At 49.2% G+C, this 69,599-nt stretch overlaps 5 protein-coding genes across 6 annotated transcripts; 4 read left to right on the top strand and 1 right to left on the bottom strand.

The window, feature by feature from the left end:
• The first annotated feature begins 9,264 nt into the window (after positions 1-9,264).
• Positions 9,265-14,378, top strand: LOC112876982 (translation initiation factor eIF-2B subunit delta-like). Of its 2 annotated transcripts, none has more exons than XM_025941175.1 (7): positions 9,265-9,719; positions 10,703-10,840; positions 11,034-11,392; positions 12,435-13,179; positions 13,272-13,365; positions 13,446-13,500; positions 14,007-14,378. In XM_025941175.1, exons 1-7 carry the CDS (start codon positions 9,338-9,340, stop codon positions 14,067-14,069), a joined length of 1,836 nt encoding a protein of 611 aa, XP_025796960.1. In that variant the 5' UTR covers positions 9,265-9,337; the 3' UTR covers positions 14,070-14,378. The 2 variants fall into 2 exon arrangements, with proteins under 2 accessions (XP_025796960.1, XP_025796959.1); XM_025941174.1 differs by having other exon boundaries at positions 10,700-10,840.
• Positions 14,379-15,700: 1,322 nt separating this feature from the next.
• On the top strand, positions 15,701-23,606 carry LOC112874485 (DNA-directed RNA polymerase II subunit RPB2). Its single transcript, XM_025937819.1, has 25 exons — positions 15,701-16,209; positions 17,477-17,698; positions 17,770-18,060; positions 18,213-18,410; positions 18,579-18,643; positions 18,724-18,810; positions 18,897-19,017; positions 19,108-19,152; positions 19,237-19,374; positions 19,462-19,534; positions 19,618-19,694; positions 19,782-19,889; positions 19,989-20,105; positions 20,484-20,639; positions 20,729-20,830; positions 20,996-21,121; positions 21,210-21,287; positions 21,362-21,457; positions 21,561-21,676; positions 21,771-21,840; positions 21,916-21,969; positions 22,049-22,192; positions 22,283-22,582; positions 22,790-23,212; positions 23,317-23,606. The coding sequence occupies exons 1-25, from the start codon at positions 15,838-15,840 to the stop codon at positions 23,428-23,430; spliced, it is 3,693 nt and encodes a 1,230-aa protein (XP_025793604.1). The 5' UTR covers positions 15,701-15,837; the 3' UTR covers positions 23,431-23,606.
• A 3,348-nt stretch (positions 23,607-26,954) lies between these two features.
• LOC112874645 (serine/threonine-protein phosphatase BSL2 homolog) lies at positions 26,955-35,463 on the bottom strand. Its single transcript, XM_025938095.1, has 21 exons — positions 35,055-35,463; positions 34,069-34,129; positions 33,848-33,926; positions 33,435-33,514; positions 33,263-33,357; positions 33,060-33,159; positions 32,659-32,728; positions 31,986-32,087; positions 31,822-31,903; positions 31,135-31,314; positions 30,256-30,520; positions 29,907-30,147; positions 29,585-29,755; positions 29,098-29,336; positions 28,795-28,879; positions 28,603-28,701; positions 28,307-28,506; positions 28,147-28,222; positions 27,922-28,057; positions 27,709-27,845; positions 26,955-27,619 (listed from the first exon to the last, which is right to left on the bottom strand). The coding sequence occupies exons 1-21, from the start codon at positions 35,461-35,463 to the stop codon at positions 27,533-27,535; spliced, it is 2,994 nt and encodes a 997-aa protein (XP_025793880.1). The 3' UTR covers positions 26,955-27,532.
• Positions 35,464-39,489: 4,026 nt separating this feature from the next.
• On the top strand, positions 39,490-42,291 carry LOC112875795 (putative E3 ubiquitin-protein ligase SINA-like 6). The gene is made up of 3 exons (XM_025939768.1): positions 39,490-39,626; positions 40,874-40,978; positions 41,293-42,291. The coding sequence occupies exons 2-3, from the start codon at positions 40,877-40,879 to the stop codon at positions 42,031-42,033; spliced, it is 843 nt and encodes a 280-aa protein (XP_025795553.1). The 5' UTR covers positions 39,490-39,626; positions 40,874-40,876; the 3' UTR covers positions 42,034-42,291.
• A 610-nt stretch (positions 42,292-42,901) lies between these two features.
• LOC112876789 lies at positions 42,902-43,899 on the top strand. The gene has a single exon (XM_025940967.1). It carries the CDS (start codon positions 43,008-43,010, stop codon positions 43,674-43,676), a length of 669 nt encoding a protein of 222 aa, XP_025796752.1. The 5' UTR covers positions 42,902-43,007; the 3' UTR covers positions 43,677-43,899.
• Positions 43,900-69,599: the final 25,700 nt, after the last annotated feature.

The following is a 69,599-nucleotide window of genomic DNA, read 5'->3' as shown; positions in this document are numbered from 1 at the left end:
TATTTTGGGTGGTGAGTGCCGGCTTTTACGCAAGAGAACTTCCCCCTCACCCTACACAGGAAATGTCGATCCGGAGATCCGACCGCCTGATGGCTCGTTTCGAGCAAGCCGCCCAGGAGGAAGCCGCAGCCGAAGCACGCGGACGAGGTCGCCCGTTTGGCCGTGGGCGCGGACGTGCTGCCCCAGCACGTGCCCCGGCAGCAGGGCGTGGAAGAGGCAGAGGACCTGCCGCGGGTGCCGCACCCCGCGCCTTTGGGGAGGCACGCCGTGGAGACGAAGCTGATGAGGAGGAGGTCGATGAGGAGATCGACGCTGAGCCAGCACAGCAGCCACCGCCGCCACCGCCGACACTCGCAGAGATCATGGACAGGCAGACGCAGCTACTTCAGCGTCTGGCCGAGTCAGTTGACCAGAGGAACCATGGGGCCAACCGCCATGGCCCGCCTGAAGAGGACCTCCAGCGCAAGATCGAGAGGTTCATCCGCCTGAAGGCCCCGACTTTCAGCTACGCCGAGGACCCCTTGGAAGCCGATGACTGGCTAAGGGTGATCGAGACCAAGTTGGACCTCACCAACTGCACCGACGAGGAGTGCGTCGCACTCGCAGTCCACCAGCTTGAGGGTACCGCCAAGTCGTGGTGGGACAGCTACTGCGACTCCCACCATGATCCAGCACACATCTCGTGGGAGGAGTTTGCCAGGGCATTCCGTGAGCAGCACGTGCCCCGGCAAGTAATGATCCAGAAGGCTCAGGAGTTTCGTACCATGACCCAGGGTACGATGAGGGTGGAGGAGTACGAGCGTCACTTCACCAAGATGATGAGGTACGCTGCTGACGACACCAACACCGAGGAGAAGAAGCAGTTCTGGTTTCTCCGAGGACTACACCACGGCATCCGTCAGATCGTGACGGGATGCGAGTACCCATCCCTCCGCAGCTTGGTCAACCGTGCCATTGCTGTGGAGAGGGAGAGACTAGGATGGGAAGACCGCCAGCGCAACAAGAAGCGCCAGACCGACCACCAGGTTCGAGACCGACCCTTCCAGAAGACTCGGAACGCGCCACCTCTGCCACCGAGGAGCGGTTTCCGATCCGGCTCCAGTCAGCCGGGCAGGAACTTCAGTGGAGGAGGCAACCACTACTCCGGCAACAGGACCCACGGAGGACAGAACCAAGGAGGAGGCAACTACCACCGCCAGCAGCCGGCACAGAGGACCAACAGTGGCTCGACGCCGTTTGTTTGCTTCACCTGCAACAAACCGGGCCACAAGTCCTACGAGTGCCCCGAGAAGAAGACCTCGACTCCAGCTCGCGCGCCTGGCTCCACCGGCAGGCCCGCTCAAGCTCCGCGCTCCGCAGACCGTGGCCGCCTCACTCACCTGACTGAGGAGGAAGCCCGGGATGCCCCCGACGTCGTGACAGGTGAGTACCTTATCAACGGCTCTAAAGCCTTGGTGTTATTTGACTCTGGAGCCACTTGCTCCTACATCTCTTCAAGGTGTGTTGCACAAAAGTCCCTTCCGATGACCCCGAGAAGCCACCCTATCATCACTAGCTCCCCGCTGGGGGATCATAGGTGCACACTAGCATGTAAAGGAGTGAAGATCATGATTCAGGGACTGCCATTCACCGCTGATCTGACAGTACTGCCGTCAGAAGGGATAGATGTTATTTTGGGAATGGATTGGTTGACAGCACATAAGGGTGTCATCTCTTGCTCGCCCAGATTGGTGACCCTGGAACACCCTAGTGGGAAGAAGATTGAGGTTGAACCGTTGAAATCCCGAGATGTACCTCAGGTGTACAATCTGAACAGTTTGGAGAAGAAGACACCCGAAGATGTGCCGGTGATTTGTGAGTATCCTGATGTGTTTCCCGAGGAGCTACCAGGTTTACCACCGGACAGGGATGTCGAGTTCGTGATTGACCTCGTGCCAGGGACGGCACCGATCGCGAAGCGACCCTACCGCATGTCCGCAGAAGAACTCACCGAGTTGAAGAATCAGCTGAAGGATCTGCTGGATAAACAGTACATCAGGCCTAGTGCATCGCCATGGGGATCACCCGTGTTGTTCGTGAGGAAGAAGGACGGAACCATGAGGCTATGCATCGACTACCGATCGCTGAACGCCGTGACCATCAAGAACAAGTACCCGTTGCCCAGAATCGATGATCTGCTCGACCAGTTAAGAAAGGCCAAATTCTTCAGCAAGATCGATCTGAGATCCGGATACCATCAGATGAAAATCCGGGAGAGCGATATCCCGAAGACAGCATTCGTGACCAGATACGGCCAGTACGAGTTCACCGTAGTATCTTTCGGACTGACCAACGCACCCGCCTACTTTATGAACATGATGAACAAGGTGTTCATGGAAGAACTGGACAAGTTCGTTGTAGTCTTCATCGACGACATCTTGGTCTACTCCGAGACAGCCGAGGAACATGCTGAGCACCTGAGGGTAGTACTCGAGAGGTTAAGACAGAACCAGCTGTATGCTAAGTTCAGCAAATGCGAGTTTTGGCTAGAGAAGGTTGCCTTCCTAGGCCACGTGTTGACTGCTGAAGGGGTTGCCGTAGATCCCGAGAAGATCGAAGCAGTGTCCGAGTGGCAGCAGCCGAAGAGCGTGACCGACATTCGAAGCTTCCTGGGTTTGGCAGGTTACTACCGACGATTCATCGAGAACTTTTCCAAGATTGCCAAGCCTATGACCGAGCTACTCAAGAACAACGTACCGTTCGTATGGTCATCCAAGTGCGAAGCTAGCTTCCAAGAGCTCAAGTCCCGACTTACTACCACTCCAGTCCTCACCCTTCCGGACATCCGGAAGGACTTCGTTGTCTATTGTGACGCTTCTCGTCAAGGCCTGGGTTGTGTGCTGATGCAAGATGGCAAGGTAGTAGCGTATGCCTCCCGGCAGTTGAGGAAACACGAAGAAAACTACCCCACCCACGACCTTGAACTCGCAGCTGTAGTGCACGCCCTGAAGATTTGGAGGCACTACCTCATTGGCAACAAGTGCGATATCTATACCGACCACAAGAGCCTAAAGTATTTCTTTACTCAGGCAGAGCTGAATATGAGGCAGAGGAGATGGTTAGAGCTGATCAAGGACTACGACCTGAACATTCAGTACCACCCCGGCAAGGCTAACGTCGTAGCGGACGCCTTGAGTAGGAAACACTATTGCAGCAATCTGCTAGTTCGAGAGGAACAACCTACTCTGTGCGATGAACTCGAGAGATTGAAGCTGGAAATAGTAGAACAAGGGCACCTGAACGCAATGACAGTCAAGTACGATCTGGAAGATCGAATCAGGCAAGCACAGCGACGATGCCCGGAACTTCAGAAGCTCAAGCGAGCAATGCGAGACGGGAAAGCGACCGACTACCGGGTCGACGACCAAGGAACCATATGGCTGAAAGATCGCATATGTGTACCTCTGGATCAAGGGATCCGTGCCGAGATTCTGGACGAAGCGCATAACTCCAAGTACGCCATACACCCGGGATGTACGAAGATGTACCAAGACCTAAAGGACCGATTCTGGTGGAATGACATGAGAACGGACATAGCCGAGTTCGTGGCTAAGTGTGACATTTGTAGAAGAATCAAGGCAGAACATCAGCGCCCTGCCGGTTTGCTGAAGCCACTTGATATCCCCGTATGGAAGTGGGACGACATTTGCATGGACTTCATAACAGGGTTACCCCGGACTCTGAAGGGCAATGACTCCATTTGGGTAATCGTCGATCGCCTAACCAAAGTGGCACATTTTATCCCCGTCAAGACCACGTACCCCGTGAGCCGATTATCCGAACTGTACATAGAGAACATTCTGAAACTCCACGGAGCACCGCGAAGCATAGTATCTGATCGAGACCCTCAGTTCACCGCAAAGTTTTGGCAGAGTTTGCACAAATCCCTAGGGACTCAGCTAGAGTACAGCACCGCCTTTCATCCCCAAACCGATGGGCAGACCGAGAGAGTGAACCAGATACTCGAGGACTTGCTTAGAGCATGTGTGCTAGCCTACGGCAGTGATTGGGAGAAGAGTTTGTCCTATGCTGAGTTCACGTACAACAACAGCCATCAGGCCAGTTTGCGAATGTCACCCTTCGAGGCACTTTATGGCAGAAAATGCAGAACACCACTGATGTGGTCAGAAACCGGAGAGAGATCGTATTTTGGTCCAGACTCTATATTAGAGGCTGAGGAGAATGTCGCCAAGATCAGGGAGAACCTGAAGATAGCGCAGAGCAGACAGAAGAGCTACGCCGACAAGAGGAGGAGAGACCTCTCGTTTGAAGTCGGAGACCACGTATACCTGAAGGTATCACCACTCCGAGGCACCAAGAGGTTTCACGTCAACGGGAAGCTAGCCCCGAGGTTCGTTGGACCGTATCCGATCATCCAAAGGATCGGAGGATTGGCGTACAAACTAAGGCTACCAGAAGAACTTGCTGGAGTACACCCAGTTTTCCACGTATCTCAGTTACGCAAATGCTTACGAGTACCGGATGAGACTATACCCCCAGAGGCAGTGGACTTGCAAGAAACGCTCGAATATGTTGAGTATCCCGTGAAGATCCTAGCCCGGGCAGATAAGGAAACTAGAAGGACCTCCATAACTTATTGCAAGGTTCTTTGGAGTAATCACACCGAACGGGAAGCCACTTGGGAGAAGGAGTCTGATCTGAAAGAGAAATACCCACACCTTTTCGAGGACCAGGTAAACCTTTAATCTCGGGGACGAGATTCTTGTGAGGGGGGGAGTCTGTAACATTCCATGTGAATATTAGTAGGGTTTGCTTAACAAAAATCGTGAATTTCAAAAACTTTTGTGTATAAATATGATTTGAATGGTTAAGGCATCTTGTTGGGTTGGATTTGTCGAATTGGATAAAACATTTGTGTGAGATTTGAATTTGGATAAGCCATTCAAATTCAAATCTAAATACTAATCACTAACACCCCTACTGGGCCACCAGCCCACGCAGCCCGGCCCAGTCCACTTCCTCCCTTCCCCTTCTTTTTCTCTCCCCGCACGCGGATCAGCCCACGCGAGCCGGCCCAGCCCAGCCTCGCGCACCGTTTCGGCCTCCCTTCCCTTTTCCGCCCGGGGCAGCTGACAAGCGGGTCCCGCTTGTCAGCTTTCCCCTTCCTCCCGTCGCCCACGCCCCCGGTCTTCTCCCGCTCGCCCGCGTCGCCGTTCGCCGCCGCGTCGCGACAGGAGTCCAACCGCCGCTCCCCCTTTTCTCTTTTCTCCCCCGGCCGCGGCCCCGCTTCCCTTGCGTCACCCGGCAGCCGCGCGCGCCCCTGTCCCCGCTCCGCGACAACCCGCCGCAACCACCCGCGCGCGCTCCTCTTTTCCCCCGCCTCGGCCGCCCGCGCTGCCGAGCCCTAACCCTAGCCGCGCCATGGGACCGCCACGCGTCCCAGCACGGACGCCCAAAAGCCCTCGCTGCCGCCGACCCCGAGCCCTAGGGCCGCCCCATAAAACCCCCACGGCCGCCGCGGAAACCCTAGCACCTGCGCCTCTACGCCTTCCCGCCGCCACCGCACGAGGAGAGGAGGAGGAGGAGAGCTCGGGGACGACGCCACCGACGCCGCCGGAGCCGCGGAGGAGCCCGAGGACGACACCGAGCCGGCGACCGTACGACGACATCGACGCCGCGGATCTCCCTGCACGGCAACAACCCACCTGCCTCGCCTCACCGCAGCCCCAAGTTCCCCCTTCCTCGGCCCCTCCGGTGAGGACCACGACCGCCGCCTTGTTCTCCCCCCACTGCTGCCGGCGTGTGCCTCTGGCCGCCGATGAACCCACCGTAGTAGGCCGTAGGATTCCCCTGTCCCTCCGGCCGCCGTGCCACTTCTTCTTGCAGGAGCCCGACGCGCCGCTCATTCCCCCGCTACCGCCGTCGCCCCTCGCCGCCGCGTCGTGCCGCGGGCCCGGAGCGCCGGTGCCCCGCGCACGGCACGGCCGCGCCGCGGTCCTGGGCAGCCAGGCACCGCGCGCGTGCGTGCACGCCCCCGACCGAGCCCAAGCCGAGCTGCTGGCCCAGCCTCGCCACACCCACGCCACGGCCACGCCGTGCGCAGCCGCCTCCGCGACGCGACCGCGACGTCGCGTTCGCGTCGCGGCCAGGTCACAGGGGCGTTTCCCCGAGCACCTTTCGGGCGCTCTCTCACCCGCACACACGCACACACGCACACGCGTCTGCCACACCGGACCCGAGCCCCGCCACACCGGATCCCACCGTCGCTGACGCCTGGGCCTAGCCTGTCAGAGAAGAGAAGGAGGACGACGCCGCCGGCCCGCGCGGAGGAGAAGATGAAGGGACGGCCCAGTCAGAGGAGAAGAAGGAGAAAAAGAGGGCCCAGCCCAGGAAGGAGGAGAAGCCGGTCCGCGGTGAGAGCCGAGCCGAGACAGCCGTGAGCCCAGCCAGCCCTTTCGCCCGAGCCGGCCTGCTGAGCCGCAGGCCGAGCTAAGTCACGAGCCGAGCCGAGCCTTCTGGGCCAACCAAGCCGGCCCATTACCCCTTTCGGCCCAGAAACCAAACCGGGACTTTTCTTTTATTTGCCACCTGACCCGTGGGGCCCGTCTGTCAGCCTCGGGCTGAGGCTGACCGGTGGGGCCCCTTGCCCGCTGACCGTGGACCCTGAGACCGTTGACCGTTGACCGTTGACCGGTCAACGTTGACCGGTCAACGCTGACGTCAGCAGGGCCCACTGCTGACGTCATCACCCGGGACCCCCCCTCTGCTGACGTCATGCTGACGTCAGCATGCCACGTGGCACATCCAGGTGCTGCCACGTGTCCCTGTTCAGGCTTTTCTTTTCTGAAACCCTTTTATTAATTTCAGAAAATAGGTTTTTCCTTAGAAAATTCATAATAAATTATCCGGACCTCCGAAAATTATGGAACCAGTTTCATAATTCATCTAAAATCATGAGCTACCTGTTAGAGTAGGTTTTGTGATGATTTGGAACTTATTTGCAACCTTTTGTGCACTTTTGCACTTTGGACCCTACTCTTACTCGTATTTACGAATAGGACCTGTCCGCGAGGAGCTGACCGACGACCAGGACTACCCGGAGACTCAGGAGGACTTCGAGGAGACGCCAGGTTCACGCCCATCTACGAATTGAACTCCTATTAGGCATATGCTTGTAGTTATGCTATTGCTGTATGTGTATATATATATATGTATATATTTCGAGATAAACCTGCATGGCCTCTTTACGATCCATACTCCTTGTCAACCCATCTTAACTTGTTTATTATATGAAATGCCTTGTAAATCCTTGAAAGTGTATGTGTGGGATATGGCTGGATAGTCTTGGCGTGCGTGAAGTGGTTCTCTTCAGGAGTTGGTGATTAGGGTTTAGCCGGGAGTGGGCGACCTAACTCGATCGTGGATCGAGGGCTTGGGGTGTGTATCTTGGCACACCCTACGGAGTACCTGTGGCGGGTACAATTTTGTTACGTGTTGAGGTGTTTGGGGCACCCGTTAAGGGTGCAGTTGCGGACCACCGTGGTGGATACGCGAGAGACGAAGATGCCCGCTCCGGCAGTTAAGGACCGAGTGAGAGTAACCATGACTTGTGGGACTTTGTAAGCGTGCACACCACTTACCCATTATGAGGGTGGGCCCGGTCCGGACTTAGCAAGCGCGGTACCAAGCCGGTAGGAGGATCGAGTATCAGTGCAGGGGAAGGAGGTGCTGACCTCACGTTCCCCGAGACGCATGGGAGGCTTCACAGTCCCGGGGCGACCTCTCGCGGGAGGATGCGCCCAAGACCCGGGAAAACCGGATGGTGCCGTGGCTCCTATTTCCGTTTCGTAGACCGGTGTTTCGTGCACTAGTCGGCTGATCTCCGGCTAGTGTCGATTCGAGTGGGACCAGGTGTACAACCCCTGCAGGGTGAAAACTATACGTATAGCCGCGTCCTCGGTTATGGACATCCCTACTCCTCTGTTGCTCTTATTAGTTAGTGTTACTCATGATTTCTACCTCCCTCTAGAATTTTGTCCTGCCAGGGGGCAGTTGAGATGCGAGGAGAGGGAGTTCTCGCATCGACTTGGTGGTTTTGGAAGGTGTGTGTGACCGGGAGTCCGGAATGCCGGAAGAGCCCGAGTCGGAGTTGAAAGGAGATGTGTATTCTTATATATATTATATTGCATGCATAGGGAAACACCAAGCTTTACCCTTGAACTCTGTTATACCCGTAGTATAGACCACATAAAGCTTGCATACGGATGGTGACGTGAACCTATCCCATTCCTTGGGGATAGCCTGGTACGATGCAGGATCCGACCCGGAATTCGACCCCAACGACGACGGATGGTACGACTGAGGCCCGAGCTACGCTCAAGTCGCCTGTGGAGGTGGAACCCGAAGATGGAGGACGGCCGAAGACCTAGCTACCGCTATGCGCTTTCTGCTTGTTCGATTTAGCCGAAAGGCTTGTAATAAATTCCGTACTACAGATCCGCTGGATTTATGTAATAATTAAACCCGTGATTGACCTCTTAATGAGCACGACTGTGATATTATGCCTGAAATGAGTTCTGTATGTGATAGCGCTTGATCCAGGGACTATCACGACGATACAGGGAGTCGGATTCCTCGATACGGGAATCCGGTTCATTTCAACATGTCCATGTTTCCAAGAATGCCACGTCAACTATGTAGAAGGATGAAACACCCTCTCTCAGTAGAGAGTTTCATCTCACTATTTCATATGCTAACATACTACTTAAATGCTGCAAATAAATAACCAATAGGATTTACTGAATTGTGTGAAGATGAAACAAAACACTCTCAATGGAGGTTTCACACGGTTTCCAAGTTCTTGGAAATGGGTTAACATAGTTTCATCCTCATGAAACTCCATGAAACTCTTACTTCTTAAATGATGTGCCATGTCATCCAAATTACTGATGTGGCAGGCTAATTAATGCCATGAAACACCCCATGAAACTCCCATTGTGAATAGCCTCGGGACTTTTTTTTGTGGGGTTTGCCTGTTAGAACTTAGGACAACCGATTGATTAACGTACTCCGAAGGGCCCAAACTTAAAATGAACGAAGGCCTCTGAAATTCGAAGACCGCGTACACGACGCCCATGGCCCACGGTCCGGCTGCGTCCACCATCATGATCGCTCGCGCCCAGCCCAGCCCAGCCCCCCAGCCCCCCAGCCCGATCCGCCCGCTCCCCGCCCCCACCCTCTCGGCACTGGCTCTGGCTCTCGCTCGCTCGCTCGTCTCACTCTCGTCTCCCTCGCGTCCCACCCCAAACCCCAACCCGAACCCTCGCCGTCCGCGGTGATGGATCTCCGCCGGCCGCCGCGCTCCTCGTCTGGGGGCGTGGAGCCCAAGATCCGCCAGGTAGGATTCTTCACCCCGGACGCCTCCGCCCCATCCGTGCTCCTCCCTCCCGCCGCCGCGGTCCCGGCGCCGTTGGCGAAGCAGGGGGCTGCCGCGGGGTCGCCGCCAGCGTCGGATGACCTCTCCCCGGGCCGGCTCTCCCCCGTCATGATCCCTCCCCCGCGCCACGCCGATCTCCTGGCCCCCGGCTCGCCATCCCCCGCTGCGGCGGACGCCGTCCTCGCCACCTCGGCGCCGGCGCGTTCGTCCGCGCGTCTCGACGTCGCGTCCGAGATCGCCGACGACGACTCCTGGTCCCGGGCGCCTTCTGCCACGGAGCTAGGTAAATTTTCGCGCCTTGCTCTATGACCACTGATGCGATTGCCATTGCTTTGGGGGAAATTGAACTGCTCGACAAAATGGGGACAGTTTATGCTGTCATGAAAAATAAGTTAAACATATGAGCTTCTCATTTAACCTTAAAAATAGGAAGGCACATGACCATGCCATCAGTAATTCAATAAACTAAGCAAGCATGTGATATCAAATGGCTCAGTGAAATTGGGTACTTTTGGTGTACTGTTTTCAGCTCTGAATCGTGTACAGATGTTTGCCGAACTGACATTAATGTTCAAACAAATAGTTTGTAGCTTTATATATAGTCTTCTTAACGAATGCCAATCCTTGAAATATTTTTGAAAGAACTCAAAAAATGAAATATTAGTCTTTATGACTTACATGCATAATTTGAATGGGATTGCACCAAAGCCATGCCGAGGGAGGCAGTGGCGGAGGTAGCAGTCTACCGTGCATGGAGTTGCTGCTTGCTCCATGGTGACATGATGAGGGACAGCTGCTGGTCTTGTCCTCACTGCCAATTCTCCCATAGGTCTTCCTACTGCTGGGTGCTAGAGCCTAGAGTGAGGAAGCAGCAGCGTGATGTTGGTTTGAGTGTCTCACGTGTGGTGGCATGGCAGCGATAGAGCCAGGGGATCTCACTACACCTTACCAAAGCAGGCTTTGGTATGACAGTCAAGAGAAGAGAGTAGGGAGCAAGTGAAGAAAGATGTGTCTTTTTTTTTAAAAAAAAATGCAGACTTAACCATTCAAGCTGAATGGGATGGCCTAGTAGGATACCACATCAATGAAAAACTGTCGTGGCTTAAGATAAAGGTTATCACACATGCTTGAATGAAAATCAGTAAGTTGTAGGGCTGTTGTTGTTTATATGTTTATTTTGGCTTAATATCAGTTACATACTTACATTTATTTAGAACATTACTTCAGTTATTTTATTTATGTGTGAACTTGTGTCTATTTCAGAAGAAAACAAGCGTGGTTTGTCTGAAATACGGAATGAAGGTGCTCCGGCCTCCATTCCACAGAAGCAGAAGACTTCAAAGGCAGAGAGGCGTGCTATTCAGGAGGCTCAACGTGCTGCTAAAGCTGCTGCGAAGGAGGCAGGTAATTGCACACAGCCTCTCAGCCTTTTCAAGTTTCAACTGTTTCTTTTGGGTTTACTGTCATAGTGTTTGGCAGTTGAGGATGTGCTTACGAATATATTCAACTTTATTATGATCTTGTACGTATATAATAAGCATAGCTCCCTAGTCCCTATCATGATTGTTGCATTATGTTGGATTTGCAAATAAATCAGGAAAATCTGCCGGCGCTGCTTCTGCGGCTGGTCCTGTCACTTCCAAGCAAGCCAAATCAGCAAAAAATGCTCATAAGAAAGATCTGCCCCAAGCTGCAAGTACAGTTGCTTCTGAGAAGAAGGTTACTGAACGCCTTCCAGAAAGAGAAAGAAAGTTAGATGCCCCTCATCCCCGAATGCAGTTTGATGATGTGCATAAGGTGGAGAAAGCAAAAAAACGTGCAGTAGTCAACCAATCAGAAGCTCGAAACAGGGTTGAATTGTTTAGGCATCTGCCTCAGTATGTGCATGGCACTCAGCTTCCTGATCTCGAGTCAAAATTCTTTCAACTTGAACCAATGCATCCTTCTGTATACAAGGTAACTGTTATGCTCTTAAATACTCATACACTTATGTGTTCGCCGTATAGAATGCTCCTATTCCAGATCTCAAGTAGGACTTTATTGATGGCCTGTTCTTCACCCACATAAAATCTTCATGCACTTATCACTATGGTGTAGGAAGCTAAGTAAAAAGGATGCAGCATTTGGTTTACAACGTACGTGAATCTTCTGTGAGATATTTAAAATTTGGAAATACTCACATTAATTTTGGAACTCTACATATATGAGGATAGTTTGTGGATAAACGTAATCAGTGCAGTCTTATTACTTCAGTTGTTGAATCACCATACTCTCCTAGTCCTAAGAAATTCGTTGCTTGGCCGAAACTAAGCCATCATCAGCTTGTTTATCCATTAACTGAGCCAAATTACAAATTTTCTATTCTACATGCTGGTGTACCTATACCTACATTGTGTTGTGTATACACTTCATTTTTTGTTAAAAAAGTTCATAAGTTTTGATCACGCTAAATACTTACACCCAAAGATTTTGCATAAACATGTTCATCTGCCCTCTGTACAAAAAAATACTAAAGATAGCCTTTCTAATACTAAATATAACCTTTCTCTGCACAAAAGATAAGCCTTATATGTCATTTTTGGTACAGTGCACTCATGACTTTTCACCTGATGCACATGTATTAATTTTTCTTGAGAACTGTTTGAAAAGGATATTTGCACAAAACTAAGCTTGGTGTAAATAGCAGAATTGCATTTCTCATATGAGCATCTTTTTGTTGCACACTGTCGAATTCTCACAAATTTGTTTCATGAGATCATTGAGCACTTTATGAACTGCAACTTTATCTAATGTTTAATGGTGTATGGTGATGCCTGCTTATTGCTGAACACTGGTCATAAGATACAGTTTAGGCCAGGAAAAACTAGACTGCAGCCTTGCAAGGGCAAGTGATTAGATATTGGTTGTTCTCAAAAGTAAACGAAGTAGCTTACAAAATTAATTTATTGACCATTTTGGTTGAGCCTAAACGACTCATCTGGGCTGCACTATGTCTCAGGTTGGGCTCCAATATTTGTCTGGTGAAGTATCTGGTGGCAATGGTCGTTGCATAGCAATGCTTCTTGCATTCAGAGAGGCAATAAAAGATTACACTACGCCTCCAAATAAAACTCTCAGCAGAGATCTTACTGCAAAAGTCAGTAGTTATGTGTCATTTCTAATTGAGTGTAGGCCTCTTTCAATTAGCATGGGCAATGCTATTAGGTTTCTGAAGAACAGGATTGCCAAGCTACCACATACATTGTCAGAGTCTGAAGCTAAAGCTAGTCTTCAGTCTGATATTGATCGTTTTATAAATGAGAAGATAATTCTTGCAGATAAGGCTATTGTCAGCCATGCCATCACAAAGGTCAGAGACAATGATGTCTTGTTGACATATGGATCATCATCAGTTGTTGAAATGATTTTGGATTATGCTCATGAGCTTGGGAGGAAGTTTCGTGTTATAGTAGTAGATTCTCGTCCAAAGCTTGAGGGACAGGAATTACTGCGAAGATTAGTGGCAAAGGGCATCAACTGCACATATACACACGTAAATGCCATCTCATACATCATGCATGAAGTTACAAGAGTCTTCTTGGGTGCCTCCTCAGTATTGTCAAATGGAACAGTTTATTCTCGAGTTGGAACGGCATCTGTGGCTATGGTTGCGCACGCGTTTGGAGTTCCAGTTCTGGTTTGTTGTGAGGCATACAAATTTCATGAGAGAGTGCAACTTGATTCTATATGTGCTAATGAGCTTGGTATGGATATTTTCTTGTTTATTCATTGCAAGCATATTTTTGTGATCAGGCCTAAGAGCTACTTGACAGTTGACATGAGTTTTCTTACTCAGGTGACCCAGATGTCATTTTGAAAGTTCCTGGGAAGGCAGAGGACCATCTTAAGAATTGGGCAGACAATGCAAATCTCCAACTTCTAAATCTTACGTATGTTTCTTAATTCTGTATATCCACCATTTCTTCTGGTAATATTCCCTACGATGGAAGTAATTGTGTATATCTAATAGGTACGATGCAACACCTCATGACTATGTGTCGATGATCATAACAGACTATGGAATGGTAAGATATGCTTCTTGCTATAATCAGTCTTCTACGTATTTTTATAATATCCAACAGACTGGGTAAAGGTATCTTTTCAACAGAATGTGTCTTGTTACTAAAGCTCTAATTATTAACAATAGAATGCATATCATTTTAATCAGTGACTCGCGAATCTCTTCAACCATGCAAACAGTTTGATTAGCTTCAACGAGTTCTTACTTCTTAGTAGGGTACTAGGGTTACACTTCTGTATACATAGGTTACATTTAGATTAACCATTACATTTGTGTATCCAGCATCTTCTCCATAGTGTTGTGTCTTTAACATGCAATTGTGACACTTTATGCAGTTTTTATGGAAGCAACTTGAAACTTAGGTAGAATCAACTAATTTTTGGCTGCTAAATTAGTTTAGCTGATCATGTTTTTTAGCACCAAACTAATCTGAAGTTGTGTAGGCCGTGCAATTCCAAACTGCGAAATCATTAGGTCAGTTTGATTAATGGGGTTGTTTTGCTGTTGCAGCTTCCACCCACCAGTGTACCGGTCATTGTGAGAGAATACCGCAAGGAGCAGTTGTGGATATAAATTCACTGCAGTCTGCAGTATGTATCACACTGACGGCCTGAGAGGTTTTTTGTTTGCTCTTGTTGCCTTGTTTACCATAATATGGTTCATCCAGTTTTGCGATCACCTGTGTAACTTGTAACTCCATGAAGGCTGCACTCTGACACCCATAGGATGATACTGGGCCTCTTACATTTCTGAGTTGATGAATGCCATCTTTGAGTACTATTTCCCAAAATTTTCTTCATAGTAGCACACATCCAAACGCTTGCCAATTATTTCAACGGAAATGCCAACTCCAACCATGGAGAATGCTGTATCGTGGACTTTGACATGGTCTCAGCTGCAAAATGTTGGTTGCTAATTTGTATTTGTAATGTGCTTTCAAAACCTGAAAGTGAAAAATGCTGCTTGCTGCTTCCAGGTGTGGTAGTTTGTAGAGTCATCCATTACTGGCGATGTTGAGTTCAGACAGATTGTACTTTTTTATTCTGAGGACAAGCGCTCCGGTAAGCTGGTATGCAGAAATCGCCTTTGATCTTTCACTGAGCTGCTGGCTGTGGGTTTGACCTTTGACGGCGAGGAAATGTGCACTCTGCAGACGCCACTGACCAGCGCCTGATTTTCCTTTTGCATTTCTCTAATGCCATCAGCGATATCCGTCGGATGCGTCTGGCCGGCGTTGAGTCTGCTGCCTCCGCCACCCTTCCAAGCCTGGACCGGCAAAATCCCCGAACCCTGAATGGTAGGCGTGATTGGCGATGGCGTATCGTCAAAAAATTCTTCTAGATTTCAAGGTCGCAATCTAGGGGGTGTTTTTAATTCTTTTTTGAAGATTTCGTTCCAACAGAACTAATACTAGGGTTAGGTTAAATGTCATCAAGGATTATGAATTTTAAATCTTTAAATGCCTGCATGCTTTATAATGAAATGGAGGGAGTACAGTAGTTTGAAGATTTTAAGACAACAGTTTATCATTTATGCAAACAACCCCCACCGTCAATTCCCCTGCAACGTCAACTATGTACGGGGAGTTAGCATCAAGCTATTTTGTTTTCAAATTTTTTTTGCTGAGGCCTTCGATTAAGTGGTGGTTTCCATAAAAAAGAATTAAGTGGTGGTTGCAATTCTTAGAAATAACCAAGTACTGTGAAATATGGTACAAATACTCACGTGTGTATTAACATGAATATGCACTTACACCTATAAATACATAGACATCCTATCATCTTGAACATCTTACTATCTTGAGATGATTGATAGTTATCTCAATGTAGTCATGCACCTCACACAACATACCGAGTCTAAGATTTGAACCTAGATCTAATTAATATGTTTCATAATAAGAAATCTAACCAGTCAAACTATGCTCAGTTTGCTAAGCCTGCTCAAAATGTTTGACGCCAAGGCGTGCTCAAATTTTGGTTTAGCCGTCTAGGGCCACAAACCAAACGAACCCTGCCGGTGAATTTGAACAGAGTAAAAGTTGGCTTAATCTAACTGGGCCCCAACTTTGACCTCTCTCGAAAAGCCCATGAATCCATCCGTTCTTCCAGCCCGGCCCAAATAAACCCCGAATTCCCCAAGCCGACCTCGCCTGCCTCGGGTATATTGCGATCCAAATCAGGCAATCGTTCCCAATTTCAGTACCCCTCCGGCCTCCCCACTTCGCCTCGCCCCCTACCTCTTCTCCTCTTGCTTTCGCGAGAGGCGGCTGCGGTTCGCCGATACACAGACTCCCGCCCCGACCCCGCGCGTCAGCCAGCACATTCGGGCTAGGGTTCCGGCCATGGAGGACGACGAGTACGAGGAGGGGATGGAGATGGGTTACGGCGGCCACCACCAGCACCGCGGCGGCCACGCGGGGTACGCGGAGGATGAGGATGAGGTGGGGTACGGCGGCGGGGACGCGGACGAGATGGACGAGGACGGGGACGGGGACGGGGATGCCGAGCAGCGGGACGAGGAGGAGATCACTCAGGAGGACGCCTGGGCCGTCATCTCCGCCTACTTCGAGGAGAAGGGACTCGTGCGCCAGCAGCTCGACTCCTTCGACGAGTTCATCCAGAACACCATGCAGGAGATTGTCGACGAGTCCGCCGATATCGAGATCCGCCCCGAGTCGCAGCACAACCCCGGCCGCCAGGCCGAGTTCGCCGAGGTTGTTGCCCCACCCTGATCGATCCTAGCAAGCGTGGCTTGAATTTTTTTTCGCTATTTGCTGCTGCTAGATTGGGCGATTAGGGTTGGGGGAGCGTGGTATGTTGTGGCGTCTCGGTAGCGACGGGCAGGGCTCAGCACTTAGCCACCCTTTTGCTAGTCACCTGCTTGATTGGATGCACTTAGGGTTTTGGAGCTGGTACAAAAGCATGCCATTACTGCTGTTCAATTTTCTGTCTGCAGGGAGAATTTTGCATTGATACGTCCAAGCCCTAAACCCTGACATTGGTGGTCAATTTGGAATCTCAGAGGGTGGGATTGTTCGGTTCTGTGTTTAGACTAAATTAGCTTCTGCAGTTTGCTTGTTTGATGCGGTGGGGAATGCTTGAGTTTTAACAAGGCTAGCACAACAAGAGGCTAGAGTGAGTTTTGTACATTGAACGAGGACGTTTTTAGTGATTGTCACTAGACATATATGGAGTTGATCTTATGATGAAGGTAGCATATATGTGGAGTTCATCATAAGGTTCTTGGGTATCGCACCACTTGTAATTATTTGTTTGTGAAACTTCCTGATGTGATGTACAAATAAATTAATGGATAATGGCAGCTGAAGTGCTTGCAAAGGAGAACACAATCCACAGATTAGCATTGATATTTTCTGTGAAATCAATATATGATGTTAGCAAAGCACTCGCAGAAAATAAATAAGTTAACTGAACTTTTTGAATTCTCTTAGAGAAGTCATGTGAGACATGAGTTGGATTTACGGATCTTTTTGCACAGAAGCACTCACCAGCAAAGACAAAACATCTTTATGCTAGGGTGGAAAGTGAAGAGAACTAAACATTTCTCCTTTTCTTAGTAAGTATGAAAGATTATAAAGTGAAACTTGTATGAAAATGTTCTAGTTGTATTCTGAAATCTTTTGATGGCAAATTCAGCAGTTGTCTTCACTAATTGTGGGGCTACTGTGCAGATCCAAAATCTTTAAAGAGAAAAAAGAATAATTTGATCATAGCAATCTGATGTTTGGGTCATTTTAATCATCACAAAGTCCTAGAAATATAGCATGATATTCTTTCTATATGTGAAAAGTATCCATCCATGACGAAAATAACATGTACCAATACAATTTCATTAATAGCTCTTCTTTTAAGGCTTAATCTTCCTGATTTCATGTTGTCTCAGTGGAATCCGACTTATCTAGTTGTTTATCCTTTTACCATTCTCTTTGTGACTTATGATTCCATTATGTTCTTCATTAGACTCTGCACAAGATCAGCTTTGGTCAAATCTACCTCAGCAAGCCAATGATGACAGAGGCTGATGGAGAGACAGCTACTTTGTTTCCAAAATCGGCAAGGCTCAGGAACCTAACATACTCTGCGCCACTGTATGTTGATGTATCATACAGAGTAATGAAGAAAGGACATGACTGTGAGGAAGTTACAGAGACTTCAGATTATCCAAAAGTGTTCATCGGGAAGGTGCTGTACTTAATATGAAGACAGTTTTCACAATTGTATTGTTCACTCCTCAACCTTGTAATAACCTGCAGGTTCCAATCATGTTGCGTTCTAGTTACTGCACACTATATCAACAATCTGAGAAGGATCTGACTGAACTTGGGGAGTGTCCTTATGACCAAGGCGGTTATTTCATTATCAATGGAAGCGAAAAGGTTCTTATTGCCCAGGAGAAGATGAGCACCAACCATGTCTATGTTTTTAAGAAGAGGCAGCCTAATAAATATGCATATGTGGCTGAAGTCCGTTCTATGGCTGAGAACCAGAACAGGCCAGCCAGCAGCATGTTTGTACGGATGCTTTCACGAGCAGGAGCAAAAGGGGTTAGTGACTTCTTATAAGTTTTTTAAAAATTAGTGCTCAATAAGTGCATGTTCAAGTAGCTGTCATCCTGTACAATTCAGGGTACAGTACTGCAGTGAGGCCAGCTGGTCTTATGAGATGTTACATATGTGATGTGTTCCTTGTACTGCAGGGTTCATCCGGTCAATATATCCGTGCTACTCTGCCCTATATTCGTGCAGACATTCCCATTATCATTGTTTTTCGAGCATTAGGGTTTGTTGCTGACAAAGATATTCTGGAGCACATATGTTATGACTTCTCAGATACACAAATGATGGAGTTGCTACGCCCATCCCTGGAGGAAGCTTTTGTCATTCAAAATCAACAGGTACTTGTTCAGCTGCTAGACAGGTGGAAGTTTGTTCTGTTTTACTTCAACTAGTTTCGTTTGCTTGCTTCGAGCATGTTGTTTTATCATTTGTTACTTGTGGCACGTTTTGAACCAAACTCTTGCTTATGTTTCTTCTTTTAAAAGCTTTAGTTTGATTGTTCATAGGTTGCTCTGGATTATATCGGAAAGCGTGGCGCTACAGTTGGTGTCACTCGAGAAAAGAGAATTAAGTATGTCGAGCAAAGAGTTGACATTATATCACTAGAGTTTTGAGTAATAGTTGCTAATACTCCTATTTTTCTATTTTCAGGTATGCAAAAGAAATACTTCAAAAGGAAATGTTGCCTCATGTTGGTGTTGGTGAATTCTGTGAAACTAAGAAGGCATACTATTTTGGGTACGTGCTCCTTGTCTGGTTGCGAGGCATCTGCAAATATTAATTTCTACTGAAAGTAGAGGGTAATTTTCTGTACTGTTTTGCAGATACATTATTCACCGCCTACTGATGTGCGCTCTTGGTCGAAGAGCTGAGGATGACCGGGATCATTATGGCAACAAAAGGCTAGATCTTGCTGGTCCATTGCTTGGTGGACTGTTTAGAATGGTTTGTCTAAATATACCAGAATGTTGGAATGGTGTTGGTTCCTTTTTCTGGATTAGTCCTGACTTTGGTTTTTTCTCCTGCAACTAACAGCTTTTCAGGAAGTTAACAAGAGATGTCAGATCTTATGTGCAAAAGGTTTCATACTGTCTAAATTATGAATCCTCCCCTCTTCCCAATTAGTCATGGTAGTTATTAACTCCTCTTCTTCCTTGATTCTAGTGTGTGGATAATGGAAAGGAAGTTAATTTGCAATTTGCTATAAAAGCAAAAACTATTACCAGTGGCTTGAAGTATTCCCTTGCTACTGGAAACTGGGGACAGGCTAACCAAGCTGGAACCAGAGCGGGGGTTTCTCAGGTGTCTATTTTTCTTGATCACTTTATGATTTAAAGCAGTACTTATGACTCATTTAGTGAAAAATTGCTGATCTTCCTTCTTACAAAGGTGCTTAATCGCCTGACCTATGCTTCTACACTATCACATCTCCGGAGGCTGAACTCCCCCATTGGGCGTGAAGGTGGATGTTACAGATTTTATATCGTAACACTTTCTTCTCCTTGAAGACTTGATTTTAAAATTTTGTTCTAATCTTACCAATAGGTAAATTGGCAAAACCCCGCCAGTTGCATAATTCTCATTGGGGAATGATGTGTCCTGCTGAAACACCAGAAGGACAAGTAAGTGTGGTGTCCTAACTCACATTTTCTTAATCAAAGAAAGTTCATTATTCAGTTGTCCTATAATTCCATGTGCCTTGTGCACAGGCTTGTGGCTTGGTTAAAAATCTTGCCTTGATGGTATATATTACTGTTGGTTCTGCTGCAAATCCAATTTTGGAATTTTTGGAGGAGTGGGGCACAGAAAATTTTGAGGTTTGTTTTTTGTATCCTTCTCAGTGTGCAGATGCGATTTTATTTTGTTATACCTTCTATTAAAACATTTTGATTTACCATGTGACCTATTTTCTGCAGGAGATATCACCGGCCGTCATTCCGCAGGCTGCTAAGATTTTTGTCAATGGTTGCTGGGTTGGAATTCATAGGAATGCTGACTTGTTGGTGAAGACTCTTCGGCGTCTAAGAAGACAGGTTTGTTTCATGCTTTATTGGTCTAATTTCGGTTTTAGCTGGAAATTGAATGGCAAATTAGATGAGTCTTAAAGATAATCTAATTTGATACAGGGGTTACAAAATGTTCGGTCATTTACCCACTAACTTGCACATGCTTAAACCACTGATTAGGGGCAATCTATGCACAGTGTTGTTATCATATGCAATTCAAAATTCTTGTAATAAGATAATTATTTACTGCAAATTTGCTCTCCTGCGCGTTCGAGGAAAATATTATTTAGTGCAAATCTTGTCTGCTTTAGTAGGGTATATGCATTGACATGTTAACACATTACAGGTTAAGGATGCAACTCAGAGGACTTTAAGATCTCAAGTTTGCTTGGTTTTCATTTTCAGATTGATGTCAACACTGAAGTTGGTGTGGTTCGTGATATTCGTCTTAAAGAACTTAGACTCTACACGGATTATGGTCGCTGCAGTCGTCCGTTGTTTATTGTTGAGAACCAGAGATTGCTCATCAAGAAGGCGCATATCCGAGCATTACAGCAAAGGGTCTGATATTGATCATTATGTGCTGACTTGACTTTAAACTTGCATGTTTTTCTGATAAGCTTATTTTATCCTGTTGTCCACTTATCCAGGAGACTCCTGATGAAGGTTGGCACGAATTAGTCTCAAAAGGATATATAGAGTACATAGATACTGAAGAAGAGGAGACTACCATGATTTCCATGACCATAAATGTAAGTGAGATATGCATGTGTATCTGATTGAACATCCTCTGAAATCCTTCTGTGTGCACCCATGTAGATTCTTCTAGTGGAGCAACCTTCGCATTTGATTAATAGCTCTGCCCTTTTCCTTCTATATTCACTTTCACCTGCTGATGCCAATGAAATAAATTTCAGGACCTTATAAATGCAAGACAGAACCCAGAGGAGGCGTATTCTGAAACATACACACATTGTGAGATTCATCCTTCATTGATACTTGGTGTTTGTGCGTCAATTATTCCTTTTCCTGATCACAACCAGGTGAACCTTCTTCCGGAATGTTCCAGAGTTAGTGTGCTACAACCTTTTCCCCTCTGAGGAGGTCTCATTTTTTCCATTGATAATGCAGTCACCTCGTAATACATATCAGTCTGCTATGGGAAAGCAAGCCATGGGAATTTATGTCACCAACTACCAGTTAAGAATGGTGAGTATAGCATTTGTTTGATTTTATTTGCTTGTTGATATGGTTCTGAACCTTTTCCCACCATCATGATTCAGGACACATTGGCCTACGTTCTATACTACCCACAAAAGCCTTTAGTTACTACACGTGCTATGGAACATTTGCACTTCAGACAATTACCAGCGGGCATTGTGAGTGAAAATTCCATCCTTAACCGCAGGGCACGCTTTCTGTATGTCATGTTTATTTCTATTCTATGTATTGATTGATCCATTGTTTTGGTGATTTGTGTAGAATGCAATTGTTGCCATTGCCTGCTACTCTGGTTATAACCAAGAAGATTCAGTTATTATGAATCAATCTTCCATAGATCGTGGGTTCTTCCGATCACTGTTTTTCCGCTCTTACAGGTATAGTGCGAATTGTAAATTGAGCTGTGCCACAATGCAATAGTCTAGTTCTTGACTGCTGCTTGTAATCTAATGGTTCAAACTCCACATGCAGAGATGAGGAGAAGAAGATGGGGACACTTGTCAAAGAGGAATTTGGTCGCCCAAATAGGGAGAATACCATGGTGTGTTTTCTAAATTATTTTCCTTTTCTTTTTTGCTTCTCATGAGGCTAATATTGTTCTAACATTTTGTTGAAGGGAATGCGCCATGGGTCATATGATAAACTAGATGATGATGGCCTTGCACCACCAGTGAGTAGAGAACTTCATTGCTGCAGGCTTATCTTTATCTGGGGCAATGCTGATCGCATATGTTTAATTCATGTATCAGGGAACAAGGGTCTCTGGTGAAGACGTTATTATTGGGAAGACATCTCCTATTCCACAAGATGACGCTCAAGGGCAAGCTTCTAGGTACTCGAAACGCGATCATAGTACTTCTCTGCGTCACAGTGAAAGTGGCATGGTAGATCAGGTTAGCAGTTTCTCAACCTTTTTGTATTAGCAGGTGGCTGTGATGAATTTGAAATTGACAGGTTTACTAAGGCTGCTGTATTCCGTACAGGTTCTGTTAACAACAAATGCTGATGGTCTAAGATTTGTCAAGGTTAGAATGCGATCAGTTCGCATACCACAAATTGGAGACAAGTTTAGCAGTAGGCATGGACAAAAAGGAACTGTTGGGATGACTTACACACAAGAGGACATGCCATGGACAATTGAAGGCATCACACCTGATATTATTGTGAATCCACATGCTATTCCATCCCGTATGACTATTGGACAGCTGATTGAGTGTATTATGGGTAAAGTTGCAGCTCACATGGGGAAGGAAGGAGATGCAACTCCATTTACTGATGTTACTGTAAGTGTTCTTTCTGGAGACTCTTCATTCATGATTCCTTCCAAGACTTTTAGTTATTCTTAAGAAAAGACTGAATTCAAGGGTTATGCAAAACTTGATGGTGGTGATGATATTTGTTGGGGCCTGTGCTGTGCAAAACTTGCAATAGAAAACTGGGGGATTAGCTATCTTAATTTTGTGATCTTATTTATTTTGCCTTGATATCAGGTGGATAACATCAGCAAAGCTCTTCATAAATGTGGTTATCAAATGCGTGGATTTGAGACCATGTACAATGGTCACACTGGAAGGAAACTGACAGCTATGATTTTTCTGGGTCCCACATATTACCAAAGACTCAAGCACATGGTGGACGACAAGATACATTCAAGAGGTCGTGGTCCTGTTCAGATACTCACCCGGCAACCAGCAGAGGGGCGTTCACGTGATGGTGGTCTCCGCTTTGGAGAAATGGAAAGGGATTGCATGATTGCACATGGAGCAGCTTTCTTTCTGAAGGAAAGGCTGTTTGACCAGAGTGATGCATACAGAGTCCATGTGTGCGAGAAATGTGGTCTCATTGCAATCGCCAACCTAAAGAAAAATTCATTCGAGTGCAGGGGCTGCAAGAACAAAACTGACATTGTCCAAGTAAGTAGAACTGTCTGTTATCTTGAAACAGCTTAGTTGACCGATGTGTCAAACTCTTTAACTGCTGGTTTAACTGATTCAATAAAACATTACCCTGTTGACAGGTACACATACCCTATGCTTGTAAGCTTCTGTTCCAGGAGCTCATGGCGATGGCCATTGCTCCTAGAATGCTCACCCATGATATCAAGACAGGGAAGGATCAGAAGAAACGGTGAACCAGTATCCCATGGGATGCTTAGCTGGACCTCTTCGTTCTAGGGTGCTATATTGGTGGTTTCTACAATGTGATCTTTGTATTGGCTATAGTCCATGTTGAGGAACTTCTGTGCGGCCATCTCTTTTCTGATTTCGACTTCGGTTCTTCACGAATGACGAACAGGGCATTCTTGTCTCCATGGGTTATCATGCCTCACTCTACGGATGTCTCGGATCTACTCTAGCAAGCAAACGGCGTATGAGTTTTAATTAATTTTGTACATTAGAAACTGACTCACCTGGTAAAGGGACTGCCCTTGCAAGGCTGTCTAAAGGACTCGTGTGCTCCAATGTACTATTCCGTGGGACTTCAAAGATTTGGGAGACCTTGCTGTAATTTCGATGTTGACAATTGTATGGGCCACTGGTGGCGCTAGATCAACAAGTAAAATCAGTCTATCTATGTTTAAACAGGAGAATATTTAATCGGATCGTTGTGTCAATTAATCAAACACGCAAGATGGCCTCGTTTTGTGTGAACAATGAGAGTTAAGGTTGTAAGGAGCAAAACTGTCCATAGTCTGAAAGCAGGGCAGCGTAACATGTTGCCGGCTCCACATTATACTGCACTCTCGGATCTTGGTGGAACTGGTCGGATGAGAGACTCGCGGATTTTGCAGTGCTGATGATAAGAAGAATACTGGACACTCATCATGGCGTGTGCGCGCGCGCATATAGGCACTCTAAGTTCATCACAGAATTTTGATTCTCGTACCTCACTACTCCCTCCATCCCAAATTATTAGTCGTTTTGACTTTTCTATATATATAAATTATACAACGTATATAAAAACTATATATCTAGAACTACTAAAATAACTAATAATTTAGGATGGATTGAATTTAGGATGGAGGGAGTAGTTTTGTGGTGATCTGATTCAGTTTTTCTCATTCAGAACATCTGAACGAGTGTCAGACTTCGCCTGATTCCAAATTTGAGTGAGGACATTCACGAGATGGGGTCATGGGGATGCACGATTTAGTAGCCATTTGAAATTGCTGCCAGTATTGGGAACATCATCTGGAACGCATGAACAATCCAAAGGAACCTCATATGAATGAGTGCTGTCCAAACCAGATGCTCAGTTTAGAGAACTTGGCGAGGGCTTGAATGTCTCGGCCGTTTTCGTACTGGCATCTCTCGGCCCGTTTTATCTCCCGTGAACTATAGCATATGTTTCTTGGTCTTTTTATCCGGGATTATTTTTATCTTTCTATGAACCTTTTCCTCCTGTTTCAACATGATTCCATGTGTTGGGTACCGTTTTCACCGAACTTGGCTGTTTTAGCACCGAGCATCCGTCGGCTCTTTTTTGCCTCTGATGAGCTATAGCACATGATCTTTAGCCGTTTTCATTCGGGACTGTTTTCATCCATCCATAATTTGTGTTCTCCTGTGGCAACATGATTCTATGCGCGAGTGCTGTTTCCGACCCTTTTCCATCGAACTCGGCTGTTTTGTTACCGAACACCTATTGTCCCGTTTTTTATTTTCCGGGGGTCATAGCACATGATTTTTGGCCGTTTTCATCCCTCTATGATCCATTTCCTCCTGTTTGAACATGGTTCCATGTGTGGATACCGTCTATAACCGTTTCTACCGAACTCGACCGTTTTTGATACCGGGTACCCATCGGACTGTTTTTACCTCCCGCGAGCTATAACACATGATTCTTGGCCGTTTTCTCCCGGAGCTGTTTTCATCTCTCGATGATCCGTGTCCTTCTGTGGCAACATGATACCATGTGTAGGCACCGTTTCTGACTATTTCCACCGAACTCAGCCGTTTTGGTACCGGGCACCCGTCGGTCCGTTTTTGCCCTCCCATGAGCTATAGCAGAAGATTCTTAACAGTTTTTATCTCTCCATGGTCCTTTTCCTCCTGTTTGAACATGATTCCATGTGTGGTACTGTTTATAACCATTTCCATCCAACTCGGCTGTTTTGGTACTGGACACCCGTCGGGACGTTTTTAGCCTCCCGTGAGTACCACACGATTCTTAGCCGTTTTCACCCGGGGCTGTTTTCATCCCTCCATGATCCGTGTTCTCTTGTGGCAACATGATTCCATGTGTAGATGACAGGGCTGTTTGGAGTGCTGCCCCACCTGCCACGGCGCGTCACACTTTTTCCGCCGCATGTGTGGCGGCCGTTTTGAGCGCCACAGGTTAGGCACGCCGTGGCAGGTGGGGCGGCACACCAAACAGCCCTGTCGTTTCTTACTAATTCCACCGAACTTGGCTTTTTTGGTACCGGACACATGTTGGCCCATTTTTTATCTTCCGTGAGCTACAGTACACGATTCTTGGCCGTTTTCATCCCTCTATGATCCGTTTCCTCCTGTTTGAATATGATTTCATGTGTGGGTGTCATTTATAACCGTTTTCACCAAACTCGTCCGTTTTGGTATCAGGCACCCGTCAGCTGTTTTTGGCATCTTGTGAGTTATAGCACATGATTTTTTATCGTTTTCACCTGGGGCTGTTTTTATCCTTCCATGATCCGTGTCCTCCTGCAGCAACGTGATTCCATGAAGTGGGGCTGTTTTTATCCTTCCATGATCCGTATCCTCCTGCAGCAACGTGATTCCATGAACTCGACCGTTTTGGTACCGGACACCCGTCGGCATGTTTTTGCCTCCCGTGAGTAGCACACGATTCTGGGCCGCTTTCACTAGGCCGTTTTCATTCCTTCATGATCCGTATCCTCCTGTGGTAATATGATACCATGTGTGGGTGCCATCTCGGACCATTTCCACCGAACTCGGCTGTTTTGGTACCGAACACCTATCGTCCCGTTTTTAACCTCGTGTGAGTTGTAGCATATGATTCTTGGCCGTTTTCAATCATTAGCCATTTTCATCCCTCTATGATCCATTTCCTCTTTTTTAAATATGATTCAATGTGTGGTTGTCGTTTCGGATCTTTTACACCGATTTAAGTTGTTTTGGTACCGGGCTCCCGTCGGCCCATTTTTTGACCGCCCGTGAATTATAACCCACGATTCTTAGCCGTTTCACTCGAGGCCCTGTCCAATAGCAATCCAATGGTACAAAATATATATTTGTTATTTTTAACTATAAACTGCTTCTGTTAATGAGTTTTTTCCATCTTTGAGTGGATCCTCTCCTTCGAGCGAATGGGCTTTATGATGAACTGGTTCAGCACATTTTATGTATTGCAAATTTTGCAGGGGCAAGGCAAATTAAGTTCTGAAACAACTCTGCTGCACCACCTTATTATATATCTAACCTATAAAGTTTAATACTTTTATATGGCCAATACAAGATACTTAATAGTGAAATTTGTTGTCGCCCTCGTGCATGTGGTCGCCTCTGTTCATTTGTAAGACCATTAGAAAGCATGTATTCTATTCTTATTTCATGCTGTCCCATTAAGCATACTAACAAACATGTCAGCACATAAAGAGTAAGCCAACATTGTTGGAGGAACAACTGATTCCGAAGGAAAAATGAGCATCAAAGATGGCAAGTAACAGCTCTTTTACCTCTAATAAATCAAACCGCAAACTCCTTTCGCCACCCAAAACTTTAAACACAAAATTGTACACATCAGCATCAGACTGAAATTACATTGAGGTTGGGAGGGCTATTATACACGATAACTGGACTGCGACCCCGCCAGGCAAATCCCTGTGGCAACTCAAAAATACTTTGCAACAAGAGGAAAATTCTAGGCCCGGAGAAAGAGAAAGGAAAGAATACCTAGTACAATAGCACTATTTCCTTTGTCATTCCAATTGGATGCAAAAAAAAACACATCATACACCGCCGCCCCCTATCCACCGAGCTGAGTATATACAAGTGAAGCCTCCCAAGGATCTTCTGATGAGTTCTATATGCACTGCTATTTGTGTTCGGTCAAATTAATTGGAGAGCGCTGTCCTAGACAAAGCTCCCTTCTAATAGCTTTATAGTCCGCTCTGCTCCCTGTACATCAATATGTGGCTGTGGGCCAGCCTCTGCCGAACACAAATGAAAATAGCAAGATCCTTCTGACTCAGGCTTCATATGGATCATACCAACCAATGTAAGGCGAATCTACTACATCCAGGCAAGAGAGCCTCGGTCATTAGCTACTGCTTGGGGACGGCCCCTGGTCGGAGTTGGTGGTCTGTTAGCATTAAGCTCCTGAATTCATTTCAGAGGTCATGGTGTTAAGAGGTGGACTGAAGCACAAAATTGTTTGGCGAAGGAATAACTCTGCTATTAGTGCTTACCTGCATCCATGTGTCCTCAATATGATCTGGTGATGCCTCGGGTGATGTAATTGCAGGGGGCAAAGGATGAATTAGTTTTGGCACGACCACAAGATCTCTACCCAAAACCAAGATTGCACCGGCATTATTTGCAGTACCTGTGAGCATCAATGTCAACAAATTGTATATTGAGCCAAGAGATCCAAAGCAGATCATCATAAGACAGATTCTCACCGCAGTAATTTGTCGCTGAGAAAAGAGTGATCAAGTGGCCTTGAGCAAAGCGCTCGAAGCCATCCATCACACATTCATGTGCTCGTACAATTAACTGAAGGTCATTGTTGTTGCAGAACTCCATAACACGATCAGGCTGGTAACAACAAAAATGTTATCACAAGAAAATCAAAGGGGCTGAAAGGACAAAAGACATACAAAACATATGGAGTGAAGAGCACCAACCCCAAATGTAACAAGACCAGGGCCCCGAGCATTGGGCCTCAGTCCTTCAACACTGTCGTTCTCTGTTGGATCAGACCTGTAAAAACAAGAACAAGCTCATCAATTGGAATAAATAGCCATTATGAAAGGGCGAGCTGGAGGAGTTGCTGAAAATGCTAACCACAGAAGATCCATGAGGACAACTGAGCCAGCTTCCATTGTAATTGGCCTTTGAAGATTCTCAATCTGCTCAACATGGTTGATTGACCGACCAATGCCACCATGCATACAGATGATTTTCTTTTCTATCAGTGCAGCCAAAGGAAGCCAATTGAATAGCCTATTCATTCGATGCCATGTCCAGATACCATCTCTCTCACCCTATTTTTGAGTAAAGAATATCAGCATAAGCACACACACACACAACGAGTAGAAGTAGGTGATTTTGTTAATTGCAGTACACAAAAAGGTAGTTACCATTCGCTCTATACATTCTATTCGGAAACCAAACAAAGCATTGATATCTGCAGCTTCATGATTCCCACGAATCAAATGTACATTTTGAGGATATTCAACCTGAAATACACGGTAGTTTGAATTTATACCTTAACCAGATTGCTGCATCAAAACAAGTCTACATAGTTTCAAGGCAAGTACACAGTACGATACCTTCAATGCAAGAAGAAGCGTGATGGTTTCTAAACTATGCTGGCCACGATCTACATAATCTCCCAAGAATAGATAATCAATGTAACTGCATGTTAAGAAAAAAATGAAAAATGAGCTGAAGAAACAAAGAGAAGAAAAATCTCCATCCAGAGTCAAGACTACAGGAATGACATGGGCCAAGAGTTCAGTCATTTAGGCACACTGAATGATAAAAGATCAGTGGCATATAAATAAAACACAAGAATTAACTACTAAAGATGCAGAAGTCACTCGTTTTGGTTATCAAATGAAAGAAACACTTACGCGATGTCTCCTGCAGTCGAAGGAGCACCATATTCATCAAACAACCTCATTAGGTCTCCAAATTGTCCATGTAAATCACCAAATATCTTAACAGGAGCTTTAAGCCGCAAAACGCTTGGTTCGCTTGAAAATATTCTCTCAGCACTGTCACATAGATCTGCAATTTCATTGCAGTCCAAGAAGAATTGCCTTCGGACAGGAGGCTTCCAGCCACGAGGTTTTAACAGAGATGCAATTACCTAGTAGCAGGCACATAACAAAAATGGACAGGTGTTTAAGTAACTGACTTTCATCTATCTCAACACCTAACAAGCATTGGAAATTCTAACTCATTAGATGCCACTATAAGGAGTATCAGAGCAGTCGGTCGGCTAGGATTCTAATCATTTATCACGCAAAAAGCCACAAAACATTTCCTATTTACCTGAACAAGCATTACTTTATTATTCTGTGAAAGTATATTATACTAGTGACAAGGTGAAAATACCTTTTTAGGAACACTGTTAATAGACATTTGTCTATCTAGTAGCTTCCTTGCTGCAGTTGCATTCTCTGGGGTGCCATAGCTGACCCTTCTTCCTTCATTTTCGAATTGGTCAATTGATAGCTGTCTGACCATACCACCTAAGGCACCTCCAGTTTCGGCAGCCACCACAACCTGCAACGTAAAAAATGTTAAAATAAAGTGTGATGCAATCATGCAAATAACTTCTGCTAGGATGGTGATAAAAGGTAAAGACACGTGGGGCACTAAATTGCCAAATGAAAATATAGATGGGGAAACAAGATGCAACATGTATTCTACTCACAGCTCTATGATGCAATCGAACTCCAGGTGGAGCTGTCATGTTATTAGAAAGAACACTGTCTGGTTTGATGAGGCTTGAATGTTTGCTGCTTGATGTTGAGTCTGGAGACTGCTCCTTGTCAGGCGAGTGCTCCATATCACCATTAACTTGCCTGGCCTTCACAGCAGCTAATGTAGCAGTGATTGCCTCCGCCTCTGCTGCTGATGCTTCAACTAAGTAATCCACACCTTTGCTTAACCTCCTGTGTAAGGTTTTAAACTCATCATATTGAAATAACTATTACAAAAATAATATTTACTTGCTCATGAAACAGCACAATACCAAACTCATAAAAAGTAGTTATATGTACCTCTGTCCCTGCAACACGGCATTCTCAGGGCTGATATCAGTATACATGTCTCCATTTACAGGAGGTGCAACTGGAGTCCCAAGAACTACAGCGCCATCAGGACCTGATTCCGTAGACGTTTGTCTTGTTCGTTCTTCGTACCTTCCAGGTGCTCGTCCCGCTTGCAGGTTTGTGGCTGCTGCACTTGCTGCTGCATGATTAGCAGCATTTGTTGTTTCAGCAGCAGCAAGATCCTCAGCCACAAGAAGATCATCCAGAAGTACCCCTACAGTACCAACTCTATGCGGTTAGCAACCAATAAGAAATAGTGCATCAAACCAAATCATGCAATGCTAGAAAGATTATAAACGCGATCATTACTACTCAAAATGAGAAACTGAACAGTAGAGAATACAGCAAAAGAAGGAAAAAGATAATTATGTGAGCTAAACAAAGTTCTCAAGGTGTAGTAGCCACTCTATAACACAATATCCACTCGATAGCATGCAACCACCCAAATAAAGAAAATGTTAACGTGATTATTTTGGCCGTCATTTATTTCAAGAACATACACTTTATTTATTTATTTTTGTCCAGTGAACTGGATGTGATAAATGGCATCTCATGGAAGAGAGTTGAAATAGAAGGATGGTATGTATTAATGTAAACAAGAGCACAAACAATTAGACTCTCAATGTCAAACAATTGATGACCCAGTAAAAGTCAACTCAACACACTGCACAGTATAATGCTAAATGAATAGGCCATGGTCAATTCACAATGATCTGTTTTTAACAATATACAACAAGTGACTGCAGCAATGATCACCAAGCAAAATGTGTGACATCATCAATGATACTAGACGTCAGATATGAAACATGGAAGACTAAGTTATCTTACCTCCCCGTAAACCTCCATAAATAAATATTAAATCATTAACAGCAGCTGCTGCATGCCTGCACCGTCGTGTAAGCTCAACAGCAGCATCACCACCTGCCGCATCTGCACTGTATCTTCCTGTTCTGGGAGTTGTAACAACTGACTTTGTGTCGCACCAGACTCCAGCAGCAGTGTCCAGTACTGAAACAAGTCGAATAGCACAAACTTAAAAAAAAAAAGATTACTGTCTACAATAGATTGGCACAGGAAGTAGAACCTGCTCTAGTTAGCTATGTGGATACATATATAAACAGGGCAAGACAATTGAAATGCTAGCAGGTTGTATCAGTACTCCATCATAGATAACAGAAAAGAATACAGGACAACATATTGATATAATTAGCAAGTGGTTTAGGGATGAAATGTTGAAAGTAACTAGAGTAGTTAGGATATTCAGGTACATCTAGAATGCAGATATTTTAACAGAAATGGATATACAAAACTAACAACAGGAGATAAGCACTAATTTAGATGTGTTTGAAAAGAAAATGAACTGAATACGGTGCATGATACTTGATTGAGCTTGGAATGAATGGACTCGTTTAATGGCTGTTTCAGTGAATGATGGCAGCACAGTACATTTTTCAGAAGGTACTTCACAACTTGATACATAAAATGTGAGTCACTTCAAGGTTTTAAAACCAGAACCTGCAACACTCGAGGAGTCTTCCACCATCCGCCCACCTCCAAGAGCACCTCCCGACACATGAAGTCGTGCATTGACAAAAACCTAATGAATAGCAAATAGCAAGCATTACACAAAGACCACAGTCAGGACTTATAAAAATTAATAAGACTGAGAAAAAGCTTACAGCTGCATGTTGGTATCTGGGCGATGGAGAGACACCAGGAGCAATTGCCCATTCCCAGCGCCCATCTCTATGTTTCGCAAGACCATATGCACTTGACAGGGGCTGTAGGTTTTGCAAAACACATATAAAAATTAAAAATAAAACTTGTACTTAATACCAATTCAATGAAACTGTCAATATTGACATTTGACAAATAGACTGCTATATCTAGGTTATAGAACCAGGTGTAATTATTTGTGTAGATAACATAATGATCATTGCATACATACAATGGAGCTCTTCTACTATGTTTTTTTTTCAATTCAAGCAAATAGCCATCTCCACGACATAAATCTTTTCTCAAATGGCAGAAAAGGTCGCTACTTGTCAAATGAATTATTACAGGATAACTAAGCATCATATATAGTTGAGTTAGTTTCCTCTTAATGCAGTTCGACAAGTACAACTTTGGTCATTTCCCATTTGATATGTCCGCTTCTTCTGTAGCTACTGTTTCATAAAAAATTCCAACTTCAGACATAGGAATGAAACCTTGTCAGGATGGTGTGGCTCTAAATGTTAACAGAACAAAAACTTCGGAGGTATTACTTTCAGAAGCAGTGACACTAATTACTTAGTAAACAGTAACACTTTTTTTCTATGAAGAAGGTTTCAGTAAATATCAATTACATACCACACTATTCGCATCCCTCCCACCACAAAGTAAGAGGAGACCATCAGAGCGCGCGCTTGCAGTGGCATACCTGAACAACAGCAACACACAGGAAAATGGAGAACATCAAACTAACAATTTACAGTAAAAACACTGAAAGAATGTGAACGCATGCAGAGGTCGGATCACAAGCTGATTGGCAACATAGTGGTTAACACTGCCAAAGCAAGCTACCCTGTGCCGTACAAAATAATAGCAGATTGACTTGCAGATATTCTCATAGAGAACTTATAAAGCAACAGGGCATAAGATGGTCAATACAGTAAAATTTATTGTCATGGAAATATTATGAAGTTTTAAGTCAGTGAGCAAATACATTATTCTTACTCAATTTAAGTACCTATTCCTACAGGCATACTTACATGCATGGAGGCGGTCCTTCACCTTCTGGTTCAAGTTTCCTCCATTCATATGGCTTAGCTGCAGTATCAAGAGCCCATACATCCGCTAGAGGTCGCTTCCCTAAAGACATGCAAACGGTTCCAGTAATGACCATTCATGGCGTGTCTTAGCGCAGAAAACGATATTTGAAAATTTACAAATGTCTAAGGGAGCAGTGCATTACCATCATTTCCACCAATAGTCAATAAAAATCTCTGCCCAACCAAGGCCATCACATGACCATATCGTGGACCCGGACCAGGCCCTTGTACCACCACTCTGCATATGTGTAACAACCTTAGCAACGATAAAAGACATGCAATTCTAGACTCAAGTCAGTGGAGAATGCTAATCACCTGTGCCATCGTGGTCGTTGCTGTGTAAGGTCTAGAACATGAAGATCCTCTGCAGATAAACCGGCAGGGCCAATTCCACCCTGAATTGTAAGAAGAATATAACTGACATGAGATTTCTGCGTCCACCCTCATGAAAACAGTCTCTAACATCTAAAACTGCAGTTTGCTAGGTGTATCAGGTATCAACTACTGGCTAATGGCTACTTCAACTGGGTTTGCTTGGAGATATGATTGATGCGGGCTACTGGCTAAAGTGGGCTCGAGTTTAAAGAATATGACAAATATTTATACCGCAAAAAAGGACAAATATTTGTTTAGAATAATAAGTAATAGAACTGTTTGTAACAAATAATAAATTCGACGCCAACCTAGTCAGCAAAACAATGCAACCAGTAGTAGAAGAAAAGTAATACCTGAATGACCACCATGGTTCCAACTGCAGTTGCCACATGTGCAGCTCTTGGTGAAGGAGGCTCGCCAAGTGGGGTAAGCCTAACACGGTATTGTTGTAGTTTTAGAAATATTTGAAGATTTCCGAATACTGCCAATGCTACCCTAAACGACAAACAACTAAAGTAGCACGCTAAGTTACTAGATGCAGAAAAAGGTCAAAATCGATATGGTAATACTCTACCTGCTCCACTTGTTTGATGACACGTCATAACAATGGACGTCTGCTGTCGCGCCAGCAAGACCTGCAATGGAAGACATCAGTGAGGAACTGACCTTTATATTTGGCTGGGAAACAAAATTAGCATTCCACACCAGCAGCGGATATCATTCACTTTATTTTGAAGTAAAGTGTAAAAATCCAGGCAACTAAATTCCTTTTGTACATTGCAGAAAGTTTCTAATTGGGAACCTAAAGAACAAATGAGCCTTTAAATTTCTGACCAGTGCCAGTTGTGAAACAGCTCCATACGCCTTCTAACTTGCCCATCCAATTGTGCTAGGAAACTAAAATAGGCACAAAGTGATAAATTGCACCCTGGATAACAACCAATTTGGCTCCAAGAAAAGTAAATATTCCTTGAAGAGAACCAATCATCATAACCTATAGGCATCCAAAAACTTTAGCTAGTAGCATGATGAAAGCAAACTATCAGGTAGAGTACTGCTCAATTTAATCTATACATAAAACAGAATTGCAATCTTTTTCTCAATAAACAATTTTTGATAGAGCAAACAACCAAACAGCACATGAATTCACTGTTTTGGCCACTGAAATTCAATTCAATTCCTTAGAAAAGCTTTAATGCATTCCTACCTGGTAGAACTAGCATCTAAATAGCATGATGGCTTTATATTTACTTTTACTTCGTGAATAAGGATGAAACCATCTTACAACTTTCAAGTGCCACTAGATCAGAATGACAGTACCCAGAAATGCAACAGTAATTTTGAGTAAATAGCTTTAAGCCTGTAAGTCCATGTCAAAAATGAATTTTTGAACTTCATAAACCAGAGAACCAAAGCTGCTCAAAATACATTGCATCCCAAAATTCAGCCCAGAACAGGTCCTAACTGAATTCCAAGCATGCCCAGAACGGCCCTACCCACGAGAGAAGGTATATTAACGTTCCAAAATCAGAAAGCATAAGCCATAAGATAGAGGCGTACGGATCCCCGCGCTCCCAGCAGAAGAGGGCGGCGTGGCAGAGTTCCCCTCGAGCGCGGTGGCGCCACCAAACAGGATCAGCCTCGGTCCGATGTACCCCGGCGTGCCCTCCTCCCCGACGGCCGGTACCGCCGTGAGCGTGTGCCCGCACCGGCAGCCTGGCCCGTCCTCCTTCTTCTCGATCACCGCGTTCACCACCGTGTACCCGGGCGCCGGCCTCGGCCCCGGCCCCGCAGCCCCTACAGCCGCCGGATTCGGGGCCGCCGCGGGCGTTCCGGGTGTCCCGGGCGTCGACGGCGCGGACGACGAGGTCTCGCTCCCCGACCCTGAGCCGCCGGCGCTGGCGGCCGCCGCCGCCGCCGCGTCAGAGTCGGAGTCTGACTCGGTCGTCATGCGCGAGTCCACGTCCATTCCTCAGCAGCTAGCGGCCTCCCCGGGCCACGCTAGGGCTCGCAGGCCCCGAGATCTCGGCACGCGCCGGCGACGCAGGCAGGGTCCCCCGCCCTACGACGCGGTCGGCATCGCCGGAACCCTAGATTCCCCCGCACCGGGCAGCGCGATTCGCCCGCGTTCCGCCTCGCCCCGCGGCGCCGATCACGAGGGAGGAGCCAGGCGAGGAGCGAGCGCCAAGGCAGGAAGGCTTCCCCCGCCTCGGGAATTGCGGTGGAGGAGGGGGAGGGGGGGCCGCTCCGCTCCGGAGGCCGCGGGCAGCGCGCGGTGGGCGAGGGAGCGGGGGAATTCGGGGGATTCGCGGGGGCCGACCTGCAAATCTGGGAGGGACGAGGGGTGCGGGGTGGACGGCCCCTCGCGTTTGGCCTGGCTTGGTTTGGAGACGGGCCGCGACGGGAGGAAGGGGACGGGAGGACGAGGTGGAAGAGAGAGAAGAGTGGGAGAATTGGGGAGGAAAGGAAATTTTAGCAACGTCTTTTTTGGTTTCGCTCGGGGCGGTTTTACCGTTCCGCCCCCCGCGCTTCGCCCGTTTTTTCGAAATGCAGCCCGGCGTGGGCGTCGTGCTGCCGTTGCTGTCGGATAACGCGGCGCCAGTGCCAGTACGTGGTCACGCAAGCCGCGCTTGCCTGATGAGGTGCGGCGCGGATTTGAGTGTGATTGCGCAACCCCACTTGCCACGAGCCGGGTTCCATTGCAGCAGTAGTACTTTCTTCCCTCTATTTTAAAATGTATTAAAATATAGATTATTTTAAAAAATTTAGATTTATAGTAGTTACTATGTATCTGGATATAATATATATCTAGATGCGTAGCAAAATTTATAAATATAAGAAAGCTAAAACGATCTATATTTTGGAACGAGGGGAGTAGTAAAGTCCAGAAATAAGGTTAATTGAGTTTTGAGAATGATTCAATGATGACTTGCCATAAAGAATGTGAATGAGTTGATGAACTTGTGAGAAGAATAATGATTCTACAAAGAACATGAGATCTACTACGTATTTCTTTCTTTATAAGCCAAGCTGATCATGGCATGATTTTGTCTAAACTCATATATGAATTGTATCACGTCACTATTAAAAATTGTATGGATTTTATGATTGAACGTGCCCAGCTGGTATGGTAAGATTCTTTGAATATGTTCATCTGGATTCAAGTCCTCGAGTCGGCGCGGTATTCATATTTTCTAGATTTATTACAGTATTTAACTTACGTTATACGTTATTCTTTTAGTGATATGCGATATGTCGGTTTATAGTAGATCTGGTCATCCGTCAGGTCGGGTCGGGTTAGGCTCGGGTCGCGGGTTTTTTTCTTCGGCCCGAGCCCGGCTCGACATGTGGTCGGGTCGGGTCGGGTAAAACCCGATTTTTAAGTATAATTTTCGGGTCGGGTCGGGTTGGGTTGAGTATTTTCGGGTTTTAGGTTAAAAATTTTGGCCCAAGCTCGGCCCATACATTGGTTGGGTCGGGTTTTTTCGGGCGGCCCATGATCAGGTCTAGTTTACAGCGAGGTGCTTGCAGTAACTTCGTCAATCTCGAGATTTGTTAGTTGAATCTCTTAGGTCTACGTTTGTACCTTGTTTCGTAAATTTGGTGTGCCCTTACCTACTGCATCATTTGACCTCGATGTCAATCAACACCAAAATGGTGAAAATAAATACTCCCAAATCTTAACAGATAGGAGGCAGTACCGTCATTAGACATAGAAATTGAACTATAAACGTACCATGGTTATGGTTAGTGGACCCAAAATATCGAGACTCTTGCATGACCGCATGCTAATATTTTGGCCAGGTACAACGTGAGCATTTGGGCATGCCCTTTGAGGAGTTTTTACTTTCCCTCTTTTATTTAACAAGGTACAAACACTAACATATTATATTTACGCGCGCATACTCTATTTCTGCAAGCGACTTTGAAAGTTCGACCCGTTGTTATTTTATTTTGCTACTATGGATGCTCACATTAGTGCCTAGACAGCCAAGATCTGCAGGTTTTAGTGTTAAAACGAATTATCGAAGCATAGATAGATAGATATCAGTATGAAAAATAGTTGTTCCCATGAGTTGAGACTCTTATGTAAGTACTTCGTCACTCGCTCTTTCTCTCATAACATCTTTACACTGTGTGCTTGGAGAAGGTGTTTAATGATAAAACCAATTTTTTCCACTATATTGTTTGCACCCATTGCGCTTAAAAGGTGGATATGATGGTTAATTTCTATTGGTGCTTAATAATATGCTAACAAGGTGATTGATCCTATTCAAGCACCTAGCTTGCATTGTAGATTTACTTATCAGTACTTAACACTATGGTAACTATCTCTGTAGGAACTCGCGGCTGAGCACCTTGCGTGGATACAGCTACCGATCAAAATGTCAAATACGTGAAATTTTTAGGCTAACTGTATGTGGTATTTCCAAAGAATTTTCACCACGTAGATTTTAATTTTTTCCAACTTTATTTAAAAGCGTCCGGCGAGAAAAGATCTAAGAAACAAGAATTTAATAGTGCGGGCATACGACCTCTTGTTACATAATATGACCACCTTGCTTTGATTGCACACATAAGATTTATGATCCGTTTTGGCACGACTTTATTCGATTCGTCATGCCATGCGTGGTGAAGTGCTAAAATAAACTAGAAATCAGAGGAAGTTTTTTTTTCTTCACCGACCGTAGCTTCTCTATCCACTGAGCTTGGCTGGGAGAAACTATCTCCAATACGCCCTTGGAATTGTCACGCTCGGGCTAGATCACCCGGACAATCGGAGGGTGCATCTGCAAACGAGAGAAAAAGAAAAGCGCAAAGCAAAATCCCGCCAACGAAGGGGGCGCCGTGCCCGGCACCCGCGGACCGTGCAAGGGATCCCAAAGGTGACAGCAGCTGTCGCGCGTCGCGCCGCCGGATCGCTTCCATCCGGCACGCGCGCCGCTATATTTTCCACTCCGACCCTCGAATTCCAGAGAAAACACACGACGCATCCCCTGCCTGGTGCCGCTGCCGCCCCAAGGGACGGGGAACGGGGACACGCATGCCGCAGGACAGCGGGGCGGAGGGATGGCGCGCAGCTGGCGACGGCGCGCCGGGCGGGCCCCGCCCCCCGCGTGGGCGAACGGGTAAAGCAAGCATGGCCGGCCCGGCGGCCGCAGACGAGACGATCCCCCGCCGTACGCCAACCCGAAATCCCAGTTGGCTTGACGAGGTCAACCTGCAGGCAGACGGCACGGCAGCAGGCCACAGGCCGGACAACTTGGGAGGTGTCAGCGTCAGCTGCCGGTTCAGGCGATGAGGCCAAGATGCACTCAAAATGCTATAATTTTTACACTCTCTCTTCATCATATTAATTTTGGAACCTATGCATGGAGCAGTAAATGTATGTAAAAAAATAATTAATTGCATAGTTTAATTGTACATCACGAGACGAATCTTTTAAACCTAATTAGTCTATAATTAGATAAAATTTGTCAAATACAAACGAAAACGCTACAGTTCCAAATGTTATAAAGTTTTGCAATCTAAACTCGGAGCCTGAGGCCGTGAGCGGGGTGGGTGATACAGCTAGTACCATTCTACCGGCCTACCAAACCACGCCCCCGAATGATTGTTGGTAGCCGTCATGCAGCGGTTGAAGCGAACAGTAAAAATAACATCACGGAAAAAGGCCCACGTCAGCACCATGTTGTGGGTTCGGTTTGCTCCTGCAATAATTGTACTGTAGGGGGACAACGGTAGCCGTTGACCTTTTCTTCGAGTCTTGCGATACTCGTTGACCTATTCCGTACTGCCTAGTAGGCAATATACTATCAGAAACAGGTACTACACTTGGGATGAGCGGTGCGTCAGCAGGTGCAGTTCACTCCCCGGGGCTTCCCGGCAAACCCAATGCAGTAAGTAGGTGGGCCTCCGCGGCCCACCGAAAGCAACGGGCAGAGGCCTTCGAATTCAAGCCCATTTCTCTCCAGTCCCGTTGCTGCCTAGCATAAGCCTGCCGTCGTCCCGTCCGTTCCCCTCCTTCCCTGCGTTCTCGACGGGCTCTGATCAACGCGAAGGAGGGGGTGCCGGCGACGGGGCACTCCGCCAGCAGCGCCTAAGCCTTCGAGAGGCGGCCAGGTGTTTCAGGTGAGGCTACGCCCCTCCGTGCTCGCGACAATTTGGCTCCCTCCTCCTCAGGACTGATACTGCGGTTCCTACGGTTAGTCGTTAGGGTTTATGCCGCGCCAAAATGGAGTAAATTTTACAGCATTCGTATACTTCAGTGTCGAATTACCATGGTACTAATACCGCATACGTGCGCTGTGAAGGATTTTCTTTGTTGGTGTGGGACGCATTGTGTAGGAACCGAGGACATGGGGGCAAAGCAGCCCCTGTATTCCTGTTCTGAACAGGAGATAATCGAAATGGGAGTAGTTGTTACTGCTAGGTGTGGAATTATGCCAAGGTACCATGCGCTTGCGGCTTGCCACAGAAAGTTTGGACCTGGACCTTGTTCCTGTTTCTAGTGCCAACCACTCCTATGTGATATATGAACATGGCACGATTAACTCCGCATCAGAAGAACATGATCACTTCCGATGTTTATCTGACTTGATAAAATCCCTGCATTCCTTTCAAAAAAATAAAATCCCTGCATCAGACTTGCTTTACCTTGATAGTTTTTGTCTTGATTTGTCTGGAGCCAGGTGCCCATGACGGGTATAAACAAAACTTACTGACTTAGCTTAACAAAGGGATCGAATTTGTTTAATGAAAACATGCTGAATACCTTGTTGTTGAATAGATCGCTTATGCCATTATGTGTATGCGCCTTCACTATTATTAGTCTGGATCACCTCCTGGTCGCAGGAGTCACTAGACATACTATGTGCAGCCAGGCTCACAGGTGATCGCTATGCGTGATTCAACAAAAGAACTTGGTTAAGGGATTTGTGGTGGTCTATCATTTTTAAAACGACTGTGGTGATCTATCATTTTTTAAAACGACTGTGGTGATCTGTCAATGTTTGAACAAAAATTGACTGTGTTGCCCTGTGGGTATTCTGTCACGATACAGTAGTGCAAACTGTTTATAGTGTAATGATGAGTTGATGACTAGGCTTGGCTGTTAAGCTAGTGAGATTTGGGTCAATAGGAAGGCATAATCAGTAAGGAATGTATGTTACCATTTTATTTTATTTTGTTTGCTTTTCATAAGATTCTATTGCTTGGAAATTCCTGTTCAGAATTCTGATTCCTGGCCCTTCCATCCAAGCGGCCACAATAATAAGGATGTATGTTAACACTAAGAAGGGATGGAACTATTCTGGTCGGTACAGTATGTTGACCTTTTTGTTGCGCTTGCAATATCAAGTAAGCTAGTGGTTTTGCAGGTGATGGAGCCAAAAGGGGAAACTAAGGTGGATGGAGTGAGAATGGCAATGGGTGCCTTGGACTGCCCCGTCTGTTATGAGCCCCTTGAGCCTCCGATTTTCCAGGTACACACAGTAGATATATATGAATTATGAATAGCATCGAGTTAATCTCTAAGAAGTAAGAACATCAGGCCAACAAAGTCTTTTTATTGACTCCCTCTGAAAAATGAAATCTTCTATGGAACTACCAAAGGCAATTTGTTAATTTCTGAAGAACATCAGATCTGTTTGTTTGTTGTATTGATCTGCCAAAAACAGAATAACTAAGGTTGCACTTTGCAGAAGATGTATACTATCTGTGCTTTTGTCAAATTGCATGTTGCTTCAGTCAAAGAGATTCTCTCACGAGGGTTTATTTAATGGTTCCAATATTGCAGTGTGGTGTGGGGCATTTGATCTGCAAATTATGCTACGCCAGGCTCGAGAAGTGCCCCCTATGCACAAGAACTGCCTTTGAGCGCTGCTACGGCATGGAGCGTGTTGTCAAATCCGTTGAGGTTCCTTGTTGCTTTGCCAACAACGGATGCACCAAGAAGATCGCCTACTTCAACAAGAAAAGGCACGAGAAGGCGTGCCGGCATGGGCTGTGCTTCTGCCCGGAACCCGGCTGCGGCTTCACTGGGCCAGTGGTGGCGCTGGCGAACCATGTCGCCACCCGCCACAAGTGGCCGTCCATAAAGTTCAAGTACTTTGAGCAGTTCAATCTCCCCCTCCAGCCAGGCCCACGCGTGCTCCGCGCCCCGGACGGCAATGTTTTCCTCATGAACTTGACGCCCGCGGAGCCCCTGGGGCACACAGTCTCCCTCGTCTGCATCCAGCCGGAGGCCACAGACTCGAGGTTCGGGTGCTCGATGGTCTTCTCGTGCTTCACGGGCCACCACCAGATCTCAACGCTGGATGCCGTGAGAAGCTCGTCCCTGTCTGATGGGATGCCAAAGGACTTCTTCTGCGTCGTGCCCAAGGCTAGAGGCACTGATATCTCTCTCCGAACCACCATAGATAACGAGTTGGTGTATGATGACGAGGACGAGCAGGAGGATGAGGATGATGATGATGAGAGCTACGACGAGGATGAGGATGAGTTAGAAGATGATTCCGACGAATGTCTGATGATCTAGGCAGTGCTCTTCTAGTCTTCTAGTTTACAATTATTTAAGGTTCGGATCTTCGTCTGGACACGTCGATGTCTAAGCAAACCATGGTTTATTTGATGAGTACTTGAATTTCTGTCGAGTGTTTTTATTCATGTTCTCGTAGGAAAACCTGATACCATGGTTTTTATTCATGGTTTATGTAGCGTATTGTATCTGGTTCTGTAGTGATACTGAAGAAAGTCAGAAACCATGCTGCCGCCCGGGCAATTTGGTGCCAAATCTTGTTCCAGATGTTTTTGGCTTCACATATCTCAAATGTCAAAACCGGCATACAGATGTAGCAGCACAAAGGCTGGTTACAATCGAGAGTTTATATACACATGACACATGTACAATCGGAGTAGGTCAGAGAAAAATTGCAGACCAAATAAAAATATACGGTCTGTTCGGATCAAGGTGCGTACACTTTCCCGTCACATCGCATGTTTGGACACTAATTACAAGTATTAAATATAGACTAATTATAAAACCAATTATATAAATGGAGACTAATTTGCTAGACGAATCCATTAAACCTAATTAGTTCATGATTTGGCAACATTATGCTACGGTAAATATATGCTAATGATAGATTAATTAGGCTTAATAGATTTTTCTCGTGAATTAATCTTTATTTATACCATTAGTTTTATAGTTAGCTCATATTTAATCCTCTAATTGGCATCTAAACATCCCAAACAGCCTCCGCTACTGCTACTATATAGGAACGTGGTGTCTGAGAAGAAGCTATCTGCACGAGCAGCAGATAGATTTCATCAGAAGATGGTGTCTGCTTCAACTCAACATGGGCTGGGCTTTCTTTCTCCATATATCCATCCGGGTTATCCCTTGTGCTCGTTTAGGCCCAACCCCTGTCTGACGCACTCGGTTTCTCGAAGCAGGGTTTAAGCTTTCTTCATCGCACAGCCGCCGCGATCTGACCCCAAAACCCTAGCGCCATGGGAGCCGCCGCCTCCGCCTCGCCCCCTCCTCCCCTAGAGGCAGCCACGGCCGCCTCCGATCCTCCTACTCCTCCCCCGGTGGCCGCCGCGCCACCAGCCAAAGAAGATCCCCAGCACTCCGCCACCGCCCCCGCGGCCGGCGGCGCTGCGGACGGTGCGTCGGCGGGAGCGCCAGCCGACGCCGGTGGAGGCGACGCGGCCGATGCCGCGGAGACGGTGGTCTTGGACGCCTCCACGGCGGCCGGCGAGGCAGGGGAGGGGGAGGAGGAGCAAGGGGAGTGCGGGTTCTGCCTCTTCATGAAGGGCGGCGGGTGCAAGGAGGAGTTCGTCGCGTGGGAGAAGTGCGTGGAGGAGGCGGAGGCCGAGACGGTCGGCGTCGACGTCGTGGAGCGGTGCCAAGACGTCACGGCCGCGCTGCGGAAGTGCATGGACGCGCACGCCGAGTACTACGAGCCCATCCTCCGAGCCGAGCGCGCCATGGCCGCGGACCTCGAGGCCTTTCAGGCCCAAGAAGCCGCCTCCTCCGACTCCCCGGCGCCGGCGTCGGAGGAAGGCCAGAAGAAGCAGGCGGCCGACGCAGCAGCGCCGCCGTCGGAGAAAGACCAGGAGAAGCAGGTAGCCGAGGTGGCGGTCTCGGAGAAGGAGAGCAGAGATCCTGCAGCCTGATTGGGTAAAAAGGCGGTAGCATCTTGAATTTTTTGGTGAGGGTTTTGAGGATGTGCATTTCATTTCTTCTTTCGAGTATCAATTAAACTGTCATGATCGGAGTGATTGGTGGCCGGCGAGGGAGATAGATCTCTGCTCTCTCTACATGAAGATGTGATTCTTTCTGGTGAAGTCAAATTATACGTGTTGCCAGACGAATTCTAACTCTGGCAAATTATACAGACATCTCATGCTTGAATATTCTGATGATTTGATGGCTCCAAATTACTGATCGCATTGACCTTTGTGAATGCTTTGATGTTGAAATTGATCTTCTGCTACCCGCAAAAAAAAGTTTCATCAACTATAAGTCCTTGCCAATCACTCCATCAGCAAAAAATAGCAGGAGGGCAATCTTTGTTTGCATTAGCTGTGTTGCTGAAGTTTCAATTGTGACCCTCTTAAACGTTCTTGGGGTTGTTCTGGCATTTTCAGACCTTACTGGTCACGCAGGTGCTCTGTCTTCCATATACTTGTTGGATTTGAATTGGCGACATGCACTTTGCAACGAGGAAGCTACAGGTTTCTGGAATAGACTTTGCAACCGCGGATACGTCAGCACGAGGTCGATCAGATGTCTGCCCGCTGCCCGGAACAGCTAGCTCAGTAGGCGCCGGTGCCAGCATTTTCGCTGCACATTGCTTGTGATACCACTAGAATTACTCCTGTCAAGGATAATGAGCTCTTTAAACATTATCAGCGTCTAGGAATACTTTGGTCTTGCCAGGTATAGAAGCCAAAACGTTGGTAGTTGAACTCTTTCCAACATTTGGAAAGCAAGAACCTTTCCAATCTATTGGATAACCAATGAAAACGACATCGACGAGCTTGGGTCGTCTTGGAAGAGGATTGGAAGAACAGAATTCACAATCCTCCCTAGAAGTTGATGCTCCCCTTAGTGCCAAGGTCAACTGTCAAGACCTGATGTATTTTGAGTCTTCCATGTAGCCACTTAATTTTTTCCCCTCAAAAGCTGCAGCGGTGGCTTTAGCAGACCAGAAAATACAGAGAATATCATGTTGCTTGAAGTTCTCTGACCAATTTCTGTCTGCATTTTTTGAAATCAAGAAAAAAGATACTGTCGGTACACACAGATAGGGGTACCTCCTGCTAGGGTGTCCAGACCCTTGGCATCTCATAATCCATGAACACCCCCTCACCTCTGAGTCACGTGGCATACGGCCTCCGGGCCTGACTGCTGGGACCACGGTCTCCGGACCCTCCCCGGGCTCCATAAGGTCCGGGGCCTCTGCACACCCAGGCGGGCGGGAGAGCCCTCGGGTAGCTCCTGCAGACCCGGCCTCCCCTGGGAGGTCCGGAGCCGCCACGTGTGATGGCCAGACCATCACAGGCCGGCCCGCTCCGACCAGCCACGGGGGCCCCGGACCCCCCTTTCCCCCGGGAAGGGGTCCGGTGCCGCCATGTGCTGCCCAGCGGGAGGAGCGGGGCTGGCCCCGCCGCGTGCCTGCGGCCGGAGGCCCCTTACGGGTCGCCTCCTCACCTACCCGCATTCAATGCGGTAGCTGAGTCGGGCGCGCCAAAGTCAAAAGGTGCGGCCTGCCACTGACACACGGGGCAGGTAAGCTGACACCGCGGTAAGCCCGCCCGTTCTGAAGGCGGCGCGTCGTATCACCGCGCACAGTACGCGGACTGTGTGCAGCCCCGTCACGGCGCTGCGCGCGTGATGATGGCCTGTAATAGGTGGGCCAAGGCGTGCGCTGTAACAGTGCGCGCGCCACAGGACAGCCCCGTCTCGCCCTCTGACCGAAGGTCCCATCCCAACAGTAACAGCACGGCTTCACTGTTGGGTAACACTGACGCCGGACACTGTACAAGACAAGGCTGTACACGGCCATATCCTGGCTGTAGATACGCACATCAACTTCTCGATCGAGAGGACTACGGAGAGGAGCTCGAGGAGATGACCTCTATATCTCTCGTAGAACAGCTCCTATTGGCCGGGCCCACCTGTCGGGGTCCCGCACGGTGTAAGCACTCCCCTTGCACTATAAAAGGGAGAGTGTACTCGTTAGAAGACAAGGTTCAACAATCAGAAACACAGCCAATACAACACCAAAGTGGACGTAGGGTATTACGCTCCGGCGGCCCGAACCACTCTAAATCTTCGTGTCCTTCCTGTGTTCATCTGTCCACCGATCGAGCGCTCCTAAGTCTCCTCCAAACCCATCCTTAACTAGGATTAGGCAGGTGCTTTCCGCCACCCGGCTGGAGAATTCCTCCGACATTTGGCGCGCCAGGTAGGGGACTTAGGTTTAGTTTGCGCTCGGTCGACCTTCGCGACCTCAATGGCGCAGGAAAATGGTCACCATGACCTCCTGATCGGTGAAGAAGTGGCGTCAACGGCGCCACACGCCTCGTGCCATCCCGCCTCCAGAGTGGCCCCGCGTGCTGCTCCACCGTGTGCAGCAGAGCGGGCCTCTGTGGCCCAATCGGTGCTCCCACCGAGCGGGCCCCTCATGGCAGCCAGGGAGTTGCTCCGCAACCCCCCGGGCGAGGCAGCGTCGCCAGACGCGCACAGACAATGGCGTGACGACGTCGACCGTCTCCTCAACCTGGCACAGGCTTCCCCAGGCTCTGCGGGGGGGTCTGTTTCCAGGCAGCGCCGTCGCCAGGGCGGTGCATCCGGTTCTGTGCACTCACCATCCGTGAGGAGTGCACGGACCGAAGACCTCCGGGCGGAGCTCAACCGCAGGCATGCGGGAGAGGACGCCAGGGTCTCCATCGAGCGGGCGCACAACCGACGACTCAATATTGAGGGTCGGAACCTTGCGCCCGAGCTCGATGCGGCAGCGGCCAGGTCGCAGGGACTCCCCCAGGCACCGGTGTCGGGCGTGGGCTGCGCAGCGCTCGCAGGCCACCTCCGCGCAGTCGCCTGGCCGTCCAAGTTTCGGCCTCACCTGCCGAAAAAATATGACGGGTCCTCCAACCCATCAGAGTTCCTGCAGGTCTACATCACCGCCATCACGGCGGCCGGAGGTAACGAAGCCGTCATGGCAAGTTACTTTCATGTAGACTTGACCGGGCCAGCCCGGACCTGGCTCATGAATCTTACCCCAGGAACCATCCAGTCCTGGGGTGAGCTCTGCGCGCAGTTCACTGCGAACTTCGCCAGCGCGTACCAGCAGCATGGCATGGAGGCCCAACTCCACGCCGTGAGGCAGCAACCCGGGGAAACCCTCCGGGCCTTCATCTCCCGCTTCACCAAGGTACGTGGAACTATCCCGCGTATCTCCGATGCGTCTATTATCACGGCCTTCCGACAGGGGGTCCGAGACGAGAAGATGCTAGAGAAACTGGCGACCCACCAAGTGGAAGCCGTCACCACCCTGTTCGCTCTGGTGGACAAATGCGCCCGGGCTGCAGAAGGTCGTGCATGGCACTCTGCAACCCAGGCAGGACCCGCTCAGACGAGCGGACCCAGCGACGCTGCCCCCGGCAGCGGCAAGAAGAAAAACAAGAAGGCCCGTGGCTTTGACAAGTCACGGATTGGGGGTCCGGCCGTTGCAGCTGCGACGACCGGGGGCCAGAACTCCCGTGGCAAGCGCCCGCGACAGCAGCGCACCGACCCCGGGTCGTGCCCTGTTCATCCGGGGGCTCGCCACAGCGCCACCGAGTGCTGCGAGATCCAGAAGCTTGCGGAGCGCCTCAGCAAGAGGCGAGATCAAGCCTCCAAGGAGGGCTCCTCCCCACCGCGCCGGTCCGGTAAGGAGAAAGTGTGACGCCCTGAAAATCCACTTAATAAAATCATGCACTAGAGTGATTCGTAAAAACGGTTCGACGTCAAAACCCTAACCGGAGCACTGATCCGTTCCGCATCGCGCGTCCACGCGCGACCGTCCGCCGTGATTAACGCAGACGCGACTCCCTTCCCTTTCTTTCTCTCCTCGCGCGAATACCGCGCGCGTGGCCGACCGGCCGCGACCGCTGCCGCAAATTGCGCCGGCGCTCCTCGTGCCGCGCGCGAACCCCCGCGCGCGCGTGGCCGACCGGCCGCGGTCGCCGCCGCGACCGGCGCCGACACGCCCTTCCCCTCTCTCTCCTTTTCTCCCTCCCATTTCTTCCTTTTCTTTTCTTTTTTTCCAACCTCTCTCTCTTTCTTTCTTTCCTTTCCTCTCTCCCCTCTTTCTTTTTCTTTTCCCTTTTCCTTCCTTCTTTCTTTTTCCCTCTTCCCTTCTTCTCCCCTCTCTTTCCCCTGTCTCTGCTCCCGAACGACCGCCCGCCGCGCGTTGCCGTGCCGCGCACGCCCCCGCGTGCCCCGCGTGGCCGTGCGCCACGCCGAGCGCCGCGCCGTGCCCGCGCCTCGCCCGGCCCCGCAACGCCGCGCCGCCCGTCGCCACGCCCCCGCTCTGGCCCGCGCCGTGCCGCGCCGCCCGCGCGCACGCGCGCGCCGCCCGCCGTCGGCCGCGCCACCCGCCGCTGCTCCCCTGCCGCGCGCGCCGCCCTGTGCTCGCACAGCTTCCCCCCCCCCACGTGCCCTCGGCGCCCGCGCCCCGCTGCACGCCGCGCCACGACGAGAGCACGCGGACAAACGCCATTACGGCGCCCCGCGCTGCTCGCCGGCTCCCCCTCACCGGCCACCGCCCTCCGCTGCCCCGGCCGCCTATAAAAGGGGCCGAGGAGCACCCCCGGCACCCCACGACCGCCGCCCCACGACCGGCCCCTCGCATCCACCGCCCTAACGCCGCCCCCGCTGTGCACCCGAGCCGCCGCCGCCCTCTCCCGCCGGCCGGCCTCCACGCGTCGCCCCGGCCCGAGGTGAGGCCGGGAATCAATCCCCCTCACCTCCCTCTCCCTTGCCTCTATCCCCGGCCGCTGCCGCACTCCGGCTTGCCGGAATTGGCCGGCGCCGTACCCCCCCTTCCCTCCTCTGTTCCCTACTGGCATGAGGAGGAAGAAAAGGGGCGGTTTTACACAAACCCCCTCCCCTTCTCTGTTCCTCTCCAAAGAAACCCCTTTATCTATTCCCTTTTGCAAAAGTAACCCTACTCTTCCCGTTAATTCAAATCAAACCCCTCGGAACATAAACCTAAACATATTCGACACCTTTTAGCATGCTTAGGGTATTTCTAGGATTTACAAATAGGTCCACACTCTTTCCGGATATTTACGAACAAGCCCTCGAACCCCCGTTTAACCACTGAAGCCATCTTTAATTCGTCATTTTATGTGCGAAACGACCTCCGATTGACCTGAAACTTTACCACTCCGTTCCCAGTATAGTTTTAGCCCTGCCATTAAGAAATCACCCAGAAATATTAACCCTATCTCCGTAATTAAATTATTTCCGACTCAAGCTCAACGATAAAAGCTTTTAGTTCTTGCGCTTGATTGTGTGACTGCTTGTTTGTGACGTAGGACACGGAGTGAACGAGGAAGGTCCCGACTGTGACCAAGCGAACGAGGAGCAGTTCCGCGACTCCGAGCCCGAGGGACAGTGCTACGATCAGGACCTCCCGCAAGAGTTTGACGATGGTAAGTTCAATCCCGCCCTTTGATGCATGATTCTGTCCTAGTTTTTATAAACTCAACCCAGTGGCCTGTTTTATAAAATTGCATGGTTTTGCGTGTTGAAAACATGGTAGGATAGCCACCCTTGTTTGAGATAACCCTACCTTGACCACCTGATTTTATAAAGAAAATGTGTGTGTGTGGGAAGGGATACAATGTGGTTTTGAAAGACGAGTTAGACGGGATGGATGGCATTTCTGTGTGAATTGCCGTTGGTGTGCTCGTACCTGTGTGGTTGAGCGAGGAAGTGAGATATCCATCCTGTCACCCCTAAGGACCGAGTTGATGTGACATCTCACCTAGCTTCTCGTCGTGCGAACCACTTGACCGTTGTATGGGCAACGGCTTAGCATAAATCCCACTAGTTAGCCTGATAGCCATCAGGAGAGCTGAGAGCAACGGGTGATCAAGGAGAAGGGATAAGCTCTGTGTGACTTATGCCCTGGTCAAACCTCGGAGCTAGGTCGAATGACCCCTTGATGGATCCCGTGATGGCCAGCCAGGTCTAGCTAATGTGGGTAATGGCTTCGATGGGATCTGCACCAGCACTAAGGTGTTCGTGCTGTGGTACCCCACCTGTGGGTAAAGTTGCACACCTCTGCAGAGTTAAAATCTATTCGAATAGCCGTGCCCACGGTATTGGGCAAGTTATGGTGTGGTCACATAACTAGTGTTTATCTCTGGGAATGGATGGGCTGGTGTGAGTTGTTTGGAAAGTGTCCGGCAGTTGTGCCGTGTGCTACGGCGGACGGGGAGTCCGGTAGCAGTTTAAAACTTGGATCCTGTGTGGATCAAAATCGTGTGTTTTGGTGCCAGAAAACTCGTTTTGGAAATCGTTTTTAAACGAACCCTTGCATACAGTTGAGTTTTTCACAAATGAACCATAACCTATCCTTGGATTGTCCTGTGCATATGATTACTGTTATACCCCCCCCCCTCCGTGGGTGTGATTGGACTTGCTGAGTACGTTTGTACTCACCCCTCTCTTACTTTTACAGTGGAAGACCCAGACTACATCCCCGAAGACAACGAGTAGGGTTTCGTCCTGCACCCAGTCTTGCCTGTGGTTGAGGCCACCGTTGGATTCCGCATGGCGCAAGACTCTGATGACCCTTTGTTCGTAGCTAGTGTAGTTGTGTGGGTTCTGGTTGTAATCCTCGCGATAGTGGCGCTTCACTGCCCATTACCGCGTAGAGTTGTACGGTGATGTACCATCTGATGTAATAAAAGTGTTATCAGCCTCCTGGGACTGATAAATCAACACTTTTAAGTCTTCCCTGATGGGGGGACGCTTCAGGTGGTATCAGAGCCGTAGGCTGGCCGTAGGACGTGACCCTAGGAGCGAGACCCGTTTTCAGGCCCTAGAATTTGTCCCGATTTGGAAACTTTCTGCACAAACACTCACCACTGGTCTTTTGCCTTGTTCCAGATGGCTGGCAATGGATGGGTTAGCGGAATCTGCCATGCAGAGCCCGGCCTCCCCAAGTTGCTATTGCTCAGCCTGGAACGCGTCGGGGTTATGGAACCGCCGGAGTATGCCTACCGTGAGTACCTCGCCGGAGGCACCCTTCGGTGCGACATGATGGTTTTTGTGGAGAGAAGCACCCGCTACCCCGATGTGGACCCTTGGTTCATCTCCACTGCTGGTTTCCGCTTCCCCGACACCTATCGAAAGGCCGCTCGTAAAGCCCTGCGACGACTGCGTGTGCTCTACAGGCACCACCTTCAGCGGACTCCTATGGGATTTTTCCCACCCGCTGAGGGAAGAGGGCGCACTTGGATTGCCCGAATGAGGGGACTTGGACGAGAAGAAGAAGACCTAGAAGATACGGTCTCCCACCTGTCCATCTACCTTACTGGCTTGGATGCACTCTACCGCGAGCAGGCGGCACAACTGAAGCAGCTAATCCATGGGATTGAAAAGATAACCCAGGAGCTGGAGGAGCAACGAACAAGAGCTGCGAACGCCGAGTATTCAGTGGCCGCCCTCCAAGTCCAGATACAAGAATACGAGAACCGCAATGGAATAGGTGGGTGGATAGAGGAAGAAGAAGAAGAACCCATGGAAACCCATTGGGATAAGGGTACTCAGACCGAAAACGAGATGGATCGGTTCCTTCCAATAAAGAAGTGCTCTATTAGGACCGAGGAAGAATCCCCATGACAGGATTAGTGCCCCTAGCCAAAACCCTACCCTGATGAGCACGTATCCATGAAAACTGTACCACCCTTGTTGTAATAATAAATATCATCTACTCCCTTTTGCACCTGTACCAGGTTGTTTACCCTGTTCCTATTTCAGATGGCTGAGGAAGGATGGACCCAGGGCGATTGCCAAGCTGCACCTGGATTCCCCAGCCTCTTGATCAACACCCTGGAAGGCCTTGGCATTACGGAACGCCCAAGGTACTACAGCTGAGAGTACGAGCACCATGGTACCCTCCGCTGCAGGGTGATCCTGGTCATCGCCAGGAGCAACCGCTACCCCGACATCCAGCCTTGGCGGGCGACCGCCACAGGGTTTAGACACCAAGATACCTACCCCTTGGCCGTCAGGAAAGCGCTCCGTTATTTGTGCCGGATCTTCGAAGAACACCTCGCCCCCACGCCAGCAAAGTTTTTCCCGCCGGCTATCAGGACCCCAGTCTGGGAAGCACGCATGAGAAACCTGGAGCGACGTCGCCACGAAGAAGGCCCCCTGTACCAAGTGGCTACTTACCTAGCCGCCCTGGACCAACTCTTTGATGAGCAAGCCAACCTTCTGAGGGAGCAGACCCATCGAGCCGAGCAAGCAGAGCTCGCGGTGAGGATACAGCAGATCCGAGCCGCCCATGCCGAGGCAAGAGCCGCAGCCGCGGTCAGTAGCGAAGCTGTCGCCCAAGAAAGCCTCAGGCAGGCCCGAGACCGGCGTATGCAAGATTGGACCCAAAGTGGAACACCCGTCCCGGCGATAGGGGAAGACCATGTTTTACTCGGGACACCCGTCATAGGGTGGGGATCGCTCTTTGGGAGCACACGAGCCCCACCCGAGAACCTTGAAAGCTCTGCTGCCGCAGTCGAAAGGGATGCTGAAGCGCAACCCCTGGCCGGTGGAAACCCAGAGGACGGCGAGCAAGGATCACTCGCGCTCTCCGCCCCAGAAGAAGGCCTGCCCCGCGAGTAAAATGACCGGCGCCACCCTAGTAATGTGTCCCCAGCCACTTTTGTTGTGGTACCTGATCCCAGACGAAGTAGTACGATACCTAGCCTTACCTTAAGTTGTAACCCCCCCTTTTGCAGTAATAAAATGGTTTGTGCTTGTTGTTTGTAATGTTGTGTGCTGGTTTGTTGTGTGCTGATTATTTATATGAGTACCGGCAGGAGGTAGATTCTGCCTTATATATATATACGAATTAAACAACTTAAACATCACATAAACGTAACCCCGATTTACCCAATCAACAGGTGACCCCCCGGAACGTCGCGAGGGCCTCCCGTGGCCGGAACCCCGTAGCTGCTAGTGTCGGAGCACATCCCGTTGAACAAGATCTTCCCCAAGGAGAACAGGAAGTAAGCCAGATCCGAGGGGGAAGTCAAGAAGGAGAACAACTACCACCACCCCCACCTCTCGGAGACCTGGCGCAGATCATCCATAACCAGACCCTCATTCTGGAGACACTGGCGAATGCCCTCATTAACCGGCAGCCACGAGGGCAGAATATGAACGACAAGCTGACGGCCTTCCTAAGGACCAAGCCACCTACCTTCGCCGGATCCTGCAACCCGTTGGATGCTGATGACTGGTTGCGAGTGATTCAGAGGAAGCTCGAACCATTCGAATGCCAGGACCGGGATAAAGTCCTTCTGGCAGCCCACCAGCTCACCGGAACAGCATTATCTTGGTGGGAAAACTATTGTGCCGCAGCCGAAGATGCCTCTACCATCACCTGGGAAGAATTCGTAAGGGAGTTCCGCCGCTACCACATCCCTTCAGCCACTATGAAGTGCAAGGCGGATGAATTCCGCGCACTACAACAGGGAAGCATGACGGTGGAAGAATACACCCACCGGTTCATAGAATTGGCCCGGTACGCGCCGGAAGAAGTGAACGACGACGATAAGAAGCAAGACATGTTCAAGAAGGGGTTAAGCCCGGAGCTACGGACCTTGCTTACTCCCCAGATCTATCCGGACTTCAACACCCTGATGAACAAAGCTATCCTCACGGAAAGGGCCAAAGCTGAAGAGCGGAAGGACAACAAGCGGAAATTCCTGGAGAGCAAGGCCCGCCAGCAGGACCGCTTCCAAAAGCCGAGGAACTCCAACTACATAGCACCAAGATCTCAGGCTCCGATGCAGTATAGGACTTAGTCGCAAGTGACAGGATCACAGGCCCCGCCCAGGAGCCAGAATACCACGAGGGCCCCGCAGAGTAATGCAAACCAGGTCACCCCCGACAACAATAATGTTAGGGCCTGTTTCAACTGCCGCGAGGTGGGGCATTACATTGCCAATTGCCCTTACGCCAAGAATAAGCCGGCCGCGTCAGCCTTCTCCAACTCGGTGAATGGACCCAGACCAGCCCTGACCGGTGCCAACCGAGTGCCTGTCCGCAACAACGACAACAGCCAGCAGACAAAGCAGCCCCAGCAATCCTTTGGACGAGCCCGCGTCAATCACATCGACGCGCAGGAAGCTCAAGAAGCTCAGGGCGTAGTGCTCGGTGAGTACCTAGTCAACTCAGCTCTGGCAACAGTACTATTTGATTCTGGAGCATCGCACTCATTCATATCCTCGAGCTTTGTGGAAAAACACAAAATACCCACGGTACTACTAAAAACACCCCTACTAACCCGGACGCCTGGGGGCGACATCAATTGTCAATTAGGCTGTCTACGGGTAAGGATCAATTTAAGTGGGGTAGAATTTCTAGCAGACTTGGTAGTACTTAAGTCAGGGGGAATAGACGTAATCCTTGGAAAGGACTGGTTAAGCCGACACAATGGTCTCATAGGCTGTACCGACAAGGTGGTACACCTAACAAACTCCGGGGGAGTACAAGTGATCTGCCACACCCGGGATAGTAAGTTTGACTCAATGATGTTTAGCATGGAAGCCAAGCCCTTAGAAGAAGTCCCGGTAGTAAACGAATACCCAGACGTCTTCCCCGAAGAACTTCCCGGTATGCCGCCGGATAGGGATATAGAATTCGTCATTGACCTTATCCCTGGAACCTCCCCTATAGCCAAAAGACCCTATAGGATGGTGGCATCTGAGTTAGCAGAATTAAAGAAGCAACTAGAAGAACTGCAACGAATTGGTTTCATTAGACCAAGCTCGTCGCCATGGGGAGCCCCGGTTCTGTTTGTCAAAAAGAAAGATGGGAGTATGAGGATGTGTGTAGATTACCGGGCACTGAACGAGGTTACCATTAAGAACAAGTACCCCCTCCCCAGGATTGATGACCTTTTCGATCAGCTTAAGGGAGCCAAGTACTTTTCCAAGATCGATTTAAGGTCAGGGTACTTCCAACTCAAGATTAGAGAAAGTGACATCCCTAAGACAGCTTTTGTCACCCGCTATGGGCAGTTTGAGTTCACCGTAATGTCCTTTGGACTAACCAATGCCCCTGCCTATTTTATGAACCTCATGAACAAAGTATTTATGGACGAGCTGTATAAGTTTGTCGTAGTCTTTATCGACGACATACTTATCTACTCCAAGAGTATTCAGGAACATGAGCAACATCTGCGGGTAGTATTGGAAAAGCTGAGGGCACATAGGTTATATGCCAAGTTCAGCAAGTGTGAATTTTGGCTGGAGAGAGTAGCTTTTCTTGGTCACATTTTAACCGCGGAAGGTGTAGCAGTGGACCCAGAAAAGGTCGAAGCAGTCTCCAACTGGCAGCGACCGACTAACGTTAGTGAAATTAGAAGCTTTCTGGGATTAGCTGGGTACTATCGGAGATTTATTGAGGGATTCTCCAAGATAGCCCGACCCATGACGGAACTTCTTAAGAAGGAGAAAAAGTTCGCTTGGACAGAATCCTGTGAGAGAAGTTTTCAAGAATTGAAGCAAAAGTTGACAACCGCCCCAGTGCTGACCCTACCGGATATTCATCGAGACTTTGTCATTTATTGTGACGCATCCCGACAAGGATTAGGGTGCGTACTGATGCAGGACGGGAAAGTCGTTGCATATGCCTCCCGCCAACTCAAGACTCATGAGCAGAACTATCCGACCCATGATTTGGAACTAGCAGCCGTAGTGCATGCCCTTAAGATTTGGAGACATTACCTGATCGGGAATAAGTGTGAGGTTTACACCGACCACAAGAGTCTGAAGTATATCTTTACCCAGCCGGATTTAAATCTAAGGCAGAGAAGATGGTTGGAGTTGGTCAAGGACTATAATTTGGAAATTCAGTATCACCCCGGAAAGGCGAACGTGGTAGCCGATGCCTTAAGCCGAAAAACCTATGGACCCAAGGAGGACAACCTGTGCGAGGAAATGGCACGATTAAATGTGCACATTGTTCCTCGAGGTTCCAGCCATGTGCTAAGCGTCAAATCAACCTTAGAGGATAGAATTAGAGAGGCCCAAAGCTCGGATCAGGAGTTAATGAAAATCTGCAAACAAACTGGAGAAAACAAGGCACCGGGTTTCAGAGTAGACGATAGGGGGACATTATGGTACGAGGATAGGATTTGTGTGCCCCAAAATGGAGACTTCCGGCAGATGATCATGGACGAAGCCCATAACTCAGCCTACTCCATCCACCCAGGATCCACCAAAATGTATATGGACATAAGGCAGAAATATTGGTGGAATGGAATGAAGGCGGATATTGCAAGATTCGTGGCTCATTGTGATACTTGCCAAAGGATCAAGGCCGAACATCAGAAGCCGGCAGGATTATTGCAACCCTTGCCTATTCCGGTGTGGAAGTGGGATGAGATAGGGATGGACTTTGTAGTGGGACTACCCCGAACACAGAAGGGACACGATTCCATATGGGTAATTGTGGATCGACTCACTAAATCGGCACATTTCATACCCGTAAGGACCACTTATGGCGGAGAAAAGCTGGCAAAACTTTACGTGGAAAACATAGTAAAGTTACACGGAGTGCCTAGCAGAATTGTCTCAGATAGAGGGACCCAATTTACCTCTAGGTTCTGGAAAAGCTTGCATCAAGCCATGGGCACCAAGTTAGATTTCAGTTCCGCATATCACCCACAGACGGATGGTCAGACCGAAAAGGTGAACCAGATCATGGAAGATATGCTAAGAGCATGCGTCCTGACCTATGGAAGTGATTGGGAACAGAGCCTACCTTATGCGGAATTTTCGTACAACAATAGTTACCAAGCCAGCTTGGGCATGTCACCATTCGAGGCTCTCTATGGAAGAAAGTGCAAAACTCCCCTGATGTGGTCGGAAGTTGGGGAGCGTGCACTAGTAGGACCCGCACTCATAAAAGAAGCGGAAGAAAGGGTAGCGGAGATCCGCGAGAAATTGAAAGCGGCTCAGTCCCGACAGAAGAGTTATGCGGACAAGAAGAGGCGGGAAATAAGTTTCAACCCGGGAGAATTCGTCTACCTCAAAGTCTCACCCATTCGAGGGACACGAAGATTTCAGGTACAAGGAAAATTAGCCCCCCGATACATTGGACCGTATCGAGTTCTGAAGAAAGTCGGAGCAGTGGCATACCGACTAGAGCTACCAGGAGAAATGTCAGATATACACCCCGTATTCCATGTTTCGCAATTGAGAAGGTGTTTAAGAGTACCCGAGGGAGAACATGTGCCGGTGGAAACAATAGATCTACAGCCGGATCTGCGATACCAGGAAGTACCGGTCAAAATTCTGGACACAGTCATCAGAAGGACAAGAAACTCCGAAGTACGGATATGCAGAGTTCAATGGAGCAGACACGGAGAAGAGGAAGCCACCTGGGAACGCGAGGAGGCCCTAAAGAAAGAATTTCCCCATCTGTTTAGGAGCCAGCCAAATCTCGAGGACGAGATTCATTTAAGTGGGGTAGGTTTGTGACGCCCTGAAAATCCACTTAATAAAATCATGCACTAGAGTGATTCGTAAAAACGGTTCGACGTCAAAACCCTAACCGGAGCACTGATCCGTTCCGCATCGCGCGTCCACGCGCGACCGTCCGCCGTGATTAACGCAGACGCGACTCCCTTCCCTTTCTTTCTCTCCTCGCGCGAATACCGCGCGTGTGGCCGACCGGCCGCGACCGCTGCCGCAAATTGCGCCGGCGCTCCTCGTGCCGCGCGCGAACCCCCGCGCGCGCGTGGCCGACCGGCCGCGGTCGCCGCCGCGACCGGCGCCGACACGCCCTTCCCCCTCTCTCTCCTTTTTCTCCCTCCCATTTCTTCCTTTTCTTTTCTTTTTTTCCAACCTCTCTCTCTTTCTTTCTTTCCTTTCCTCTCTCCCCTCTTTCTTTTTCTTTTCCCTTTTCCTTCCTTCTTTCTTTTTCCCTCTTCCCTTCTTCTCCCCTCTCCTTCCCCTGTCTCTGCTCCCGAACGACCGCCCGCCGCGCGTTGCCGTGCCGCGCACGCCCCCGCGTGCCCCGCGTGGCCGTGCGCCACGCCGAGCGCCGCGCCGTGCCCGCGCCTCGACCGGCCCCGCAACGCCGCGCCGCCCGTCGCCACGCCCCCCGCTCTGGCCCGCGCCGTGCCGCGCCGCCCGCGCGCACGCGCGCGCCGCCCGCCGTCGGCCGCGCCACCCGCCGCTGCTCCCCTGCCGCGCGCGCCGCCCTGTGCTCGCACAGCTTCCCCCCCCCCCCACGTGCCCTCGGCGCCCGCGCCCCGCTGCACGCCGCGCCACGACGAGAGCACGCGGACAAACGCCATTACGGCGCCCCGCGCTGCTCGCCGGCTCCCCCTCACCGGCCACCGCCCTCCGCTGCCCCGGCCGCCTATAAAAGGGGCCGAGGAGCACCCCCGGCACCCCACGACCGCCGCCCCACGACCGGCCCCTCGCATCCACCGCCCTAACGCCGCCCCCGCTGTGCACCCGAGCCGCCGCCGCCCTCTCCCGCCGGCCGGCCTCCACGCGTCGCCCCGGCCCGAGGTGAGGCCGGGAATCAATCCCCCTCACCTCCCTCTCCCTTGCCTCTATCCCCGGCCGCTGCCGCACTCCGGCTTGCCGGAATTGGCCGGCGCCGTACCCCCCTTCCCTCCTCTGTTCCCTACTGGCATGAGGAGGAAGAAAAGGGGCGGTTTTACACAAACCCCCTCCCCTTCTCTGTTCCTCTCCAAAGAAACCCCTTTATCTATTCCCTTTTGCAAAAGTAACCCTACTCTTCCCGTTAATTCAAATCAAACCCCTCGGAACATAAACCTAAACATATTCGACACCTTTTAGCATGCTTAGGGTATTTCTAGGATTTACAAATAGGTCCACACTCTTTCCGGATATTTACGAACAAGCCCTCGAACCCCCGTTTAACCACTGAAGCCATCTTTAATTCGTCATTTTATGTGCGAAACGACCTCCGATTGACCTGAAACTTTACCACTCCGTTCCTAGTATAGTTTTAGCCCTGCCATTAAGAAATCACCCAGAAATATTAACCCTATCTCCGTAATTAAATTATTTCCGACTCAAGCTCAACGATAAAAGCTTTTAGTTCTTGCGCTTGATTGTGTGACTGCTTGTTTGTGACGTAGGACACGGAGTGAACGAGGAAGGTCCCGACTGTGACCAAGCGAACGAGGAGCAGTTTCGCGACTCCGAGCCCGAGGGACAGTGCTACGATCAGGACCTCCCGCAAGAGTTTGACGATGGCAAGTTCAATCCCGCCCTTTGATGCATGATTCTGTCCTAGTTTTTTATAAACTCAACCCAGTGGCCTGTTTTATAAAATTGCATGGTTTTGCGTGTTGAAAACATGGTAGGATAGCCACCCTTGTTTGAGATAACCCTACCTTGACCACCTGATTTTATAAAGAAAATGTGTGTGTGTGGGAAGGGATACAATGTGGTTTTGAAAGACGAATTAGACGGGATGGATGGCATTTCTGTGTGAATTGCCGTTGGTGTGCTCGTACCTGTGTGGTTGAGCGAGGAAGGGAGATATCCATCCTGTCACCCCTAAGGACCGAGTTGATGTGACATCTCACCTAGCTTCTCGTCGTGCGAACCACTTGACCGTTGTATGGGCAACGGCTTAGCATAAATCCCACTAGTTAGCCTGATAGCCATCAGGAGAGCTGAGAGCAACGGGTGATCAAGGAGAAGGGATAAGCTCTGTGTGACTTATGCCCTGGTCAAACCTCGGAGCTAGGTCGAATGACCCCTTGATGGATCCCGTGATGGCCAGCCAGGTCTAGCTAATGTGGGTAATGGCTTCGATGGGATCTGCACCGGCACTAAGGTGTTCGTGCTGTGGTACCCCACCTGTGGGTAAAGTTGCACACCTCTGCAGAGTTAAAATCTATTCGAATAGCCGTGCCCACGGTATTGGGCAAGTTATGGTGTGGTCACATAACTAGTGTTTATCTCTGGGAATGGATGGGCTGGTGTGAGTTGTTTGGAAAGTGTCCGGCAGTTGTGCCGTGTGCTACGGCGGACGGGGAGTCCGGTAGCAGTTTAAAACTTGGATCCTGTGTGGATCAAAATCGTGTGTTTTGGTGCCAGAAAACTCGTTTTGGAAATCGTTTTTAAACGAACCCTTGCATACAGTTGAGTTTTTCACAAATGAACCATAACCTATCCTTGGATTGTCCTGTGCATATGATTACTGTTATACCCCCCCCCCCTCCGTGGGTGTGATTGGACTTGCTGAGTACGTTTGTACTCACCCCTCTCTTACTTTTACAGTGGAAGACCCAGACTACATCCCCGAAGACAACGAGTAGGGTTTCGTCCTGCACCCAGTCTTGCCTGTGGTTGAGGCCACCGTTGGATTCCGCATGGCGCAAGACTCTGATGACCCTTTGTTCGTAGCTAGTGTAGTTGTGTGGGTTCTGGTTGTAATCCTCGCGATAGTGGCGCTTCACTGCCCATTACCGCGTAGAGTTGTACGGTGATGTACCATCTGATGTAATAAAAGTGTTATCAGCCTCCTGGGACTGATAAATCAACACTTTTAAGTCTTCCCTGATGGGGGGGACGCTTCAGAAAGCCTCCGATGCCGACGCAGCCGCGACGGAGAGAGATTTGGGGTATCAAGCCCCCAACAAAGACCTCAAGGGACTTTTCCAGCAGTCCGATTCCGAGTCCGGCGGGGACGAGCGCCGCAAGAAGCTGTACGTTATGTACGGCGGCAGTTCGGAGCTCGTCTCCCGGCGGGACGTCAAGGCCCTTCGCCGGGAGGTCCTCTCGGTGAAGCCAGGGGTGCCGAAGGCGGCGCCCCATCAGCGGTGGAAAGGCACCACCGTCTCCTTCGGGCCATCCGATTGCCTAGAGAACATGGCGGGCGCGGGGTGCTGCCGCTCATCACGGCACCCACCATCGCCAATGTTCGCCTTCACCATGTGCTGATCGACGGAGGAGCCGGCCTCAGCGTCATCAGCTATGCAGCGTTCAAGCACCTGCAGATTCCGGAGTCCAAGCTGGCTCCATCACGCCCATTCTCAGGAGTGGGCCCGGATCCCGTGTACCCGGTGGGCACCATCACCTTACCGGTTACATTCGGGACGGAGGACAATTTCCGTACCGAGAACGTGCAGTTCGAGGTCGCGGAAGTTAACCTCCCCTTCAACGCCATCATCGGCAGACCGGCCCTGTACCGGTTTATGGCCGTCGCCCACTACGGGTACCTGGTCCTGAAGATGCCCTCTCCGGCAGGCGTCCTCACTGTCCAGAGCGATCGTGCCGCGGCTGTTATGGCGGTCGAGAAGCTCCATGCGCTGGCCACGGGGCTTACCCCTGCAGCCGGCGCCCAGGGGTCCGACCCCTCGACCTCACGTGCCAAGGCTCAGGCCAAGGCACCGAAGGTCCGTCCGTCCGACACGGACGATGTTCCCGTGAAGACCGTCCAGGTCGGAGCGGAGGCCTCCCAGACCACCCGCATCGGTGCCAACCTGGGGGAGAAATAGGAAAGCGCGCTCGTCGCCTTCCTCCAGGCAAATGTCGACGTGTTCGCCTGGGAACCGTCACAGATGCCCGGGATCCCTAGGGAGGTGATTGAGCATCATCTGAAGATCCACCCCGACGCCAAGCCGGTCCGGCAAAAGCCACGCAAGCAGTCCATCGAGCGGCAAAACTTCATCCGTGAAGAGGTCCGCAAGCTGTTGCAGGCTGGCTTCATCGAGGAGGTCTACCATCCTGTATGGTTGGCCAACCCGGTCGTAGTCCCAAAGGCCAACGGGAAGCTTCGGATGTGCATCAACTACACCAATCTAAACAAGGCATGTCCAAAAGACCCTTATCCACTTCCGCGTATAGACCAGATTGTGGACTCCACCTCTGGGTGTGATTTGCTGTCCTTCATAGATGCCTATTCTGGTTTTCACCAAATCAAGATGGCTAGTGATGATAGGAAGCACACAGCTTTTGTAACAGTGGATGGTCTTTATTGTTATATAGTGATGCCTTATGGATTACTTAATGCTCTACCCACCTTTGCTCGTGCAATGAACATCACTCTAGGTGATTTGGTTAGAGATATAGTTGAGGTATATGTCGATGACATCGTTGTCAAGACTAGGGAGTCGGGTTCCCTCTTAGAAAATCTAGCTCAAGTCTTCAACAAGCTACGCGCGACCTCTACCAAGTTAAACCCCGAGAAGTGCGTCTTCGGCGTATCGGCGGGAAAGCTCCTTGGATTCCTGGTCTCCCACCGGGGGATCGAGGCCAACCCGGATAAGGTCCGGGCGGTCGAGGCAATGAGACCCCCGGTGCACCTCAAGGATGTGCAGAGGTTGACGGGATCCCTTGCAGCCCTCAGCCGCTTCATTTCGAGGCTGGCGGAGAGGGCGCTTCCCTTCTTCAAGTTGATGAGGGGGTCCGGCCCATTCGTATGGACCGAAGAGGCAGAACGTGCCTTCCAAGAGATGAAGCAGTACCTTACCTCCTTGCCGGTCCTGGTCGCACCGGACCCAGGTGAGACACTGTTTCTTTACCTTGTGAAGCGTCCCCCCATCAGGAAAGACTTAAAAGTGTTGCTTTATCAGTCCCAGGAGGCTGATAACACTTTTATTACATCAGATGGTACATCACCGTACTACTCTACGCGGTAATGGGCAGTGAAGCGCCACTATCGCGAGGATTACAACCAGAACCCACACCACTACACTAGCTACGAACAAAGGATCATCAGAGTCTTGCGCCATGCGGAATCCAACGGTGGTCTCAACCACAGGCAAGACTGGGTGCAGGACGAAACCCTACTCGTTGTCTTCGGGGACGTAGTCTGGGTCTTCCACTGTAAAAGTAAGAAAGAGGTGAGTACAAACGTACTCAGCAAGTCCAATCACACCCACGGAGGGGGTATATCAGAATTTAATGCACAGGATATCCCAAGGATAAAGTTATGGTTCATTTACGGAAAACTCAATTGTATGCAAGGGTTTGTTCAAAAACAATTTTCCAGAACAAGTTTTCTAACACCACAGTACTCGCGATGCTGATCCACACAGGATCCAAGTTTTAAATGGCTACCGGACTCCCCGTCCGTCGTAGCACACGGCACAACTGCCGGACACTTTCCAAATAACTCACACCGACCCATCCATTTCCAGAGAGAAACACTAGTTATGTGACCACACCATAACTTACCCAATACCGTGGGCACGGCTATTCGAATAGATTTTAACTCTGCAGAGGTGTGCAACTTTACCCACAGGTGGGGTACCACAGCACGAACACCTTAGTGCCGGTGCAGATCCCATCAAAGCCATTACCCACCTTAGCTAGACCTGACTAGCCACCATGGGATCCGTCAAGGGGTCATTCGACCTATCTCCGAGGTTAAACCGGGGCATAAGTCACACAGACCTTATCCCTTCTCCTTGATCACCCGTTGCTCTCAGCTCTCCTGATGGCTATCAGGCTAACTAGTGGGGTTTATGCTAAGCCGTTGCCCATACAACGGTCAAGTGGTTCGCACGACAAGGAGCTAGGTGAGATGTCACACCAACTCGGTCCTTAGGGGTGACAAGATGGATATCTCCCTTCCACGCTCAACCACACAGGTACGAGCACACCAACGGCAATTCACACAGAAATGCCATCCATCCCGTCTAACTCGTCTTTCAAAACCACTTTTTATCCCTCCCCACACACACACATTTTCTTTATAAAACCAGGTGGTCAAGGTATGGTTATCACAAACAAGGGTGGCTATCCTACCGTGTTTTCAGCAAGCAAAACCATGCAATTTTATAAAACAGGCCACTGGGTTGTGTTTATAAAAACTAGGACAGAAACATGCATCAAAGGGCGGGATTGAACTTGCCATCGTCAAATCCTTGCGGGAAGTCCTGATCGAAGTACTGTCCTTCGGGTTCGGGGTCGCAGAACTGGTCCTCGTTCACTTGATCGCAGTCGGGACCTTCCTCGTTCACTCCATCTCCTAAGACGTAAACAAACAGGCACACGATCAAGCGAACGAATTAAAAGCTTTTACCGATAGGCTTGAATCGGAAATAATTTAATTACGGAGGTAGGGGCAATATTTTTGGGTAATTTCTGTATAGCGTGCTTAGAACTATGCTAGAAAGGGCGTGGTAAAGTTTCAGGTCAATCAGAGGTCGTTTCGCACATAAAATGACGCGCTAAAGGTGGTTTCAGGGCTTAAACGGGGGTCCAGGGGCCTATTCACAATTATCTAAAAAGGGTAGGGACTTATTTGCGAATGCTAGGGGTATTTAGGGCATGCTAACGGGTGTCGAGTGTAATTAAGTTTACGTGGTGGGGGGGACTTGGTTTGAAATATTAAAAAGGGCAAGGTCTCTTTAGCGAAAAGAAGTAATTACGGGGAGGGGTTCCTTTTGGAGGAATACAGGAAGGGGGAGGGGGTTTTGGGTAAAAACGCTTTCTTCCTCCTCTCCTCCCCCGTGACTGAAACAGAGGAGGGGTTGGGGGGGGGGGGCGGCGGCGGCCAAATCCCGGCCGGCCAGGGCACGGCGGCGGTCCGGGGGTGGGGGAAAAGAAGGAGGAGGGCACGGGGAACCCATCCCCGGCCTCACCTTGAGCCGAGGTGGAGCGAGGGGGCCGGGCGACGGTGGCCTGCGGCGGCGGGTGGTGCGGCTCGGGCGGCCGGCGATGGGGGCGCGGGGAGAGGCAGGAGGCGGCGGTGGGAGCTGTGGGGGAGACGAGGGGTGGCGCGGGGCCGATTTATAGGCCGGGGAAAGCAACGGAGAGGCCGGGGGTAGGTGGAAGCCGGCGAGCGGCGCGGGGCGGCACTAATGGCGCTCGGCCGCGGGCTTTCGTCGCGACGCGGCGTGCAGCGGGGGTGCCGAGGGTGCCGTACGCAAGACTGTGCCGTCACAGGAGCAAGGAAATGACGGCGCGCGCGGCGGGGCGGAACGCGGCAGCGGCGGACGGCGCAGCGGCCGTGCGGGCGGCGCGTGCGCGAGCGCGTCGCGGCTCGGCCGTGCGCGTGCGCGTGAAGCGCGTGCGCGCGAGGGTCGGCGGCGCGCGCGCGTACGGCGGCGTGCGCGCGAGGGCGGGGTGGCGTGCGCGCAAGGGCAGGGGCGCCAGGGGCCGGAGCGGTGTGCGGGGTGGCGCTCGGGAGCAGAGGAGCAGGGAGGAAGAAACAGGAAGGAGAAAGGAAGAAGGGAGGGAAGAAAAGGAAAAAGGGAAAAGGAAAATGGGAAAAAGGAAAAAGAGAAAAGAGAGAAAAGGAAAAAGGGAAAAGAAATAATGGAAAAAGGGGAGAAGTGACGCGCGCCGGCGGGATTCGCGGCGGCGGCCGCGCGGCGGATTTCACGGTGGTGACCGCGGCTGGTCGGTTACGCGCGCGCGGCGTTCGCGCGCTGCACGAGGGGGGAAAAGATGGCGTGACTGCGATTGGATTCGGGTGCCGGGAAATTTAGGGTTTCGGTGGAACGGTTCTCGAAAACGAAAACCTTAGCGCGTGATTTCTGGGTAAAATTTTCAGGATGTTACAAACCTACCCCACTTAAAATGAATCTCGTCCCCGAGATTCGGCTAGCTCCTAAACAAATGGGGAAACTCCTTCTTCAGAGCATCTTCGCATTCCCATGTCGCTTCCTCCACTCCATGCCTGCTCCACTGAACCCTGCAAATCCGCACTTCGGAGTTCCTTGTCCTTCTGGTGACAGTGTCTAGAATCCTGACCGGCACTTCCTGGTATCGTAAATCCGGCTGTAGGTCTATTGTTTCCACTAGCACATATTCTCCCTCGGGTACTCTTAAACACCTTCTCAATTGCGAAACATGGAACACTGGGTGTGTATCTGACATTTCTTCTGGTAACTCTAGTCGGTATGCCACGGCTCCGACTCTCTTCAAGACTCGATACGGTCCAATGTATCGAGGGGCCAGTTTTCCTTATACTTGAAACCTTCGTGTTCCTCGAATGGGTGAGACTTTGAGATAGGCGAAATCCCCTGGATCGAAGCTTATTTCTCGCCTTTTCTTGTCCGCGTAGCTCTTCTGTCGGGACTGAGTTGCTTTCAATTTCTCGCGGATCTCCTCTACCTTTTCTTCTGCCTCTTTTATAAGTGCGGGTCCCACTAGGGCACGTTCTCCCACTTCCGACCACATTAGGGGAGTTTTGCACTTCCTTCCATAGAGGGCTTCGAATGGCGACATGCCCAGGCTGGCTTGGTAACTATTGTTGTACGAGAATTCTGCATAGGGCAGACTCTGTTCCCAATCATTTCCATAGGTCAGGACACATGCTCTCAGCATATCTTCCATGATCTGATTCACCCTCTCGGTTTGACCATCCGTCTGTGGGTGGTATGCGAAGCTAAAATCTAACTTAGTGCCCATGGCTTTATGCAGGCTTTTCCAAAACCTAGATGTAAATTGGGTTCCTCTATCCGAAACAATTCTGCTAGGCACTCCAAGTAACTTTACTATGTTCTCCACATAAAGCTTTGCCAGCTTTTCTCCACCATAAGTGGTTTGTACGGGTATAAAGTGAGCCGACTTAGTGAGTCGATCCACTATTACCCATATGGAATCGTGTCCCTTCTGTGTTCTGGGTAGGCCTACTACGAAGTCCATTCCTATTTCATCCCATTTCCAGACCGGGATAGGCAAGGGTTGCAATAATCCTGCCGGCTTTTGATGTTCGGCCTTGATCCTTTGGCAGATATCATAATGTGCCACAAATTGTGCAATATCCGCTTTCATTCCATTCCACCAGTATTTTTGCCTTATGTCCATATACATTTTGGTGGATCCTGGGTGGATGGAGTAAGCTGAGTTATGGGCTTCGTCCATGATTATCTGCCGGAAGTCTCCTCCCTGGGGCACACCAATCCTATTCTCGTACCACAACGTCCCCTTATCATCTACTCTGAAGCCCGGTGCTTTGTTTTCTCCCGTTTGTTTGCGGATCTTCATTAACTCCTGATCCGAGCTTTGGGCCTCTCTAATTCTATCCTCTAGTGTTGATTGGACGCTTAGCACATGGCTGGAACCTCGAGGCACAATGTGCACATTTAATCGTGCCATTTCCTCGCGCAGATTGTCATCCTTGGGTCCATAGGATTTCCGGCTTAAGGCGTCGGCTACTACGTTTGCTCTCCCGGGGTGATACTGAATTTCCAAATTGTAGTCCTTGACCAATTCTAGCCATCTTCTTTGCCTTAGGTTTAAATCCGGCTGGGTGAAGATATACTTCAGACTCTTGTGGTCGGTATAAACTTCACACTTATTTCCAATCAGGTAGTGTCTCCAGATCTTAAGGGCATGCACTACGGCTGCCAATTCCAAATCATGGGTCGGATAATTCTGCTCATGAGTCCTGAGTTGGCGGGAAGCATATGCAACGACCCTTCCGTCCTGCATCAGAACACACCCTAATCCTTGTCGGGATGCATCACAATAAATGACAAAATCCCGATGAATGTCCGGTAGGGTTAGCACTGGGGCGGTTGTCAAACTTTGCTTCAATTCTTGAAAACTTCCTTCACAATTTTCCGTCCAGGCGAATTTCTTCTCCTTCTTAAGAAGTTCCGTCATGGGTCGGGCTATCTTAGAGAATCCCTCAATAAATCTCCGATAGTATCCGGCTAATCCAAGAAAACTTCTGATTTCACTAACATTAGTCGGTCGCTGCCAGTTGGAAACTGCTTCGACCTTCTCCGGGTCCACTGCTACGCCTTCCGCGGTCAGAATGTGACCAAGGAAAGCTACTCTCTCCAGCCAGAATTCACACTTGCTGAACTTGGCATATAACCTATGTGTTCTCAGCTTTTCCAATACTACCCGCAGATGTTGCTCATGTTCCTGAATACTCTTGGAGTAGATAAGTATGTCATCGATAAAGACTACGACAAACTTATCCAGCTCGTCCATGAATACCTTGTTCATGAGGTTCATAAAATAGGCAGGGGCATTGGTTAGTCCGAAGGACATTACGGTGAACTCAAATTGCCCGTAGCGGGTGACAAAAGCTATCTTAGGGATGTCACTTTCTCTAATCTTGAGTTGGAAGTACCCTGACCTTAAATCGATCTTGGAAAAGTACTTGGCTCCCTTAAGCTGATCGAACAGGTCATCAATCCTGGGGAGGGGGTACTTATTCTTAATGGTAACTTCATTCAGTGCCCGGTAATCTACACACAACCTCATACTCCCATCTTTCTTCTTGACAAACAGCACTGGGGCTCCCCATGGCGACGAGCTTGGTCTGATAAAACCAATTCGTTGCAATTCTTCTAGTTGCTTCTTTAACTCTGTCAACTCAGAGGCCGCCATCCTATAGGGTCTCTTGGCTATAGGGGATGTTCCGGGTATAAGGTCTATGACGAACTCTATATCCCTATCTGGCGGCATACCGGGAAGCTCTTCGGGGAACACGTCTGGGTATCCGTTTACTACCGGGACTCCTTCAAAGGGCTTGGCTTCCATGCTAAACATCATTGGGTTAAACTTACTATCCCGGGTATGGCAGATCACTTGTATTCTTTCGGGGTTTGTTAGGTGCACGACTTTGTCAGTGCAGCCTATGAGACCATTGTGTCGGCTTAACCAATCCATCCCAAGGATCACATCTATTCCCCCAGGCTTAAGTACTACCAAATCTGCTAGAAAGTCTACCCCACTTAAATTGATCCTTACCCGTGGACAACCTAATTGACAATTGATGTCGCCTCCAGGCGTCCGGGTTAATAGGGGTGTTTTTAGTAGTACTGTAGGTATTTTGTGATTCTCCACATAGCTCGAGGATATAAACGAGTGTGATGCTCCAGAATCAAATAATACTGTCGCCAGAGCCGAGTTGACTAGGTACTCACCGAGCACTACGCCTTGGGCTTCTTGAGCCTCCTGCGCGTCGATGTGGTTGACGCGGGCTCGTCCAAATGATTGCTGCTTCACCTGCTGGCTGCCATCGTTGTTGCGGACGGGCACTCGGTTGGCACCGGTCAGGGCTGGTCTGGGCCCATTCACCGTGTTGGAGAAGGCCGATGTAGCCGGCTTGCTCTTGGCATAAGGGCAATTGGCGATGAAATGCCCTGTCTCTCGGCAGTTGAAGCAGGCCCTAACATTGTTGTTGTCGGAGGTGACCAGGCTTGTGTTGCTCTGCGGGGCCCTCATGGTATTCTGACTCTTAGGCTGTGCTTCAGGGGCTCGTGATCCTGTCACTTGGGACTGAGTCCTATACTGCATTGGGGCCTGGGATCTTGGTGCAGTATAGTTGGAGTTCCTCGGCTTTTGGAAGCGGTCCTGTTGGCGGGCCTTACTTTCCAGAAATTTGCGTTTATTATCCTTTCTCTCTTCAGCTTTGGCCCTTTCTGTGAGGATAGCCTTGTTCATCAGGGTGTTAAAGTCCGGATAGATCTGGGGAGTAAGCAAGGTCCGGAGTTCTGGGCTTAACCCCTTCTTGAACATGTCTTGCTTCTTATCGTCGTCGTTCACTTCTTCCGGCGCGTACTGGGCCAATTCTATGAACCGGTGGGTGTACTCTTCCACCATCATGCTTCCTTGTTGCAGTGCGCGGAATTCATCCGCCTTGCGCTTCATGGTGGCCGAAGGAATGTGATAGCGGCGGAACTCCCTTACGAATTCTTCCCAGGTGATGGTAGACGCATCCTCGGCCGCAGCACAATAGTTTTCCCACCAGGATAACGCTGTCCCGGTGAGTTGGTGGGCCGCTAGAAGAACCTTGTCTCTGTCCTGGCATTCGAACGGCTCGAGCTTCCTCTGAATCACTCGTAGCCAGTCGTCTGCATCCAAAGGGTTGCAAGATCCGGCGAAGGT

The sequence above is a fragment of the Panicum hallii genome, chromosome 9 (assembly GCF_002211085.1).
Source record: "Panicum hallii strain FIL2 chromosome 9, PHallii_v3.1, whole genome shotgun sequence".
NCBI lineage: Eukaryota > Viridiplantae > Streptophyta > Magnoliopsida > Poales > Poaceae > Panicum > Panicum hallii.
The sequence above is the reverse complement of the archived record's forward strand: the minus strand, read 5'-3'. Positions and strand labels throughout refer to the sequence as shown.

Excerpts from the sequence above, each read along its gene's own strand:
- LOC112875795 (XM_025939768.1), top strand. The coding sequence starts at position 40,877 with ATGGAGCCAAAAGGGGAAACTAAGGTGGATGGAGTGAGAATGGCAATG. Across the intron at positions 40,979-41,292 it reads TTGAGCCTCCGATTTTCCAG|TGTGGTGTGGGGCATTTGAT; the intron begins GTACACACAGTA and ends CCAATATTGCAG.
- LOC112874485 (XM_025937819.1), top strand. The coding sequence starts at position 15,838 with ATGGAGGACGACGAGTACGAGGAGGGGATGGAGATGGGTTACGGCGGC. Across the intron at positions 18,644-18,723 it reads ACTCGAGAAAAGAGAATTAA|GTATGCAAAAGAAATACTTC; the intron begins GTATGTCGAGCA and ends TTCTATTTTCAG. Across the intron at positions 19,375-19,461 it reads CCAGAGCGGGGGTTTCTCAG|GTGCTTAATCGCCTGACCTA; the intron begins GTGTCTATTTTT and ends CTTCTTACAAAG.
- LOC112874645 (XM_025938095.1), bottom strand. The coding sequence starts at position 35,463 with ATGGACGTGGACTCGCGCATGACGACCGAGTCAGACTCCGACTCTGAC. Across the intron at positions 33,358-33,434 it reads CAACGACCACGATGGCACAG|AGTGGTGGTACAAGGGCCTG; the intron begins GTGATTAGCATT and ends ACACATATGCAG. Across the intron at positions 29,756-29,906 it reads TTCGATTGCATCATAGAGCT|GTTGTGGTGGCTGCCGAAAC; the intron begins GTGAGTAGAATA and ends TTTACGTTGCAG.
- LOC112876789 (XM_025940967.1), top strand. The coding sequence starts at position 43,008 with ATGGGAGCCGCCGCCTCCGCCTCGCCCCCTCCTCCCCTAGAGGCAGCC.
- LOC112876982 (XM_025941174.1), top strand. The coding sequence starts at position 9,338 with ATGGATCTCCGCCGGCCGCCGCGCTCCTCGTCTGGGGGCGTGGAGCCC. Across the intron at positions 13,366-13,445 it reads CTCCAACTTCTAAATCTTAC|GTACGATGCAACACCTCATG; the intron begins GTATGTTTCTTA and ends TATATCTAATAG. Across the intron at positions 13,501-14,006 it reads TCATAACAGACTATGGAATG|CTTCCACCCACCAGTGTACC; the intron begins GTAAGATATGCT and ends TTGCTGTTGCAG.